Source organism: Vipera ursinii, assembly GCF_947247035.1.
Source record: "Vipera ursinii genome assembly, chromosome: 2".
In the NCBI taxonomy this organism is placed as follows: domain Eukaryota; kingdom Metazoa; phylum Chordata; class Lepidosauria; order Squamata; family Viperidae; genus Vipera; species Vipera ursinii.
The window spans coordinates 5,992,985-6,053,932 of NC_139513.1; the positions used below are offsets into that span (position 1 = coordinate 5,992,985).

Below are 60,948 nucleotides of genomic sequence, written 5' to 3' on the forward strand. Positions count from 1 at the left end.
GTATGCCTTTAAAGCATACAGGGAAATGTCAGCACAGCAGGGGGCTGGACAGCTCCAGGCTATAACCACTTTGGCGGGAAAGCCTGAATAGAGCGAGTCGTTGACAGCCCCAGGGCATGGTCAGCTCTGGCGGGAAGCCAGGGTTTAAATCCATTGGCCACCTGCACTGGCGGGAAGCCCAGGTTTAAATCTATTGGTCACCATTCACCTGGGCAGGTATAAAGAGACGCAGGTAACCCCTTTGCTCCAGCTTCATTTCTGACTCAATAAAGAAATACTACCCAGCTCAAGTGTCTGTCTCTCCATTCAACCATGCGACATTGCACTGGCGACGAGGATGGGATCCTGCACCGGACAAAGCTAGCCACGGACGGAATCCAATCGGCAGCCCCAGACCAAGACGCAGGACGACCGAGACGGCAGAATGGCACAAATGGGTCAGTATCCCCTTTTCAATAGCAACCGCCCAGAGGAGTGGGAAGCCTTCGTGGGCAGCTCGAGTGCTACCTACGGGCAAACGGGGTGAAAGATGACCGGCAGAGAGCGGCGGTGCTCCTCTGCAGCTGCGGCACGGAAACGTACCAGCTGGCGGTCGGTCTCTGCACACCCGATGACATCCACTCCATCGGGTACAACAAGTTGCTGGCAAAACTGACCGAGCACTTCAAGCCCGAGACGTCCGAGATTGCCTGGCGGTATCGTTTTGAGAAGCGGGACCAGCGGCCGGGTGAGTCTGCCAAGCAATACATGGCCGCCCTGAGGCAGGCAGCTCGTCTCTATAATTTTGAGAATTTAGAGATCCGGCTGCGGGATCGGATCGTCTGCGGGTTGAGGGACAGGAAGCTGCGCCAGAAAATTTTTGCAAAGCAGAAGCTGACCCTGAGGGATGTCCAAGAGGAATTCCTAGCCTGGGACGCGGCCGAGGAGTCCGACGCGAGGGAAGGCGGATCCATCCACCAGTTGAGCAGTTGCGGCGACGCAGACGGGGCAGAGTTGGAAGTGGACGCCATCCACCGACAACAGCGACCCATCACCTCCAACCGAGACAATGTGAGGGAGCCAAGACCAGCCGCGGTGGACGCAAGAGGCCAGGAGTGCAGGTGCGGAGTGAGCGGGCCCCGGTCTACCCAACTCCACGGCTACAACGCGAATAGGCCCCGGTCTACCCAGCACAGCGGCTGCGGACAACCCCGGTCTACCCAGTGTTCCGGCTGCGGCACGAACAGCTCCCGGTCTACCCTATCCCTCTGTTAATGCAGCCTAGCACTGTGTTGGCTTTTTTGGCAGCTGCAGCACACGGCTGGATCTCAGTGCAATGCAACGATTCACATTCTGACTCAATGCTGAGTCTAAAGGGTTGAGAGATCATCTGCTGAGAAATAAGGAAAAGCTTTGGGGAGAACAATCCACTCATATGTGCTCTGGAGATTCTCAGTCACCCACGTCCTGACTCTCCGTCCCAGAGGTGCTTTTTTTCAAGAGGCGACTGGGCTTTCTTGTTTTCCCTTTGAAAGTCCAGAAAATCCACTTGGCTCTCGAAAAAGGACCTTTGGGACAAACCATTCAAACGAAACAGGGGGCAACACCCACGAGGGGGAACTGAAGGGAGGCAGGTTCTAAAAAAGACCGCATTGTCGCAGAGAAGAGCTGAATAGGATAGCTGAGTCTCCTTAAAAAGACACCTTGCTAGCTACACACACACACAGAGAGAGACACACACACACACACACACACACACCGATAATGTGGTCAACCCCACTGATTGGGGTGACACGAAGAAAGCACACGGATGGGGGAAAAGAGGGGAGAGGACCTTGCTACAGCTAGTCCTCAACTTACAACCGTTCATTTAATGACCAAAGTTACAACGGCACTGGAAAAAAAGTGACTTACGACCGTTTTTCGCCCTTACAACTGTTGCAGCCTCCTCGTGGTCAGGTGATCAAAATTCAGACACTTGGCAACTGACTCATATCTACGACCTTCTGACACGCAGAGTCAATGGGGAAAGCCACTTAACAACCATCTTGCGAACTTAACAACTGCAGCGATGCTTTCAACAACTGGGGCAGGGAAGGTGGTAAAATGGAACAAAACTCACTTAAGAAACATTGCGCTTAAGAAAGAAAAAAAATTGGGCTGAATTGAGGTCGTAAGTCGAGGACTGCCTGTATCTGATATGGGGAACCTTTGGGGGGAGACTTTGGGCTCCCCCTAGATTCACCCAGGAGCGTCCACCGCAGCTCAGAGACAAAGGTTGTGGAACATTCAGAAGAGAGTGGACAGCCATTTGTCTGAAATGGAATCCTGCCTGAGCAGGGGGCTGGACTAGAAGACCTCCAAGGTCCCTTCCACCTCAGTTATTCTATTATTCTGATCAGATTTCACAATTCATCTAAAGATGCACTTAATTAATTAATACTATCTGAGTACATAGCAAAGGAGGCATCACACATTTATTCATTTGCAAAACAGCTTGAAAAGGATTTTCAGTGATTGGACTGGAAGACCTCCAAGGTCCCTTTCAACTCTATTCTATTCTATTCTATTCTATTCTATTCTATTCTATTCTATTCTATTCTATTCTATTCTATTCTATTCTATTCTATTCTATTCTATTCATTCTGAATTCTATTCTATTCTATTCTATTCTATTCTGTTCTGTTCTGTTCTGTTCTGTTCTGTTCTGTTCCGTTCCGTTCCGTTCCGTTCCGTTCCGTTCCGTTCCGTTCTGTTCTGTTCTAATTCCGTTCTATTCTATTCTTCATTACACTATTCTATTCTATTCTATTCTATTCTATTCTATTCTATTCTATTCTATTCTATTCTATTCTATTCTATTCTATTCTAATTCCGTTCTATTCTATTCTATTCGTAACAACAACAACAATGTTGGAAGGGACCTTGGAGGTCATCTAGTCCAACCCCCTGCTCAGGCAGGAAATCCTATACAATTTCAGACAAATGGTTGTCCAGTCTCTTCTTAAAAACTTCCAGTGTTGGAGCAGTCACAGCTTCTGGAGGCAGGTGGTTCCACTGGTTAAATGTTCTTACTGTCAGGAAGTTTCTCCTTAGTTCTAGGATTCTATTCTATTCTATTCTATTCTATTCTATTCTATTCTATTCTATTCTATTCTATTCTATTCTATTCTATTCTATTCTAGCTGAGCATTCCTTTTTGTCTAAGCCTCTTACGAAAAATCTTGTAAAGGGCTGGGGCCCCAGCCAGGACCTTCAGGCATAACTCCCTCCACGTAGACTGGGCCTTTGGTTACAGGTGTTCAACCAATTGCAACTCCATTCATCCAGCTGGTGAACAGTTCAAAAGGTAAAAGGAAACCGCACAAAAAAACAATGCACGGAGTATCCGGTGCGTTGTGCACACCACCTGAGGTGAGCAAGGGTCTGTTCCCAGGGTGGTTGAGGTTGGGCAGAGTTGGGGATTTTAAGCTAGCATTTATTTTTTGGAAAAATAATTAATTAAAATGTAATCTAACATTTTAAAGATGGCTTTTATTGCCGGAAAAAAACACCCAACAAACAAGTTTGGAGCTTTGGAAAAGTGAATCCCTTTAATCTAGAATAATAGGAAATAAGGGATTGGAGGATTTTCCCCCCTCCCCCTGTATGAAATACACATGTTTAAGGTGCCGGCCGAGTCTCTGGACATTTTCTGTGCAGAAGAAAATTCATTTGGAGTCACCAGCTTTCTCTCGGGCGCTGTTTTCCCCCCTTTTGGTGCCATCTAGCCCAGGGGGTCTTCAAACTTGGCCCATTTTATGACTTGTGGACTTCAACTCCCAGAATTCCTCAGCCAGGCAGGCTGATTGAGGAATTCTGGGAGTTGAAGTCCACAAGTCATAAAATGGGCCAAGTTTGAAGACCCCCCCTGATTCTAGCCAGTTTTTCTGATTCCTGGTGACTGCCCCGACTACTGCTGCTGCTGCTGCTGCTGCTGTTGTTGTTATTATTATTATTATTATTATTATTATTATTATTATTATTATTATTATTATTATTAACCAGGTGTTTCAGAACTGGTTTGCCATTGGCTCCTCCTTGGGGATGAGAGAGAAGGGCTGGTGTTTGTGCTCTGCGCCAGGCGCTGTACGGACTCCCCAAATAAGGCAGCCTCCCCCACATTTTTGCTTCTGCCCCTCCCCCGCCACTTCTTTGTGGCAGCCCCTCAAATAATGGAATAGTGTCTGGGCCGCCATATGCCTCCTCCTCGTTCCCGTTTGGCTGAGGTACTATGAGGTTACGCTCTTTCTAACTTCCTCCTATTTCCTGCTACATACTAAATCATACACCATATGTGCATTAAAATTAGGAGATAATTTATGCAAGATGTATCAGTTAATATTTATCAGTTAATTACACATGCTCAGTTGTCTGTTTTGAGTTCTGGGCCCCTTTTTATGACTTCTGAGAACCGGTTTTCAGTTTAATCTGCCTTTCCTGTTCTTTTCCCTGGCTAGACCTTTCTTCTTGCAAGTTTTTTTTTTTTTTACAGCTTGTGTTCTTCCTTTTCCTGCTCTGAAGACCCAGCTAATTTTCGCCTATGTATCTATCTTGCCTTCTTCCCTTTAGGCTACCGTTTCCTCGCTTCCATCCATTGTAGTTTCTTTGACAGGCTGGTTTCTCCACTCAGTAAATTTCCACTACACAGCAGATTCAAATTTAAAATTTTCATTCAGTATTAATTTTTGAAGACCATTCACTTAATCCTATCACATTCTATTCTATTCTATTCTATTCTATTCTATTCTATTCTATTCTATTCTATTCTATTCTATTCTATTCTATTCTATTCTATTCTATTCTATTCTTCTATTCTATTCTATTCATAACAACAACGTTGGAAGGGAATTTGGAGGTCATCTAGTCCAACCCCCTGCTCAGGCAGGAAACCCTATACCATTTCAGACAAATGGCTGTCCAGTCTCTTCTTAAAAACTTCCAGTGTTGGAGCATTCACCGCTTCTGGAGGCAGGTTGTTCGACTGGTTAATTGTTCTAACTGTCAGGAAGTTTCTCCTTAGTTCTATTCTATTCTATTCTATTCTATTCTATTCTATTCTATTCTATTCTATTCTATTCTATTCTATTCTATTCTATTCTATTCTATTCCTATTCCTATTCCTATGGTATGTATAGGTATAGATTTACTCTTGGGGCTTGAATTTAATTTAATTGTTTTAATTGATTTTAATTTTTTTGTATTTCATGTTTTTAACTGCCCGGTAAACCACCCTGAGTCCTACGGGAATAGGGCGGTATACAAATCCAATAAAATAAATAAATAAATAAATAAATAAATAAATAAATAAATAAATAAATAAATAAATATTCTTTTTTTTTATAGGGTCTCCTGCTTGGGCAGGAGGTTGGACTAGATGACCTACAAGATTCCTTCCAACTATTCTATTCTATTCTATTCTATTCTATTCTATTCTATTCTATTCTATTCTATTCTATTCTATTCTATTCCATTCCATTCCATTCCATTCCATTCCATTCCATTCCATTCCAGCTACTTCTATTCTATTCTATTCTATTCTATTCTATTCTATTCTATTCTATTCTATTCTATTCTATTCTATTCTATTCTATTCTATTCTATTCTATTCTATTCTATTCTACTCCGTTGCACCAAGGCCACCGTCGGCCTTGCCTTCTTCACCTGCCTACCTGCCTGCCTGCCCGTCTCGTGTGAACGCGGACCGTGTTGTTCATTATTTTTTCCCCATTCTGTTTTTTGGGGCAAGCTATTTTACCCCTTCGGCTTTCCAGCAAGCCCCATCCCGCACAGCCTTGGCCACGCCCCTCCCTATCTACGTCACGCCATTATTGCGTCGCGTTCGACACTCTCTCCAAGCGTCAAAACTCTCCTTCGTTCGAGGGGTTTTCCATCCTGCCAGCTGAGCTGGGAATCCCGGTTGCAAAGCGCAGGCGCGGAGACTTTTGCTGCAAGCGGCAGCGCAGCTGGACAGCCGAAGCGATGGAGCCGCGCTGGGGGCTCCTCTGGCTTCTCGGGGCCGCCGCTTCCTGCCTAATGCCAGGCAGCCTCGGTGAGTCCCGCCGCGTAGCTGGAGGGGCGCGGCAGCTTATTTTGGACAGCTGGGTCAGGAAGGGGTGGGTTGGGGTGGGGGGGGATTAGGTGGGTTGCAAGGTCAGGATCTTGGGGGCCACCTGCGGTAGGGCCCCGCTCCTGACTTTTTTGCCCTCCAACCGCCCCCACCCCACCTCCGACATCCCCGAAGATGCGGACCTGCTTGGGTGGGATCCCTGAATTCATGAAATCATTGTATTGTACTAATAAAAGGCGAATATTCGTAGCTCAGGCAGGACAGGAAGCGACGGGTGGAAACTAGTCAAGGAGAGAAGCAACCTAGAACTAAGGAGAAACTTCCTGACAGTGAGAACAACTAACCAGTGGAACAACCTGCCTCCAGAAGTGGTGAATGCTCCAACACTGGAGGTTTTTAAGAGGAGACTGGACAGCCATTTGTCTGAAATGGTATAGGGTTTCCTGCCTGAGCAGGGGGTTGGACTAGATGACCTCCAAGGTCCCTTCCAACTTCAACTTCTTCTTCTTCTTCTTCTTCTTCTTCTTCTTCTTCTTCTTCTTCTTCTTCTTCTTCTTCTTCTTCTTCTTCTTCTTCTTCTCCTCCTCCTCCTCCTCCTCCTTCTCCTCCTCCTCCTCCTCCTCCTCCTCCTCCTCCATCATCATCATCATCATCATCATCATCATCATCATCATTATTATTATTATTATTATTATTATTAATATTATTATTATTATTATTATTAAATGAGGGGTCCTTGCTGTTGTCTGAGCTGGCTTGTTTTCTTGACCCAAACTAGGTAACCTCATCGTTGCTAGTCCTAGTCTGGGTTATGAAACGTCTGCAACTACAGGTGTGTGGTGTAGTTGGTTCACATGGTGTAGTAAGATGGAGGGTTTGTTGTCACTGTGTGTTGGGGGGGTGGGAGCACAAAGGGAGGCTCAGCTAATCTCAATGTGCACATAGTTGTACTTGGACAATAAAGCTTCATTTCATGAAGGCTATTGCTAAGCACATTGTGCTTTAGATTGTAAGCCGCCCTGAGTCTTCGGAGAAGGGCGGGATATAAATGGGATTAAAATAAAAATAAATAAATAAAATTTCAAGAAAACCAGCCAGCACAGAGAGAGCAGCCAGGTGCCCCTCAATAATGAATTGCGTAATTTATGATGGTTGAAAATTCCCGGTTGATTTTCCAGCGTTTTACTTTCCAGTCACGATGTCTTTTATTTTTAACAGTTCTTTAGTCATTTATTTAATTCTTTAAATGTTTTAAAATATTTGTCCATGCCAGGGCTTCTCTCTGCTGCCGCCGCCTTTGCTAAATATAGCAGCACAGCTAAAAAGGCCACACTCACCTATTGCACAGTTTCACTTTTTAAAGTCAAAGTGTTTTATTGCTTTTCAAATAATGATTTAAAAAAAAACTCCCACAAAAATAAAAGTGCATACTTCGTCAAAGGAAAAGAAACATACATAAAAACCAAGCTCAGAGAGCACCCAGGGTCGCAATGATATTACAATACTTAATTCACCTTCTTTTTCTATATTTCTCTGCCTGGAATTGTAAGTACAGGTCTCTAGCCTTCTATGTCCATAAACGCTCCGGTTCATTTCGCAAATTATTTTCCATGCTATTTTAATCTTGTTTTTTGTATGACAGGTAAACATTAACTCAAACTCGTATTTCTAGTTAACGCTGGTATATCAAGCTGGTGTATCTAGCCCAGGGGTGTCAAACTCAATTTCATTGAGGGCCCCATCAGCATTGCGGTTGCCCTCAGGGGCCGGGTGGGTGTGGCCAGGGTGGGTGTGGCCTACTGGGTGGGTGAGGCTGGAGTGGGTGTGGCCTACTGGGTGGGCATGGCCAGCTCTACATCGTTTGCATCAAGGGTGCCTATGGGGACCTGGGCAGGAGTGGGACAGATCTGAGGGTCTCTGGCAGAAGGAGATGGGACCGGCATGGCAAGTGCCAAGGCATGGTCCACTGGAGGAGCTTCACTGTTCCTCTCAGGCCATGCAGGAGGTGATGGACGGTGGTGTGGAGGTCAAATGCCCAGCCCAGCCCTTAAGCACCCGCTGCACCAAGACCAGGCACACTTCCCCAAAGGGGTGCCCAGCTGCATATACCCCCTCCTCAAGGTTGCTGCTGCTGTGCTTGCTCTCCTTAGCCAGGTTGCTCATGATGGGCAAAGTCAAGAGGGAGGCCCACTCCCTCTCCATGTGAGGAGACCTGGCTTTGTATCCAAAGCTTCCTTAGCAATAGGATGGGAGACCCTCCAGGATAGGCCAGGAGGAGGGGGCAAGGAGATGGTGAAAGGACAGCAGGGAAGGACTAAGGCAGGACTTCCCTCAGACCTTCCCTCTCCCTTCCTTCCTTCCTTCCTTCCTTCCTTCCTTCCTTCCTTCCTTCCTTCCTTCCTTCCTTCCTTTTTTTCTCAGTGGGAAAATATTTGAGATGAGGGAGGGAGAAAAACAGGCAAGAAACACAGCTGGGGAAATGTCATCCTTTGTGAGGAATGAAGGAATGCACCATGGCCTGGAAGTGGCCAGCACATGGCCTTCGCCTACTTCACATATCCGGCTTGGTGGGCTCTGGGGGAGGGGATGCCATGAACAGCATGAGTGTCGATGTTACCTGCGCAATGCTGCCCAGCCCCCAGCCTGCCTGGTTTTGGCAGGCAATAGGGTGCTCTCCTCACAGTGCCGAGAGGCTGAGCTGGGTGGCATGCATCTGAAGAGAAACGCAACGCTGCCCAACCCCTAGCCTGCCCGAAGTAGGCAGGGCCATGTGCTGGTCACTTCCAGGCAATGGTGCATTTCTTCATTCCTCACAAAGGGTGATACCTCCTCAGCGTGCACCCAGGAGCCAGTGCCGACGCAGCACGGGCCGGTCCCTCACTGTTTCCAGACGGCCTTGTGGAGCTAAGACTGAATGTGTTTCAACATAGATGGCCACCATGAAATTGTACATTGGCTCCCGGCCGGCCTGGCCACGTGTTCAAGATTACCTTTTTTTTTTTTTTTTTTGGCTGATTCCTGGCAAAAAATGACGAGAATTTTTGGGGAAGCTGAATTTGTTTAATTATCATGTTATTCCCTTAAGAACCATGTGATTTGCTTAATGGATGCTGTAAAAATTCTCATAAAATTGGGCCTGACTGCAAAAACTTACAACGGGAAATCTGGTCCCAATTGTGTCTGTAAATTGCGGACTATATTTATTTCAAAATGTATAACTTGGGTGGAGTGAAGGTCTCTGTCAGACCTGCCCCCAGCTTGGTTTTTTAGTAAAGGAAGACCCTCGACTCCATTTGTAGTGAAAGTTACTAAAAGCCAAGTGTACTACAGTATAGCAAAGCCAGAACTGAAGTTCACATGCCAAAATTCCCCAGTTAACATTCCCTGTCCAGTTCCTCTCCTCCCCTGTGTCAACTATCCAATTGGCATTTCCAGGAAAAGAAACTTTTCCTGGAAAGGTTTATAGTCTTTACCAAGACTATAATACTTTACTGAAAATTTACATTGGCACAGAAGATGCAAAACCAGCTGCCATGAGACAGAGATGAATAAAGCAGAACACCGAGGCTTGCAAATTCCTCAAGGAACATGTTTATTAGTTACAAGATATCGGCATGGTCAAAAGTGAAACCAGGTCTGGATACCCAAGCAACAATTTCCCAATACAAAGTTAACTGTCCCACCCACAAAAGCTAGGCAAGCAATTAGGTTCCCCAATATGATTATTTGGTGGGCTTTCTACGAAATGCCTAGTCCATAGTCTTGGGAGCAGTTGATGACCTTGATTCCCATGGGACAAAAGATTATTTTGACTTTTCTTGTTACCGGAAAAGTCCACTTCTCCATCGAGCACCTGCGTTAGTGACCTTGGCGTTATCAGTACCAAGCTCTGAAAGATGCCTCGGTTGCCTAGATACCATCCCTCCCACCTTTGCATCCCACAATCTTGTCAAGCTATGAGCAAGGGGGAAAATATAGGTGAAAGGGTGCATCAGTCTTTTCACCCAGGCCCCTTATTGTACAATTATATTTGAGTAAACTGTTTTTGCAACGATTTTGCATTATTCTCCCAGGGCAACGACTTTGAAGACTCTGACTGGCACCCCCCACTACATCCAACTGTTTCACTTTTCCCCTCTCTCCCTCCATACTTCATGGCAGGCTGACAGCCACGAATGCCAAGCTCAAGCGTATGATGGCAGCTCTGACAGTCCCATATTGCACCTCATGCTGCAACTCCTCTGGAGCTTCAGTCTGTAACCCGTCTCCAGTCCCTCCTAACTCCGCCCTGCTCTCATTTCTCCCTAGGCTCCCCTCGCACAATCCGTCTGACCTACTCTTCTGCAACAGAGGCTTGTCCAGGGCTGCCACCCTTCACAGCCGAAGGTTATGTGGACAATCAGCTCATCACTCGCTACGAAAGCCACACCGAGAAGTTGCATCCTCGAGTAGATTGGATAAATACACTGGAGAAGGAAGATTCTGCATTCTATAACAGGTACACCTCAATTTTGAAAAAAGACCAGAAAGACTTTCAGGACAACGTGCAGATGCTCCAGAAACGCTATAACCAAAGTGGAGGTAAGTAAGGAGAGGGAGAGACGTGGGTGCTATCCTGCAAGAAAGGAGACAGAGGGGAAAGCTCCATTTTCTTATGGATCTCCCTGCCTTCTTCATGATTTGGACCAATTGGTCCACAATAAGCTGGTTACTGATGCTCTGGCCTTTTCCTCTTGCAGAACTCAAGTGGGCTCTAGTCTAAAATGAAAATATGGCAGTTCCACCAAGAAGGATCAGGAATGCGATTTTTTTTTGTGGGTGCAGAAAATTAAACAAATCGAGCCCAAAATTTCTGTTGCTAAGTGAGACATTTGTTAAGTGAGTTTTGCCCCATTTTACTACCTTTCTTACCCCAGTTGTTAAGCGAATCACTGCAGTTTATAAGTTAGTAACTGTTCTCTCCCAGCCTACGTGAGTCCTTGTTATGCTCACAAGGAGAAACCCCTCTTCCAAGAAACAGGCAGGAACAGCAAGAAAAAACAACCCCTTTTATTCTCACAGACTGAGTCAATGTGCAAGGCAAACAAACACAGTCCACAGAACCTCGATCCTCAACCTCACACACCTTCCCTTTAATAATTCAGCCAAGAGGTGGCTTCCTAATGCCTTCTCCTTTGCCTTTGGAGCTGCCCCATTGCGTTCCTCTGTCCTACTCGCTTCTCTTGCCTGCACTTTCATGCATCCTGGGTATTTCCCAACTGTTCTTCACTGTCCAACTCAGGCTCCCAGCACAGCTGTGTCTCAGCCTGAGTGTGAGTAGAGGGGCCAGGCTCCTTGTCCGACTGTAAGTCTTGGAGTTCCGCAGAGCCTTCCTCTGACTCTAATGTCACTCCAGGCCCCTCTTCCTCATCTGATTCCTCAGACTCAGCTGCCGGATCCACTGGCTGGCGAGGAATCACAACAGTAACCCAGTGCTTGTGAATCTGGCTTTCCCCCATTGACTTTGCTTGCCAAAAGGTTGCAAAAGATGGTCACATGACCTTGGGACACAGCAACCATCCTAAATATGAGCCAGTTGCCAAGTGTCTGAATTTTGATTACACGATCACGGGAATGCTACAAAGGTCATAACTGTCAAAAATGGTCCTAGGTCACATTTTCAATGCCGTTGTAACTTTGAACAGTCACTAAACAAACTGTTGTAAGTTTAGGACTAGCAGTAGAGGGTTGAGGGAGACAATGTAGGTGGCCAGCACATGCTTTATTTTTATACAAGGCTGCAGATCTGTGCATTGGGAAAACAAAACAACCACTTCATAAACACATGGCACAGCAGAGGAGAGCAAAGCCATCAGGACAAGAGTCAGCAGCCCATCTGTGTTTAAAAGACGAAAGCCAGTCTTTCGAAGACAGCAAAGTCCACATTTTGGACAGAGAGGACTGCTGATTTGAAAGAGGGGTCAACGAAGCCCTCTATGTCAAAACTCAACAGAGGGGAAGGGATACAACATCATCTATCTCCAGTCTACAGTACAGTCCTGTCAGGCAGTTCCAAGAAGGCTCCATGCCCGTTTGCACCTCTCAGGTGACCCTGAGCACCTAGGTGAACCTCCACGTGGCCTGAACGACTCTCTAAAAAAATGCAAGTGACCAGCAGTCTGCAAGGAGTATAAGTCCCTCTATTCCCCACCATCCGTTGAGAGCTGAAGCAGCTTCTTGGATGAGAAGTGAAAGATCTTCAAAGGAAAACAAAGTCCCCTTGCCGTCTGAAAAAAAGCATCTTTGACTGAGAATCTCCACAGACACATACCAGGCTCCATACTACAGATGGGGCAAAAACATATTTATTGACCCAGGTATTTAGACTTATTTATGATGTTTCTGTGCAGGCAGCTCTCCTCATGCACGAAAGGGACGGGTATTCTTCCAAATGTCCATGGAAATAGAGGTCAGATTTCAAAGACAGCCAGATATGGAATTCTGGGAGCCAAGTCCACTCCTCTTGAAAGAGCCATAGTTGAGAAACACTGTTGTGTCCTTCTGGGAATCTCCAGAAACTGGGCACTAAAAGCCGATTTCATCAGAACTAACCTTTATTTAATGAAAATGTAAATTCATACGAGAGCAAACAGGCAATGCTCTCTGTGATGTGCAAGAGGTATTTTGTTCGGTCATGGCACGTTCATTTCAAGGGGCTGGCTTGTAAGTGTAAGGACCTGCCCCTACTGCCCCTCTCAGGAAAGCACAACTCTTGATGCCGTGTGGTTAATCAAAAGAACTTTTACTGAGAGACAGTGGTTGCAGTAAGGCCAAGTGAAATCTAACATTCCTGCGCAAAGCACCAAGCTATTCTTCCCCCGCAGAAACCCCAACCCCCTGACAAGTGCTGAAAGGTTGTTTTGAGAATGCTGAGGTACGGGCTCAGCGACCTTGGAGTCAGGCTGGAACCGGCTGGGAAGGAGTCCATTCTGTCTCTGAAGACTATCCACCTCCCTAATTCCCATGTGGTCATGGGCTGTTTTTGCCAAAAATTGGAAGAAAATGCCAGTTTGGGGCAAAAAAATGTCACAAATTGTAAGCACATGACTATGGAAAGCTGCAAATGGCAGTAAATACACAGTGGTTGCTGAGTGCCTGAAATATCGTCATGTGACCACAGGGAGAGAAACAGCTGTTGGTTTCGGAATCAGATCGTAAGTACCTTTGGGGAGGTCGCTAACCATAACAGTCATAAGACTACCTGAACCTCCATATAATTTTCATAGCAACAACAGAGAATGGAATGGAATGGAATGGAATGGAATGGAATGGAATGGGATAGGATAGGATAGGATAGGATAGGATAGGATAGGATAGGATAGGATAGGATAGGATAGGATAGGACAGGACAGGACAGAACAGAGAATAGAGAATAGAATGAAGGGACCATAGAGATCTTTTAGTCCAACTCCTGCTCAGGCAGGAAACCCTATACCATTTCAGACAAATGGCTCTCCACTCTCTTCTTAAAAACGTCCAGTGTTGGAGCATTCATAGCTTCTGGAAGCAAATTGTTCCACTGGTTAATTGTGCTGTCAGGAAATGTCTCCTCAGTTCTAGGTTGCTTCTCTCCTTGATTAGTTTCCATCCATTGCTTCTTGTCCTGCCCTCAGGTGCTTTGGAGAAGAGGTTGACTCCCTCTTCTATGTGGCAGCCCCTGAGATATTAGAACACTGCTATCATGTCGCCCATTAAACTAGACTTATCCAATTCCAGCAACCATTCCTCATATGTTTTAGCCTCCAGTCCCCTGATCATATTTGTTGCTCTTCGCTCACTCGTTCTAGAGTCTCAACATCTGTAACAAATATCATCCACAAATGCTAACAATGTAGATCTTTTGCCTTCACAATTTCGAGTTATCTAAAAGTGATCTCAGGAAAGGCAACTTCACTCCAGTGCCGGGAGATGTGGGTGTCTATGAAATTCTGTCTTAATTAAGGAATTTTGGATTGTATCAAGAATTTCCCAGCCTTGTTTATAGTGAGTTCCTTTATAGTGACAAATCTGTCTTACGGATCCCAAATTCTGTCTCAACCTCGACGGCCCTTCAAGATCTCTTCCTGCAATCTTTGTCTTTCTTGCTTTCTTGTCTCAGCAGTCACAGAATCTGGAGCTCCAGCAGGAAGTGGCTTTCTCTGATTTCTTAGAGAGGTTTTCTTCCTAACCTTGGGGATGCTTCTTTTAGGCTTTCACATCATCCAGATGATGGTCTTCTGTGAAGTAGGGGAAGATGGGAATAGCACTGGCCACTGGCAGTACAACTATGATGGGCGGCTTTTCCTTGGCTATGAGATGAAGACCGGCATCTGGGCAGCAGCTGACGAAGCCCAGGGGATCAAACGGGAGTGGGAGAAGGGCATCGAAAAGCGTTTGAAAGGTTACCTGAAGAGTACCTGCACGGAGTGGCTGCAGAAGAACGACTACTACAGATCGAAGACATCCTTGAGGGAAGGTATGGAGAAACAGCCAGAGAGAAAGTATGGGAGCTGGATCTGCTTAAGTGGTGCAAGTGTTTCCTGTGTAGGTTTGCTGGCAAAGAACAGGCCAGATGACCCAGTTGGCTTGTTTTCTGCTGGCAATCGTCAGCCGATGTGCTGCCCCACTCACTCACACCCACGTAACTGTGGTTTAGTGAGTTTATTAATGTTCCCCAGTAATTCCCTTTACCAATATTCAGAACTGTCCCCATAGGCCCAGCCACAAGCAAGCCAAGATTAGTCCACAAAGCAACTGGTCAATAGTCCATAAATAGGTGAAAGTTTCTCAAACAAATATCTTCACCAAACAAACTTAAATCCACCAGTAACACGGTTGTGAGGAGAATACCGCTTCCCCGCTGACTTTGCTTGTCGGAAAGTCATAAAGAGTGATCATAGGACCCCTGGACACTGCAACCATCATAAGTACAAGTCAGTTGCCAAGCATCTGAATTTTGATGATGTGACCATGGGGATGCTGCAACAATCGTCAGTGTGAAAAACTAAGTCACTTTTTCCTGTGCTGTTGTAACTTTGAACCATCACTAAATGTTGTAAGTCGAGGGTTACCTGTATTTAATCAAGTGCTTTTATGTTTGTTTTTACGGCCGAAAGAAACTATTCAAAGCAGCTTGATTTATTTGGAGACTCCTGCTTCTGGTTGCACGTGCGATGCACAAGTCAAGCTGATTTCCGGGGAGGCTCAATTTTGATTCTAACACCCCCCCCCTCTTTTTTTCCAGTTCCTCCAGTGGTGACGATGAGTAGCAGGGCAGAAGCTGATGGTATGGAGAGGCACGTCTGCCATATCCACGGCTTCTATCCCAGAGAGATTGATGCCTCCTGGACGAGGGACGGGGAGATCTGGGAGCAAGACACCCTCCATGGCTCCGTGGCCCCGAATTCAGATGGGACCTACTATTACTCTCTCAGGATCCAGATCAATCCCAAAGAGAGAGGCCGCTATCGGTGCCATGTGGAGCATGATGGCTTGCAGCAAGCTCTGGACGTGGCCCTGAAGGGTGAGAGCCTGCAGGGAGGGAAAGGCTGGCCTCGTTTTACAGCTGGAGGATTACGGGAGAGAAATTGTGCCCAGATTAATAATAATAATAATAATAATAATAATAATAATAATAATAATAATAATAATAATAATAATAATAAAAATAATAATACAAAAGTAGTAGTAGATTTCGAAAGGACCTTGGAGGTCTTCTAGTCCAATCCCTGCTCAGGCAGGAAACCCAATACTATTACAGATAAATGGCTGTCCAGTCTCTTAAAACTTTCAGTGTTGGAGCATTTACAACTTCTGGAGGCAGGTTGTTCCACTGATTAATTGTTCTAACTGTCAGGAAATTTCTCCTTAATTCTAGGTTGCTTTTTTCTTTGATCAGTTTCCATCCGTTGCTTCTTGTCCTGCCCTCAGGTCTGTTGGAGAATAGCCACACTCCCTCTTCTACTAGGTATCATGTCATCCCTCGTCCTCCTCTTCATTAAACTAGACCAGGGGACTTCAAACGTGGCCCTTTTATGACTTGTGGACTTTAACGCCCTGGCTGATGAATTCTGGGAGTTGAAGTCCACAAGTCACAAAAGGGCCAATCAATCAATCTTGTCAGGTAATCCAGACAGGAAGCAGGAGCAGAAGAGTTAATTCGAATCAAATCAAATCAAATTGAATACTTGATTTGGCCACAGGTGATTAGACACACAAGGAATTTGTCTCCGGTACAGAAACATTCAGTATACTTGCAAGGCAACAGAGAAAACAATAATACAGCTCGACTTACAATCACAATTGAGCCCAAAATTTCTGTTGCGAAGCGAGAAATTTGTTAAGTGAATTTGCCCCATTTTACGACTTCTTATAATTGTTAAGTGAATCACAGCAGTTGTTAAATGAGTAACACGGTTGTGAGGAGAATATGGCTTCCCCACTGACTTTGCTTGTCGGAAGGTCGTAAAGAGTGATCATAGGACCCCTGGACACTGCAACCATCATAAATACAAGTCAGTTGCTAAGCATCTGAATTTGATCATGTGACCATGGGGCTCCTGTGCTTGACGGCCTTTCTCCTGTGCTTGACGGGCTTCTTCCTGTGCTGCCAGCTCTGCTTCCTGTTTGGCAAAGGAAGCATGTACTTTCTTTGCTTCTAGGTGTGCACATGCCTCTGCCAACTTGTTACTTATTGTTGAAGTCCTGGAGCGAGAGGATCTAGCGGAGTGTACTGTGTGTCTACTTGATGTGGACCTATGAGATCTAGTCTCTTGCAGGACAGCAATGCGGTTTGCTGTGTGTCTACTTGATGTGGACCTATGAGATCTAGTCTCTTGCAGGTCAGCAATGCGGTTTTTTGCCTTATACTTTGCCCCTTGCACCAGGAGATCTCTGCTGGTTCAGATCCTCAATTTTAATTAATTCTGTTGAGGAATCGTCTACATTAGAATCATTAAAAAAAACCTATGTATTTTGTAGACAGCCGCTGGTAACGTTCATAAGCTGCTGATAGGCGATCTATGGAGTCTATTAATTCAGTAGGATTACCATTAAGGTTGAGCAAAATTGTTATGGCGTGTGCGGTTCTGTCCCATAACTGTGACAGATTACTGGAAAATTCATCTTTCTTTGCCTCATAAATTTCTATGAGTTTCTGGGTTGGTTTTATTGTATGTTTGGGTCTTCCATCTTCTTGATGCAATTCAGGGTTGTCTGGCTGAACCAGTTCTTCAAAATCAATGAGACATTCCGCCATGGCTAAGACAGTTACAGAAATTTTCTAGATATTTTCTGATTAAATTTGGTGAACTTCGCTATTTGACCACCAGGGGGCACCTTCTGTGTGGTCAGAAACTTCAGGGAAGTTCGACTATTGGCCACTAGGGGCACTTTTTGTGTGGTTAGGGACTTCAGGAAAGTTCACCCTTTGACTACTAGGGGCACTCTACACGTGCCTGAGGACAAGCCTTTTAATTGCTGAGCAGCCACTGGAATGCTGCTTGTGTAGGTGAGTACTTCAATGAACTTCACCTCTTGACCACTAGGGTCGCTGTTTGGATGCAAGCCTGGTATCTTCCCTAGCTTAAGTTGGAACATTAAGTGAAGCAACTGTTCTTCCCTATGGCCACAAGTTGTGAGCCGGTTTGAAACCCTTGGAGGAACTCTCTCTCCGTGTTAAGAGCTAAACCGTAGGCTGTAACTTGTCACTGACAGAGGTTAATTGCTCCCTCGTTCCTTTGTTTAAGCTAGTGGGCTGGGTAGGATTGGTTTGCTTGCTGAATGATCTCCTTTTTGGAGATTTAAAACACCTATTTTAGGATTTTAGATCATTTTCCTATCATATAAAAATGCTTGCATAGCTTGCTATAAGTGTGAATCAAAGTCTCTCTCTGTATACAAGCTTTCAGATGCATTTCAAATTTGCAGACAGTTTAAGTGTTTCAGTTTGGCCAAGAGTCACTGTCTGTTACTTGGCAACTAATTGCTTAATGGCCCTTTTATTGTTGTTTCTCAGCAATCTTTATTGCAAGAGAGAGAGGAAAGGAAAAAAAATTGCTAACTGGCAAACTTTTTGTTGGAGCTCAACTTTAAAAACCAATGGCTAATAGCACAGGATGATCTCTGTAGAAATGCTTGCATGGCTAGTCATAGGTTTCATTTGCAACTGGCAAAATTTGTTTGAGAAAAATTCAACTCTCAAGACAATGGCTATCGATGAATGCTTCTCTCTTTGTATAATAACATCCAAGCTTACAAGCTGTTGTACAGCTCGCATTCCTAAGGTGGTGGTGAACCACCAAGAGCTGGTTACCAGGACAACAAATTGTTTTATTGTCTATCCTTAATAGCTTAGCCAGAGAGGAAGGGTTCTTTTTCAAAGGTAAATCTCTGAAACTTCTAGAGAAAACTATTTGAAAATGCAGGCAGGAAATTTCTTTAAGCTTTCTTTTGGTTTCACAAACTTGAAGGTTGCAAACAAACAGTCATTCTAAATTGCAGGCAATAACTGGCAGAGAGGCAATGAGATGTTTACTAGCCTTTTCAAACAAAGGTTCATAGGATGTTATCTCCAAATCCTTTGTTACCTCTGCCTTGCTCAAAAACAACATGCACATGAAGGATGCAGAGAGAAGGAATTCAGATTGCATTTCCTGACTGTTTAAACTTGATTGTAGAAACGTTACAGACTTTAAATTGCATATTTTAGAAATTAAAACACATTTCTAACTGGACTTTAAACTTCATTGAGGTAAACACATGCAGCCAGTAAGAGTAATTGTTATCCTTGACTTCTTACTTGTACACACACTATGCAGCCAGTAAAATTGATCACTGATTTTTCACTTAAGTTTTGCAGATAACATGCATACACAATGGATTGCAGGCAGTAAAAATTAATAACTGTCTTTTGACTAAGCAAGGATGCAGAGAGAAGGAATTAAAATTACTTTAAACTTGATTGCAGAAACATTTTCTAACTTTTGTTTGTTGAGCAACATGCAGACAAGAGGAATTTAAAATCATCTTCTAACTATTCTGGATCGAAGCTGTTGTGCTATAATTAATCTCTTGTAAGACTTCTATGGTCTGTGTAAGCAGATATAATTAACCTTAACAGGTCTCTCCAGATAGTTTGAACTCGTAGAAACACCTTTTATATAGAAATACCTTTATTGCAATTCAGATGACATTGTACAGCATTTCCAAGATATTCCCGAGGTGTCTCCAAGGTTAGAAGATGATAATGCTCCCAGGGTCTGCATATTGGGACCCCATGTTTTCTCCTAATGAAGCATGGCTCTCTAGGGAAAAAGGAGGAGGAAGTCCATCCCAGAAAGGGGAGGGGAAAGGAAATACATCATAGGGTAGGAGGGTCTGACTGCCCACACTGTGATTTCTCCACACAGCCACGTGGTGGCAGCACAGGGATGCTGCAGCGGTCGTCAGTGTGAAACACTAAGTCACTTTTACCTGTGCTGTTGTAACTTTGAACAATCACTAAATGTTGTAAGTCAAGGGTTACCTGTATTTAATCAAGTGCTTTTATGTTTGTTTTTACGGCCGAAAGAAACTATTCAAAGCAGCTTGATTTATTTGGAGACTCCTGCTTCTGGTTGCACGTGCGATGCACAAGTCAAGCTGATTTCCGGGGAGGCTCAATTTTGATTCTAACACCCCCCCCTCTTTTTTTCCAGTTCCTCCAGTGGTGACGATGAGTAGCAGGGCAGAAGCTGATGGTATGGAGAGGCACGTCTGTCAAATCCATGGCTTCTACCCCAGGGAGATCGATGCCTCCTGGACGAGGGACGGGGAAATCTGGGAGCAAGACACCCTCCGTGGCTCCATAGCTCCCAACTCAGATTGGACCTACTATTACTCTCTCAGCATCCAGATCAATCCCAAAGAGAGGGGCCGCTATCGGTGCCACGTGGAGCACGATGGCTTGCAGCAACCTCTGGACGTGGCCCTGAAGGGTGAGAGGCTGCAGGGAGGGAAAGGCTGGGCTCTTTTTACAGCTGGAGGATTACGGGAGAGAAACTGTCCCCTGATATATAATAATAATAATAATAATAATAATAATAATAATAATAATAATAATAATAATAATAATAATAATTAGTAGTAGTAGTACTAGTAGTAGTAGTAGAGTTCGAAGGGACCTTGGAGGTCTTCTAATCCAGGGCTTTTCAACCTTTTCACTAATTGTACCACTTTCAGAATATGGCAATATTCAAGTACCACCAGTCACCTAGCAAGGTGTCAAAAACATGATAAAATTTCTTCTTAGTTCTAGTTTGCTTCTCTCTTTGATCAGTTTCCATCCGTTGCTTCTTGTCCTGCCCTCGGGTGCTTTGGAGAATAGCTTCACTCCCTCTTCTGCTACGGTATCATGTCACCCCTCATCCTCCTCTTCATTAAACTAGACCAGGGGACTTCAAACGTGGCCCTTTTATGACTTGTGGACTTTAAATCCCAGAATTCCTTAGCCAGCGTGCCTGGCTGAGGAATTCTGGGTGAAGTCCACAAATCACAAAAGGGCCACGTTTGAAGACTCCTGAACTAGACATACCCAATTCCAGCAATTGTTCTTTATATGCTTTAGCCTCCAGCCCCTTGATCATCTTTGTTGCTCTTCTTTGCACTATTTCTAAATGCTCAACATCTTTTTTACATCATGTTGACCAAGGCTGGATCCAGTATTCCAAGTGTGACCTTACCAAGGCATTTTAAAGTGGTATTAACACTTCGTGGGATCTTGATTCTATCCCTGTGTTTAATGCAGCCTAGAACTGCATTAACTTAGCTAGAACTGTATTAGGTTTCAAGCCTTTGCCGCAGAACTCCCTCTAATTCCTGGCAGCTGATTCCTGCCAGAATCCATTTTGGAGCAGACCAGTTTATCCAGCTTCTTTGATAGCCACAGGGTTGCGTGTCAGATGGCATGTCACAGAAGAGCAACTAAAATGATCCAAGGCCTGGAGACCAAAACGTACGAAGATCGGCTGCGGAACTTGGGTTTGGCCAATCTAAAGAAAAGAAGCAATAGGGAAGACACGATAGCAGTATTCCAATATCTGAGAGGCTGCCACAAAGAAGAGGGGGTCAGGTTGTTCACCAGAGCACCAGAGGGAAGGAGGAGAAACAATGGTTGGAAGCTGATCAAAGAGAGAACAAACCTGGAATTAAGGAGAAACTTCCTGACAGTGAGGACAATCAACCAGTGGAACAGCTTACCCCCAGAAATTGTGGGCACTCCATCGCTGGAAATGTTTAAAAAGAGACTGGACAATCACCTGTCTGAGATGGTATAGGTCCTCCTACTTGAGCCAAAGTCCATTTCTATTTCTATTTCTATTATTTCTAATTCTATTCTATTCTGTTCTGTTCTGTTCTATTCCTCATTCTCATTCCTACTCTCCTCTCCTCTATACTCTATACTCTATATACTCTATACTCTACTCTACTGCCCAGCAGAGAGTTTTTAAATGGGGTTTTATATTTTATATTTCTATTTCTATTTCTATTATTTCTATTCTATTCTATTCTATTCTATTCTATTCTATTCTATTCTATTCTATTCTATTCTATTCTATTCTATTCTATTCTATTCTATTCCATTCCATTCCATTCCATTCCATTCCATATTCTCATTCCTACTCTCCTCTCCTCTCCTCTATACTCTATATACTCTATATACTCTATATACTCTATACTCTATACTCTATACTCTACTCTACTGCCCAGCGTGGAGCAGAGTCCATCTGCCAAGCAACCATGTGTTTCTCAAAGATGCTGGCTGAAAAAAACCCTTTCAATCCTTCAGAAAGATTGCATTTCTTAAGCATTGGAGAGGAAAGGAGATGCTGACTGTTGAAGAATGAATTTTAAAGTTGACTAAATTAGCAGAGATGGCAGAATTAACTGCCTTGATTAGGCAATGGACTAGACAGCTTTATAAGAGAGTGGAAGTCATCTGTGGACGTTCTACGCGTTAAATACAATTTCAGATGGTTTACGGGGATTTGAAGATTAGGATAACGTTTGGGTTAACCTATTGGCTTTCTTTCTTTCTTTTTCAATATATATTATGACATTGGGTCGATTTGATTGTTAGATACATAGATTCCCTCATCTGGAATATTTGTTTACGTGATATAGTATTTTGCTGAATAAGGATGGGAAAACATATAAGTATTTGTCGACCTGTTAATGTAAAGGGAGGAAAACCTATCAGTTTTTTAAAAATTCATCTTTCCGCATCCAGCTGAAAGATGGAGTTTATGTTCATTGTTAGATATATCTGACATTTGGTTTTTTCTTTTTCCCTTCTTTTTTGTACACCTCAAATTTATTTTTCTTTATTTTCACTGTTAATGTTCGATGTCTTTGGTTTTTTCTGTTTTGTATTTTATTCTTGTTGTCCATGAGGTCGTGATGGGTTGGACAGGTCTTCGCAATTAACAACAACAACAAATTTTATTCTTGTTAATAAATGAAAATAAATATGTTTAAAAAAAGAGAGATAGAGATTCTGCTTGCTGTCTTTGTGCAAACACAATCTTTTCAAAAGTAGAAAGACTTTTCCCAACACTTCAGCCTTCAGAAAGTTATCCTTCAGAGTGAATAGCATGTAGAATATGTGGAATTAAAAATTTTGACGTCTCCTCTGACATAAAGACACCTGACATTTCTTAACGTGGTAGATCCCTTATCTTTCTCGCTGTTTGAGATCTTTTCCCCCCAAAAGTAGATATTTTGTGATTTGCTCCTTCTCTCAATCCAGTTCCAGAATCCAGTTCCAGTCTGGGGCTTATCATCGGTGTTAGTGTGGCTGGCCTTATCTTGGTGTGTGCAATTTCTGGGATCTTGGCATTTCTCAGTAAGTATCCTTTTCTGGCTGATTGAAAGATGGGTCAATTTCTCCCACGTGTCTCCCTTTGTGGGGGTTAGCTAATTTGTTGCTTACTTCCTGCTTGCTTGTTTATTTATGTATTCATTTATTTATTACCTGCCTTTATTATTTTCAGGGTTGTAAACATATCCAACACACCTTCCTCTTATTTTTTTCTCTGCAACAATAACCCTGTGAGGTGGTTATGTGAGTGGCCCAAGGTCACCTAGCTGGCTTTCATGGCTAAGGCAGGACTTGATCTCAAGCCTGGTCTTCTGCTTTTTAGCCCAGTGCCTTAACCACTAGACCAAACTGTTTCTCTTCTTTTTCTGGGCTTCCTTTTTTCCCAGTTTTCCCAGAAGGCCTAAGGAGCATCTGAGATCTCAGCCTCTTGCTGGGATTCCAGTCTCAGTTCAGCTGAGTCCAAGGTTTGGACAGTCCTGCCTTCTTCTGAGTTGGGAAGAGGCATTCCAGTTCTGTCCCTCTCAAAGGCTTTGTTCGAAGAGAAGGGCTTCAGTGAAAATCTTCCTCCCCTCCCAGCTGCTGCTTCTGCTGCTGCTTTCTTCATTTCCCTTCCCTCCTGGGGAATGATCCCTTGATCATTGATAAGCCAGTGATCCTGTCAGGGAATTGCACAGCAGCTGTCCAAATAAAGTCAGAGACACTGACAAGAACTTGTAGGTTTATATAAATAAATACATTTAACATCTCTATAGACAGCAGACCACATAGTCAGGCAAACAGGAGCATCGTGAGGTAAATCGCAGAGCCCAGAAGCCCCACAGAAGAAAAAAGGCGGGGAAAAAGGACACTCCCCCTCCGCCGCACCCACAGCGACCAATCACAGTGCAGTTTGCCTCAGGCAGGAGCCAACACTCTCCAACCAATCAGTACATAATTAAAAACAAATATACATGATGCCTAAACAAATGGCAAGTCGAAATGAACAGGCACGTACAGTAGCTGCCAAAGTTTCATTCTTGACATATTGTCTCCCCAAAAGAAGAATGGATCTGGAAATACATAAAAACAAATATACATGCATATAGGCATGGATTAGGAATTAAAACCCCTAATCCGTGTCTATATGTATGTATGTTTGTTTTATTTTTTTAAATTCTATGAACTGGTGTCTGGGAACCTCAAAGTTAATTTTGCTTTGACATTACCAATAAACAGTAAGATTTTCAGAAACAGAATGAACCTGATGATTTGTTTGGATCCTCAAGCTGGATGTTGACAACAGCTGTGTGTTTTGGCTCACTGCACAACCCCACTGCTCCAGCTACTAAATTTAAATATCTTAACACGATCCATTTGTATCAAAGCCAGGATCCTGGGATTCTCTGTCCTAAGAGAGGGACTGATTTGATCATATTTGGTAGACCTGTTACCGTGTGAGGTTGGCATGCTTTGATTACTGATTGCGTCGGCAATGTCTTTTGGTTGGATCCAGAAGGCGTACCGTCTCTGTTCCTGCTCCTCCTTCTGGAAACAGGGCAATAACCTCCCCTCCCTGAGATTTGGTTAGTCCCAAATAGAGGTGGGAAGGCCTGGGAAAAAAACCCAGAAAAAAATGGGGAAAAACAGGGGTGGTGGTGTTGTTTCTGTTTTTTTTTTTCCTTTTTTTTCTCCAAAGCCATTTGGAAAAAAATGGACAAACTGTGTTTTCCCCAGTTTTTCTATTTTTTTCATGGCCTTCCCATCTGTCTTCTTTTTGGAGAATCATTAAAGTCCTATTCCCCCCCCCCCAGACCCTGGAAACCCTTTTTCAGATTAACAGATTTTGTTAAAACGCACCAGCTTTTGCAATATGCATCTTTTGACGTGAGGTCATTAACATTTACACCTTCCCATCGCTGACTGGCTTCCCCTGGGCTTTTCTCCTAACATCTCCTCTTTTTGCTTTCTCTTTCTGCAATCTAGAATTCAGGAGAGGAGAGGATGATCCCAGGAATGACCCTTCTCGTGAGTAGAAATATTACCAAATATTTTTTGTTTCGCATGTCCAGGCTGATGAAATGTATCTGAGAGAAAATGCAAGCAAAGATGTCGGTGAGAATGACAGGGTAGGATTAGGGAACAGTCCAGGTTCAAAGTTTTCTCAGCCTGCTATAAAAATATTATGGGCTGCCTGGAACCGTTCAGGTAGGTTTGTCTGTTAAGATTTGTATCCCATCTTTATTATTTTATTACTGTCAAGGTTCCGACTGATGAACCCAACCGAGCAAACACCTTTGAGAAATTCCAATCTCTTAATGTAAAACTTTATTGAGTACATCATTTTGGCACACATGAAAGCAAAACCAGCTCTGGCAAGATCCCTCCAAAGCCCACATAATAAAAGCATGGAGTTTTCCCTTCTACCTCTGGGTCAGGTCACTTTGCCCAATCAGGTGGAAAAATATTGTTATGAGAAAGTCTCTCTGTGTCTGGTCAAACACATGATGCAATGTCCTTGAGTCTCACGGTCTGGCTTCTGAATCTTTGATGTCTGCATTCCAAACCCTTCCTTTCCCTCCCCACCTCCCACCCCAGGAGCTCATTGGCAGCTGAAAAGCAAGAATTATCACACCAGCAAAATTGTCCTTTGAAACTTGACAATTACTTTGTATTTATTTGTAAGTAACTCATTGTAGGTAACAGACACAGTACTCTTCTTCCTTCTGTTTTCTCCACCACAACAATCCTGTGAAGTGGGTTGGGTTGAGAGAGAGAGCGACTAGTCCCAGCAGGCTTTCATGCCTAAGGTGGGACTAGAATTCACCATTGCCTGGTGATCGACTGAAATTCATCCAGCCTGTTTTCATATGTAAGGCGGGACTAGAACTCACTGCCTCCTAGTTTCTAACCTGGTGCCTTCACCACTAGACCAAGCTGGTTATACACTGGCGCCCCTCCAATCAGCTTCTCTGCTGTGACCACTTGGCTGCAATTCTGTCTGTTTGGACCATCAGCTTTGAAGTAGGGGAGATGAGGGAAGGAGCCAGGAGTAACTTTGACCCCCGAAATGGAAGGTCTCCCTGAGAAAGGAGATCTGGAAGGAGAAGGGGCGAGATGACTAGGCTGGAGGGAAAAATCCTTCATGGTGGTGGTACTTAGGGATGGAGGAGAAGAGAAAAAGAGAAGTCTAGTAGAGAGATGAAGAACATATCCAGGAATTCATCTCTTCAGGGAGGTGATTCATCAGTAGGGGGCAGAAGCTTCCCATTATACAACTAGATGGGAACTTCCCTGTTTTTCTCCCTTTTGCAGCAAAACCCCAGCCACTCCTGGCCAGGTTGAACTGAATGCTGGCACTGGAGAAGGAGAGGAGTTTCTCTCCTACAATCAGGGACTCCTGCAACCTCTTCTTGGAGGAGGAGAGCTGTCCCCAGATTGTTGAAGAGGCCATTTTGGAAGCCTTAAGAACTAACAGACGAGTGTAGTGTGTTGGCTGCTGCTCCTTTGCCTGTCTCCTGTGAATTGCCATTAAATAAATTTGAGGGCATCAAATCAAGTTCAGTTCCTGGTGACTGTAGAGGCAAAAAAGGCTTCTCAATCTCCTTAACTTGGTCGATTTTGGTCATTTCTGCCTTCTCATCTTTTTCTATAGGTATACCCCCACTTAATGACCAGTTGCGGAACAACCATTTGAATTTACAACAGAACTCCTCAGAGGTATTTGCAACCAGCTTCCAAAATACTAAGGGCTGCCCGTCTCCCCCCCTCACAAACACACACACACATACACACACACACACACCTCTCCATAGCACTTTTTGCAGCTTCCTGTAGCCACATGACCACGTTTTCCTAAAGGTGCTTTTTCAGGAGGCAACTTGACTTTCTTGTTTTTCTTTGAAGACGTTTCGCTTCTCATCCAAGGAGCTTCCTCCGCTCTGAGTGGATGGTGGGGAATGGAAGGATTTATACTCCTTGAAGACAGCTGGTCATTTGCCTTCTTTTAGAGAGTCGTTGAGGCCACGTGGAAGAATGCAAATGACCAGCTCTCTGCAAGGAATAAAAATCCTTCCATTCCCCACCATCTGATCAGAGCTGAAGAGGTTTCCTGGATGAGAAGCTAAATGTCCTCAAAGAAAAACAAGAAAATCCAGTTGTCTCCTGAAAAAGCAATTTTAGAATAATCATGACCTGGATGACTGAGAATCTCCATAGGCATGACCACATTTTGGGATGTTTTTGTCAAAACCCAGCATTTACTTGCAGTTTTCAGCAAAACCAGCCCCTGGTGAACAATTGACTGCCTCAAAAAGAAGTTGTAAAATTGGGTCAGTCACATGGGTGACCTCTTTTACGACCACCATGACTTAGGACCATAACGGGCAGGCTCCATTCTGGTCATAAGTTGGAAACTCCCTTACCTCCCTCCCCCTTGTCAAGCCAAAACATTTTATTTTGAGGGGTCCTTGATGTTCTCTGACCTTGCTGTCAGCAAACAAAACTCCTTACTAGCACTGATGATGTTACCTAGTTAGGTAATAAAATGTCTGCACGAAAACAAGCAAGCTCAGAGAGCACCAAGGGTCCCCTCAAAGCAATATTTTTCAACCTGAGTAACTTGAAGATGTGTGGACTTCATCCCCCAGAATTCCCAAGCCAGAGCTACAAATACATTTCAACCCTGAGCTACAAATATACTCCTTTATTGGTACATTTTATTTTATTCCACCACCTAAATAAAACCCATATTAGTTTGAGCTGGGGGACAACTCATCCCAAGAAGAAAGTCAAGGTCAATTCTGGTTACTCAGAGTCACACTCCAGCTTGAAGTCACCCACCAGGATAGACCTTGGCCTCCTGGGTTGTCCTCATTCAGGAACAAAAGCAGATGTTTTTTGTCACTGCAGGTCTGTCATTTTAACGTCCTTCTGCAGTGTTGAATTGACCATTGTTTGTCCTGTGTTTTCTCTGTAGTCTGAAATGATGCTGTGAATTGAGATGGGAGCACAGGAAACATTCCCACATGGCTCTTTGTTCATGTCAAGATGTCAACTACCTGGATCTGGCTGAGCTATTCGGACTGCAATTGAATTGATGAAATGTTTGCAAGTGTATTTGGATGTTTGTAAGCTTTGTAACTGCTCAGCTGAGTCAGGAACTCTGGGAGTAAAAGTCCACAAGTCATAAAGGGGCTATCTTTCCCCACCCGTAATAGAGAACGAAGGGATCATATCAGTCACCGACTGCAGAATAAACCACTAGTGCCTCTGGAGCCTCATTCTTGCCGCTTCTCCCACTGTCCCTCCTCTGCGGCTTCTGATTGTGTGGAGCCAGTAGGGGCACCTCTGAAATATTGGAAAAATATGACGGGCACCATCCCCCCAAAAATCAGGAACACTGCTTTCAAAGAAAGCCACTGATATCTGACAAGATTCCTAAGAATCTTAATATGTAGTGATGGAAATGTGATCTGTTTTGAACTGCGCCCTAGCAAAACACTGGATTCTTTCACCTCCCTTTCTTTCTCTTTAAATTCACTTTCTAGATCAGGGGTCTTCAAACTCGGGCCCTTTTATGACTCATGGACTTCAACTCCCAGCATTCCTCAGCCAGGCATGCTGGCTGAGGAATTCTGGGAGTTGAAGTCCATGAGTCATAAACGGGGCCGAGTTTGAAGACCCCTGTTCTAGAACAGCGGCCTGCAAGCTTTTGAACACCAGGGACCGGTTCTGTGAAGGGAGGGTCTTGTGCGGACGCGAGGGGGCCTAGTTCCGCGTGCTGCCTTGCATCCTGTTGATGGGGCTTCCCTTGTTTGCATGGACCGGTGCCTGTCCATGTACCGGGGGTTGAGGTCCCCTCTTTTAGATTATCGTCACCTACCAAAATGCCAAACTATTATTGATGGCTGCCTCCTTCCCCACCCCTCACCCCACCCTGTTGGCCCAGCCCCAATTCCCCCTTGCTGCCCTCCAACCCTCTTTGGGTAATAATATTCTTAGTTATTAAATGTGTATGATGCCAAGTTTCTGTAGTGCAGGCAGTCCTCGACATATGTTCACAACGGAGCCCAAAATTTCTGTTGCTAAGTGAGATGATTGTTCAGTGAATTTTGCCCCATTTTAACAACACTTTTCTTCACGGTTGTTAAGTGAATCACTGCAGTCGTTAAGTGAGTAATAAGGTTTTTAAGTGAATCTGGCTTCCCCGCTGCTGGTCATAAAGTCGCAAAAGGGGATCACATGACAGTCGTAGCTATGAGCCGGTTGCCAAGCATCCAGATTTTTTTTTATATAAGATTTTATTAATTTTTCCTTACATACAATAATAATTTGTCAGCCAACGTGCTGTCTGAATTTAAAAACGCTAATACATATTTAATTCCTAATCCTTTATACTTTCCTCTAACCATTGATAGAGTAAGAGCCACGTTTGATAATGTTCTGTTTCTTCTTTTTCTTTCAATCTCATAGTCAATCTGTCCATCTCTGCGCATTCCAGTATTTTTTTTAATTTTTTCTTCGTCTGGTGGTATTCCTTCATTTTTCCAATATTGCGCAAATATTCTTGCCGCTGTTGGGACGTGTAAATTCAAATATAGGCTTTGTTTTTTAATCTTTTCTGGCATTGTACCTAGTAGGAAAAGTTCAGGGACACTGCAACCGTCGTAAATATGAAGCCAGTTGCCAAGTGGCCGAATTTTGATCACATGACCATGGGGATGGAGTAATGGTCGTAACTGTGAAAAATGGTCAGAAATCATTTTTTTCCCGATTCTGTTGTAACTTTGAATGTCACTAAAGAAATGGAAGTCAAGGACTAGTCCCAAAGACTAATAAGCTCAGGGCTGACTTAGTATTAAGCAATATTGAAAAGATAATTTTATGGCGCTTTTCCTTAAACGGAGGGAAAATCTGACTTGCCGTCATCTAGATGAAGACTTTCTGTGGATAAATGAAACAAATGAAACATGGGACTTATTGATACAGCTACTGTACAAATTAAATTAAAAATACCTATATAAATGTGTCAGAAATATATTTGTTTTGAATAATTTTACCCTAGAGAATGTAATTACAAAATTATATTTTTGCCTTTGCAAGTACAGATAGAATTGTAATGTGTGAACATATCTTTTATCTTTTTGATCCAGCTTTTTTTACTCAAGTTTTTTCCTTCTCTTCCACAATGTATGTATCCATCACTATTGCTATTGTTTTTCTGTTTTGTTCTTTAAATAAAAAAAGCTATAAAAATAAAAAGTGCACACTGCCAACTACTCCAGTATGCTCGAGTCAGCTCGGTGCTATTCCAGTTTTAAGTTTTCCCTAAGGTAATTTTTCAAAAGGCAACTGGACTTTCTTTGTTTCTAGAGTAGAATAGAGCTGGAAGGGACCTTAGAGGTCTTCTAGTCCATCCCCCTGCTCAAGGAGAAAGACATACACCATCTCTGACAAGTGACTGTCTAGCCTCTTCTTAAAAACCTCCAGTGATGAAGCGCCCAGGATTTCTGGAGACAAGCTGTTCCACTGGTTAATTGTCCTCACTGTCAGGAAGTTTCTTCTTAATTCCAGATTGCTTCTCTCTTTGATCAACTTCCAACCATTGTTTCTTGTCCTTCCCTCTGGTGCTTTGGTGAATAATGTAACCTCTTCTTTGTGGCAGCCCTTCAAATACCGGAACACTGCTACCGTGTTTCCCCAAAAGTAAGACCTGGTCTTATATTATTTTTGCCTCCAAAAGAGGCATTAGGTCTTAGTTTCAGGCGGTGTCTTATATTCTTCATGACACCTGCCTCACCTCGCTGCGGCGGCACCAACAGCCCCATCCAGCAGGAACTGGCATGGCTGCTGGCCAACTTCTGCTGCGGCCGCTCGCATGCTACCCTACGGAAGATGGGCAAGGTAGACCTGGTCCCCCTCCACCGTTTTGGAGCCTGAGGGGAGTGACGGTGAAAGGCTCTTCTGCCGTTATGCGCCGCTAGATGGGCTTTCTTCATGCTCCACCTCACAAATCACCTCCCTGGCGACAGCTGTGGCCGCCGCCTCCCTCCGCCAGTCCTCCGTCGCCGCCACTGGAGAGAACAGAGAACGGGGAGGAGGAACAGTTCTTTGTAGCGGTGCAGAGCAGAGAAGAGCACTTGCTTGCCACCCTACCATCACCCCGTGTCTCCCTTCTCTGTTCTCGAAATGGCAACCCCGTGTCCTGTCGCTTCTCCTCCCGGTGCTGCTATAGATCTTGGCGCACCATCGCCCAGCTGTTCCCTCTTCCCGAAAGCAAAAGATTTCCTCGCTAACCTGCTTTCCAGCTCTGGCACGTTTCTCTCCTGCTGCAGGGAAACAGAGTTTGTGGGACTAAAAAAAGTTCAGTCAGACCTTCCAACTTCTCTAAATAAATAAATAAATAAGTAAGTAAGTAAATAAATAAATAAATAAATAAATAAATCTTGCTCTGTTCCCTCCCCCACCTGCCTTGCCTCGTTGTGGCAGCAGCAGCGGGATGTGCCACGCGGCCCATTGCGGCAGCCAGGTGGGACGGAGTGGGCGGGATCCTAATTAGGGTTTATTTTTTGAAGTGGGGCTTATATTAGACCCACCCCCACAAATCAGGGTAGGTCTTTTTTAGGGGGTGGGGTTTATTTTGGGGGAAACACGGTATCATGTCTCCCCTATTTCTTCTTTTCTTTAGACTAGCCAGATCCAAGTCCCACAGCTGTTCTTCGTATGTTTTAGTCTCCGGGCCTTTGATCATCTTAGTTGCTCTTCTCTGAATTTTTTCCAAACTCTCAACATCTTTTTTGTGATATGTTGACCAAAATTGGCTGCAGTATTCCAAGTGTAGGGACGCGGTGGCTCAGTGGGTTAGGACGCTGAGCTTGTCGATCAGAAGGTCGGCAGTTTGGCGGGTCGAATCCCGAGTGCCGCGTAACAGAGTGAGCGCCTGTTACTCGTCCCAGCTTCTGCCAACCTAGCAGTTCGAAAGCACGTAAAAACGCAAGTAGAAAAATAGGGACCACTCCGGTGGGAAGGTAACAGCGTTCCGTGTGCCTTTGGCGTCTAGTCATGCCGGCCACATGACCACGGAGACGTCCTCGGACAAGCGCTGGCTCTTCGGCTTTGAAACGGAGATGAGCACCGGCCCCTAGAGTCGGAAACGACTAGCACGCGCGTGCGGGGGAACCTTTACCTTACCTTTATTCCAAGTGTGGTCTTACTAGTTTTTTATAAAGCAGTACTAATACTTCATGTGATCTTGATTCTATGCCTCTGTTTATACAACCCAGGATTGTGTTAGCTTTTTTGGTTGCTGCTGCACACTGCTGGCTCATCGTCAAGTGATCGTCCATTAGGACTCCAAGGTCCCTCTCACAGTTACTGTTTTTAAGCCGGGTCTTACCCAGCCTGTACGTGTACCTTTGATTTTTCCTGCCTAAATGTAAAACATTGCTTTTCTCCACACTGAAACTCATTTCGTTAGATAGGGCCCATTGTGCAAGTTTATCAAGATATTTTTGGATCCTGAGTTTATCTTCTGGGGTGTTGGCTACTCCTGTCAGTTTGGTGTCATTTTCCTTGAAGATGTTTCGCTTCTCATCCAAGAAGCTTCTTCAGTTCTGACTGAATGGTGGGGAATGGAAGGATTTGTATTGAAGAATATAAATCCTTCCTGTCGAGACCGACTCACAGTTTCATCTATATTCTGCTTCACTGGCAGGTTGACAAAGAAAGGGACGAAGTGGGATGCTATTAACCCAGTTGTATAATGAAACATCTACAAGAAAACAACCAAGTTCAGAGAGCACCAAGGATTCGACAGTTCAACTCTGAGCATTCTTCTATTGTTATCTTCCCTCATTTTTTGTGTCCACAGAATGTGTTAGTTGTTTAGTGCCAGCCATTGGCAGTTCCCCAAAAAGGTCATCAGATGGAGGCAAAGAGGCTTCTTTGCTTCCACTGATGAGCCAAGGGTCTCGGACCCACAGCCCCATTGGCGAGAGAGTTTTATGGTCAGGGAAGGGCCAAGACCCCCCATAAATACCTCTGCACGAGGGGCTGCTCTTTGTTCTTTGTTCCAGTTCTATCTCTACTCCTAACCTCTATTTTAGTCATGTAATACTAGCTTATTTCCTTTTATTTTATTTCTCTCTCACATGCAGGCATGAATGCTTTCATGCCAAGTATTTCTTTCTCTTTGATCTATCATGAATAAAGCTAATATGATTGCATCTCTGCGTGATGCCTTTGCTTGGAAGCACCTTTAACGATTCATTGTGAGAACACCTCACAAGTTGGTAGCCAGAGGATGGTTTAAAGGAAAGCTTCCAAGCCAGCCAGGAACTAGCCAAAAAGATGTCTGGAAGACCCAGCTCCAATCCATTTATAACAGATGGCAGGACTTCTACTATCGTGACCAGGAGTCATCGATCGAAGACAGCCTCCCTGCCTACATCCAAGACTTCAGTCCCTGAAGCAACCTCAGCTGCAGATGAGAGCGCAAATGACCTTCATTCCGTCAGAGGATCCAGCAGAGCGTCCAGGACCCCTTCACATGCCTCTCTACAACTGAACGCCACAGAGGAGAGCATACAAGGTTTGCAGACTGTCCAAGACTGCTCAGATGCTGCAGAGACGGACCTGGCTGAAACCAAACGCCGTGTGAGTAAGCTGACTGCACAGGAACATGAAGAGCTGCTTAAAGAGATCTTTGCAATGCAAGGGAGGGGGAGGGGGCCCCAGGAAACCGCACTGGAAGCCTCAGAACCCCTGGTGAGCCTTTCCCTATCGACCACGAGGCTCCCAAATATGGCGCCTACCACCCTTAGTGACCCCGGGACCCCAGGGCTTTTGGCACGAACCCCCCGCCCAGCCGTGAGCTACAACTTCCTGGGGCAAGCGGAAACAAGATGGCTCCGCCCACGTGGTCTGGCACAGGAAACAAGATGGCAGCCCCCACTAAATCTAACAAAGACTTGATTTCTTTAAGTCTGGAAGGCCAGCAGTCCCTGGCATCCAGCCAAAATTGCCAGCAGTCCCTGGCATACAGCAGAAATGACATGCAATCCCTGGCTTCCAGCCAAAACAGCATGCAAAATCCTGAGTTCTCCCCACCACAAAGCCTAAAGGCCTATGATGGCGATGAGATCTGCCCAGCTGATACTAATACAAGTACAAATGCAATTAAAACGGCCATCCAAGTCCTGACTACGGCCCTGGGGGCCAAGCAGACGTCGGGGGTGCCCCCCCCAAGGCCTCCCATCCTCTCCCCAGGGCCCAACTGCCGGGGGGAATCCAGCCTGCAGCCTCCCAACAACCAACCCCTGCGGCCTCCCACCTTCTCTTCAGGTCTTCAGGACCAGCCAGGCAAGCCAGGCAATGATGAAAATCCATGTGCCTTTAATTCTCGGGAGAATCCATTGCGGCAACTCCGAGCTTACAAATCTGGGCTCCGCCCCCCCAATGCCTCATGGGAAGAAGGGAGAAATCCTGAACAACGCCCTCCCCAGGGTCACATGGTTTCCGGGCACGCCCATCTGGAATTACTAAATAAGCAACAAGAAAAAATTCCCTCCTCAACCACTCTAGGAAACACTTTTCCGCTTCCTTTTACATCAATGGACATCTCAGATTTCTTTGAATATGGGTCTGAGTTTCTAGCCACAGATCTTCCTAGAGATTTTAAAAAGCTGCAACTGGGGGGAGAAAATTATAGCAGTTGGAGTAAAGATATACAGCTATATCTCTTAAAGAATGGGATTCTACAAATGGTTCAGAAACCACCCCCTCCCCCATGGGGACGTCAAGAAGAGCTGCGACACTTGCAGGCTTATTCTGCTCTACTCAGTTCACTGGACAATAACTTGTTCCCTAGCATCCCAGCTGGTCTCAGAGCTGCTCAGGTCTGGGAACTGTTATACAAATTATTCAACAGCAATACCATTGGTTCCATCACCAGATATACAACTGAGCTTTATACAACCAAACTGAAATTTGGTGCCAGCATGCCTGAACATCTTGCAAAATTAAAGGCACTCAGGGCAGAATTGATTTCCAGAGATTTTCCTGTGTCTGATGTGAACATGCTCTCCATAATTTTTACTTCTCTAGACAGGAGTTGGAGCAATTTCATTGTTTCACTCGAAGCGGTCAAGAGGGAAGACATAAATCTGTCCTACCTCACAGGGAGACTGATCGAAGAAGATCGGAGAAGGAGAAATGCTGGAGAATACGCCAGAGTCACCACTCAGCAAGCCAGAAGGGGGCGCCACAACTCAGAGCAAATTAATGCTCTGCTTAAATGTTTCATCTGTGGCTCTGAGGAGCACCTCAAGAAAGACTGCCCCCATCAACATCAAGCCCCTAAACGTGGTCCCAATCAAGTAAGAGGCAAAGGGCAAGGAAGGGGGCGTGGCAGGGGCAAGGGAAATTCACTGCATACTTGTTCCCTCACCCCCACAACAAAAGCTGATAGCTCCACTGACTTATGGTTGCTGGACTCTGGAGCTTCTTCTCACATTACTAATATGAGTCAAGGTTTTAAAAGGTTAAAGAAAATTACCTCATCTGTCAAGGTTGCAAACGGTGATACTGCTTCACTTGTTGGGGAGGGTTTTGTTTCTCTACCTGGACTTGGGAAAGTTGAAGGTGTCTTGCATGCCCCTTCCATAGCCAACAACCTTTTAAGCATCACCAAATTGTGTGACGATGACAAAGTGGAAGTCTTATTTCGCAAGGGGGGAGGTCATGTCACCCGGGACCAGAAGGTCATTGGAAATATTACCATAATAAATGGCTTACCATATTTTTCTCCCAAACCACCACAGCCTGCCCCAAGGCTTTCCAAGGGCAGTGTGGGCAAGGAGCCTGAATCTCAGCAGGCACCTACAGCACCACTCAAAGCAACCAGAGCCAAGAGAGTGTCAATGGGGAAGCCAATTCACAATAAGTGTGTCCACCTCATGCACAGAAGGCTAGGACATGCAAGCTTCCCTGTAGTTAAAAAGATGGGAGAATTTGCTGAGGGAGTCCAGATCAAGGACTGTGACGTGTTTCTGGACTGTGCCATTTGCAAGAAAACAAAGAGGAAGGCTGCCCCTATACCAAAGGTGTCATCCCGTAAGACTCAATACCCATACCAACTAGTACATGTTGATTTGGTTGGGCCTTTTACACCATCCCTAGGAAAGAAAAGGTATTTTCTCACTGCCGTTGATGATTTTTCACATTACGGTCACGTGTATACTCTCACAGAAAAATCTGAAGCCTTTGACGCCATAAAGTCGCTGTACAACTTCGTAGAGACCCAGTACAAGACCAAGATCGCACAATTGCAGAGCGATCGCGGGGCTGAGTTCATGTCTCAGAAGTTCCAGGACTGGGTAAGGCGTAAGGGCATCCGCCATTTTCTAACTGCACCGTTCACCCCGTCGCAAAATGGTGTAGCTGAGAAAAGGAATGGAATCCTGCAAACCATGATGCGTAGTCTGATTGCAGACGCAGGTGTCGCAGAATCATACTGGGGGGAGGCAATTCATTATGCCAATTACACCTTAAACCGCACCTGGAGCAGTGTTGTGAACCAGACCCCATATTTCCTGGTTCACGGTAGGAAACCAAATCTGGCACATTTGCGCGTGTTCGGTTCCTATGCATGGGTACACATTCCCAAGCAGCTGCGGAAGAAGGGGAGATCTGTTTCTCAGAGACTAAGGTTCTTGGGCTATGCTCCTGGCTCCAAGGCCTATCATTTCCTGGGAGAAGGGGGCAGGCCTGTGACTTCCCAATCTGCCTCTTTCGAAGAGGAGGCCAATTGGACTCAGATCCACTCAAATGATCTGAGCCCATATGCCAACCGACCCAGCAAGGACACCCCGACCGCGACATCACCAGAGGCGACCTCGTACCCTGCCACCGACGAAAGTGAGGAACAAGATCAAGATGCGTCCAGTCCCACCCCCAGCGACACCTCAGAGACCCGCGGAAGAAAAGAGCGGTGAGTGGCAGAAGGTAAGGAGGTCAAAGCGGCCCAACAAAGGGGTCCCGCCAAAGAGAATTGACATTGGCCACATCGCGTCTGTCAACAGCGTTGTGGTCACCCCAAAATCCTTCTCTGACATCCAGGAGCTGCCCATCGAAGAGCAGGAGAAATGGCAGCTCGCGATGGAGAAGGAAATGCAGAGCTTAAAACAACTCAAGGTCTTCACCCCCCAGCAACCTCCAAAGGAGAGGAAAGTCATTGGCACAAGGTGGGTTTACAAGGCCAAACCACTTGCCAATGGTCTCTACCTGTATAAGGCCCGTTTGGTAGCCCAGGGCTTCGCTCAGCGTTATATGGAAGACTACTCGGAGACTTACTCTCCAACCGTCCGGGCAGAGAGCGTCAAGGCCGCCCTCGTGACTGCAGCCGCTCTGGGAGAAGAGGTTTTCCAATTCGACATCCAGACGGCTTACCTCCACGCCAACTTGGACCGGCAGATCTACGTGAGAGCCCCACCTGGCTACCAGCAAGAAGGGGGAAATACATGGTTGCTCCACAAAGGGTTATATGGTCTTAAGCAGTCAGGGAAATTATGGTATGACTGTCTTAGAAAGAGTTTAGAACGAGTTGGTTTCCATACATCTCATGCAGATCAATGTGTTTTCACACGCAATTCCAAGGGAACCACAGAACGGGTGTTAGTTTATGTGGACGACCTATTATATGTAGGGCCTAACAAGAAAGGGTGTGATGAATTTGCCAAGGCCCTGGAAGAAAAATTTACTCTGAAGTCTTTGGGGCGGGTTGACAAGTACTTGGGTGTGCATATTTTGGCCACTAAAGGGGGGTTCGCTCTATCTCAAAAAGAAAAGATAGAGGAATTACTGGCCAAATGCAAAATGACAGAATCTAATCCTACGCATAGCCCAATGCAAACCGACTTTTACAACCACACCCATAAGGACGGTCCTGAGTTCACAGATAACACGCTTTACAGATCTGTGATTGGCTCCTTGCTATACATCAGCAATTGGAGCAGACCTGACATAGCTTTAGCTGTGAATCTATTGTCTAGGCATGTGGAACACCCAAAGGAATTCCACTGGACTGCTGTTAAAAGGGTGCTTAGATACCTAAAGGGCACAGCTGATGCCCTCCTTATGCTAGAACCAGAGAAGGGGAAGACGGCCCAGCTCTCCGCTTACTCAGACGCAGACTGGGCTGGCGACACCAAAACTAGACGGAGCACTTCTGGTTTCCTCATATTGCTAAATGGCTGCCCAGTACATTGGCATGTTAGGCAGCAAAAATTTATTTCTTGCTCCACGGCCAAGGCTGAATTTGCCAGCCTGTCAGACACGGCCAATGATTTGACTTGGTTCAATGAGCTGATAACGAGCATCTGGGCATCTCCCCCTCTTCCCATCCAAATTCTAGAGGACAACACAGCTGCCATTGCAATCTCGGAGGCTTATGCAGTAGGATCTAGATCTCGCCATATAGACATACGCTATAGAAATGTCAGGCAGCTTACCAAAAAGGGTTTTATACATGTTGAGCACTGTAATACAGCTGACCAGATAGCTGATCTGTTTACCAAGCCTGTTCCCATTGACCGGCACAACCTTCTGTGTAAGCGTTTGTGTTTGGCCTTCTGAATGTTTTCATGCATGTCTATGACACCTGCTCGCCCCTTACATACATTCACTGGTCCCTGTCATTGGCTGGCAAGAAGGGGAATTGTTAGATGTTTAGTGCCAGCCATTGGCAGTTCCCCAAAAAGGTCATCAGATGGAGGCAAAGAGGCTTCTTTGCTTCCACTGATGAGCCAAGGGTCTCGGACCCACAGCCCCATTGGTGAGAGAGTTTTATGGTCAGGGAGGGGCCAAGACCCCCATAAATACCTCTGCACGAGGGGCTGCTCTTTGTTCTTTGTTCCAGTTCTATCTCTACTCCTAACCTCTATTTTAGTCATGTAATACTAGCTTATTTCCTTTTATTTTATTTCTCTCTCACATGCAGGCATGAATGCTTTCATGCCAAGTATTTCTTTCTCTTTGATCTATCATGAATAAAGCTAATATGATTGCATCTCTGCGTGATGCCTTTGCTTGGAAGCACCTTTAACGATTCATTGTGAGAACACCTCACAGAATGCATACTCCTCCCTTAAAAGATATGCAATGCAAGTAAAAGATGGATTACCACATCTGCATTTCTACAAAGCTGGTTTCTGCTTGGGGGAGAGAGACTTGGTGCTATTAAGAAAAACTGGGCATGCTTTTCTGCCTCGTTAAAATTCTTTGAGGAAATATAATATTCTGCCCTTTTAATATTTCCTTCTCGGGGGGGGGTGTGACTTCCCACAACTGTTTGCTTGCAGTTTTACTGGTTTTACTTTGCCTCTTTTATTCCTGGAAAAAGAATTTTGATTCTCCAAAGCCCTGTGTGCAAACATTACATTACATTTAAAGTTGCGGGGGGGGGGGGGGCTGATGGAAGCGGGTGCAGGATGAAGCCATGCAGGCTCCTGCTGGATGGGACTGTTGGTGCCACCGTTGCAAGGTGAGGCAGGTGTCATGAGAAGTATAAGACACCGCCCGAAACTAAGACGTAATGCCTCTTTTGCGGGCAAAAATAATATAAGAATGAGTCTTACTTTCCAGGAAACACGGTAGCAGTGTTCCGGTATTTGAGGGGCTGCCACAAAGAAGAGGAGGTTACGTTATTCACCAAAGCACCAGAGGGAAGGACGAGAAACAATGGTTGGAAGCTGATCAAAGAGAGAAGCAACCTGGAATTAAGAAGAAACTTCCTGACAGCGAGGACAATTAACCAGTGGAACAGCTTGCCTCCAGAAATCCTGGGTGCTTCATCACTGGAGGTTTTTAAGAAGAGGCTAGACCAGACAGTCAAACACAAGGCCCGGGGAGCCGGATCCGGCCCACGAAGTGGTTTCATGTGGCCCGCGAAGCCATCCTGGAAACAGTGAGGGAACGGCCCCCACTGCCTTGGCCCTGGCCCAGAGACCTTCCTACCAGAGACCCCTAGATCTGTCCCACTCCTGCCCAGGCCCCCATTGTGTTATATGTTAACTAATGTTAAGAGTTAATAGATTGTTAAATGTTGTGTGAGGTAAACACAGGTACAGGAATACACGCGGGAGCTTTTGACAGCTGTCAAAAGCTGCCGCCAGCGAAAGCGCATGCGCAGCCAGTTGACAGCTCTCCGCTGTCAAACAAGTTCCCCACCATGCATGCGCCACCGCCACGAGGACGCGGAGCTGTCAAAAAACACACCGCAGCTGATTGGCTCCGGAATCCCGGCAGGAGAAGAACAACCGCGGATTGGCCCAGCCGGCCGGCGGCCAGCTATAAAAGAGCTGAAGCTGAGCACCTACTTGTCTGGTACCTCAATAAACCTGTTAGACCTAGCCAGCTGTCTCCGAGTGGTCTGTAAGCCACTTCACCCATAGGCACCCTTGAGGTGAATGATGTAGAGCTGGCCATGCCCACCCAGTAGGCCATACGCACTCTAGCCACACCCACTCAGTAGGCCACACCCACCCTGGCCATACCCACCCGGCCCCTTGAGGGCAACCGCAATGGTGATGCGGCCCTCAATGAAATTGAGTTTGACACCCCTGAGCTAGACAGCCACTTGTCAGAGATGGTGTATGTTGTTCTGCTTGAGCAGGGGGCTGGACTAGACGACCTCCGAGGTCTCTTCCAGCTTTTGAAAAAGTACCTTAGGGGGCAACTTAAAACAGAAACAGCACCGAGCTGACTCGAGCATACCGGAGTAGTTGGCAGTGTGCACTTTTTATTTTTATAGCTTTTTTTTAATTTAAAGAACAAAATACAAAAACAATAGCAATAGTGATGGATACATACATTGTGGAAGAGAAGGAAAAACCGTATCATTAAAAAGAGCTGGAACAAAAAGATAAAAATTATGTTCACACATTACAATTCTATATACAGTGGCAAAGGCAAAAATATAATTTTGTAATTACATTCTCTAGGGTAAAATTATTGAAAACAAATATATTTCTGACACATTTCTGTAGCTATTTTTAAAGCTATATAAATAAGTCCCATGTTTCATTTGCATTTATCCACACAAAGTCTTCATTGTAGATGATGGCCAGTCATATTTTCCCTCTGTTGAGGGAAAAGGGCCATAAATTTATCTTTGCAATATTGCTTAATACTGAGTCAGCCCTGAGCTTATTAGTCTTTGGGACTCTAACATACAGATAGTCCTTGACTTCCATTTCTTTAGTGACCATTCAAAGTTAAAGCAGAACGGGGGAAAAAGTGACTTCTGACCGTTTTTCACAGTTATGACCATTGCACCATCCCCATGGTCACATGATCAAAATTCGGACACTTGGCTCATATTTGCGACGGTTGCAGTGTCCCGGGGTCATGTGATCCCCTTGTGCGACTTTATGCCCAGCAATGGGGAAAGTCATATTGACTTAACAACCTTGTTACTCACTTAACAACTGCAGTGATTCACTTAACAACCGTGACAAGAAGGGTTGTTAAAATGGGGGAAAATTCACTGAACAATTGTCTCGCTTAGCAATGGAAATTTTGGGCTCCATTGTGATCATATGTCGAGGACTGCCTGCACTGGAGTAGCTTGGCATCATACACATTTAATAACTAACATTACTATTATCCTAAGAGGGTTGGAGGGCAGCAAGGGGAAACTGGGGCTGGGCCGACAGGGTAGGGTGAAGGGTGGGAAAGGAGGCAGCAATCAATAATGGTTTGGTATTTGGGTATTTAAGGGATGCGGTGGCTCAGTGTGTTAGGACGCTGAGCTTGTCAATCAGATGGTCGGCAGTTTGGCAGGTCGAATCCCGAGTGCCGTGTAGCAGAGTGAGCACCTGTTACTCGTCCCAGCTTCTGCCAACCTAGCAGTTCGAAAGCACCTAAAAAGGCAAGTAGAAAAATAGGGACCACTATGGTGGGAAGGTAACAGCGTTCCGTGCGCCTTTGGCGTCTAGTCATGCCGGCCACATGACCACGGAGACGTCCTCGGACAAGCACTGGCTCTTCGGCTTTGAAACGGAGATGAGCACCGGCCCCTAGAGTCGGAAACAACTAGCACGCATGTGCGGGGGAAACTTTACCTTTACCTATTTGAGTATTTGCGCAAACAAGGGAAGCAACATCCACGGGATGCAGGCAGCACGTGGAACTACGTCCCCTCGCGTCCGCACAAAACCCTCCCTTCGCAGAACCGGTCCCTGGTGTTCAAAAGCTTGAGGGCCGCTGATCTAGAACAGGGGTCTTCAAACTTGGCCCCGTTTATGACTCATGAACTTCAACTGCCAGCGTGCCTGGCTGAGGAATGCTGGGAGTTGAAGTCCATGAGTCATAAAAGGGCCCGAGTTTGAAGACCCCTGATCTAGAAGGTGAATTTAAAGAGAAAGAATGGGTGGTGAAAGAATCCAGTGTTTTGCTAGGGCGCAGTTCAAAACAGATCACATTTCCATCACTACATATTAAGATTCTTAGGAATCTTGTCAGTTATCAGTGGCTTTCTTTGATTTTTAGGGGGGACGGTGCCCATCACATTTTTCCAATATTTCAGAGGTGCCCCAGCTAGTTCCACAAAATCAGAAGCCGCAGAGGAGGCAAGTGGCAAGAATGAGGCTCCAGAGGCACTAGTGGTTAATTCTGCAGTCGACAAGTGGCAAGAATGAGGCTCCAGAAGCACTAGTGGTTTATTCTGCAGTCGATGACCGATATGACCCCTTTGTCCTTTAAAAGGGGTGGGGAAAGATGGCTGCTTTATGACTTGCGGACTTCAACTCCCAGAATTCCCGAGTCAGCCGTGCCGTATTTTCTTCTTTTCATCTTCCCTTAAAACATGAACGGAATCCACGATGGACTGAGAATCAATGTCTCTACTAGGTAATTGACAGTCAAGTGAAAGTAAATTAATCAAGTAAAAATAGCAAATGGGATGGAAATCATCTACTTCCTCAAACCCACCCCCATCCCCCCCCAAAATAACTTCCCAGATCTAATCCATATATCAAAGGATAAGGTCTGTAAACACAGATAGTTAATTAAATTAGGTCTCCCAGCGGAACTGTATGTTCACAAGAATAAACCTGGAATTAAGTAGAAACTTCCTGACAGTGAGGACAGTTAACCAGTGGAACAGCTTGCCTGCAGAAATCGTGGGCGCTCCATCACTGGAAATTTTTAAAAAGAAGCTAGATAGTCACTTGTCACTTGTGAGATGGTATATGGTATAGGTTCTCTTGCTTGAACAGGGGGCTGGACTAGAAGACCTCCAAGGTCCCTTCCAGTTCTATTCTATTCTAGCTCAAGCGGTTCCTCTTAGCTTGCCAGGCCTTCACCTTAAACCATATATTTACTTCTTCTACCATAACAGCTTTGTGAATACAGCCATCTTGTTTCGATAGCCTCGTTTTGTTTACCACACTGTGCTGAACTCAGCCTACGTTTTGCTACCTGCTAAATATCCAAGAAGTTAAAAAGCTTACAAACATCCAAATACACTTGCAAACATTTCATCAATTCAATTGCAGTCCGAACAGCTCAGCGAGGGCCAGGAAGTTGACATCTTGACATGAACAAAGAGCCATGTGGGAACATTTCCTGTGCTCCCATCTCAATTCACAGGATCGTTTCAGACTGCAGAGAAAACATAGGACAAACAATGGTCAATTCAACACTGCAGAAGGACGTTAAAATGACAGACCTGCAGTGACAAAAAACATCTGCTTTTGTTCCTGAATGAGGACAACCCAGGAGGCCAAGGTCTATCCTGGTGGGTGACTTCAAGCTGGAGTGTGACTCTGAGTAACCAGAATTGACCTTGACTTTCTTCTTGGGATGAGTTGTCCCCCAGCTCAAACTAATATGGGTTTTATTTAGGTGGTGGAATAAAATAAAATGTACCAATAAAGGAGTATATTTGTAGCTCAGGGTTGAAATGTATTTGTAGCTCTGGCTTGGGAATTCTGGGGGATGAGGTCCACACATCTTCAAGTTACTAAGGTTGAAAAATATTGCTTTGAGGGGGGTCCTTGGTGCTCTGAGCTTGCTTGTTTTCTTGCAGACATTTCATTACCTAACTAGGTAACATCATCAGTGCTAGTAAGGAGTCTCATTTGCTGACAGCAAGCTCAGAGAACATCAAGGACCCCTCAAAATAAAATGTTTTGGCTTGACAAGGGGGAGGGAGGTAAAGGAGTTTCCAACTTATGACCAGAATGGAGCCTGCCCGTTATGGTCCTAAGTCATGGTGGTCGTAAAAGAGGTCACCCATGTGACTGACCCAATTTTACAACTTCTTTTTGAGGCAGTCAATTGTTAACCAGGGGCTGGTTTTACTGAAAACTCCAAGTAAATGCTGGTTTTTGACAAAAACATCCCAAAATGTGGTCATGTCTATGGAGATTCTCAGTCATCCAGGTCATGATTATTCTAAAATTGCTTTTTCAGGAGACAACTGGACTTTCTTGTTTTTCTTTGAGGACGTTTCGCTTCTCATCCAGGAAACCTCTTCAGCTCTGAACAGATGGTGGGGAACGGAAGTATCTTTATTCCTTGCAGACAGCTGGTTGTTTGCATTCTTCCAAGTGGCCTCAACAACTCTCTAAAAGACGACAAATGACCAGCTGTCTGCAAGGAGTATAAATCCTTCCATTCCCCACCATCCAGTCAGAGCGGAGGAAGCTCCTTGGATGAGAAGCGAAACGTCTTCAAAAAAAACCAAGAAAGTCCAGTTGCCTCCTGAAAAAGCACCTTTAGGAAAATGCGGTCATGTGGCTGCAGAAAGCTGCAAAAAGTGCTATGGAGAGGTGTGTGTGTGTGTGTGTGTGCGCGCGAGGGGGGGGGAGACGGGCAGCCCTTAGTATTTTGGAAGCTGGTTGTAAGTAGCTCAGAGGAGTTCTGTTGTAAATTCAAAATGGTTGTTCCGCAACTGGTCATTAAGTGGAGGTGTACGTATAGAAAAAGATGAGAAGGCAAAAATGACCAAAATCGACTAAATTAAGGAGATTGAGAAGCCTTTTTTGCCTCTACAGTCACCAGGAACTGAACTTGATTCGATGCCCTCAAATTTATTTAATGGCAATTCGCAGGAGACGGGCAAAGGAGCAGCAGCCAACACACTACACTCGTCTGTTAGTTCTTAAGGCTTCCAAAATGAGCTCTTCAACAATCTGGGGACAGCTCTCCTCCTCCAAGAAGAGGTTGCAGGAGTCCCTGATTGTGGGAGAGAAACTCCTCTCCTTCTCCAGTGCCAGCATTCAGTTCAACCTGGCCAGGACTGGCCAGAGTTTTGCTGCAAAAGGGAGAAAAGCGGGGAAGTTCCCATCTAGTTGTATAATGGGAAGCTTCTGCCCCCTACTGATGAATCACCTCCCTGAAGAGATGAATTCCTGGATATGTTCTTCATCTCTCTACTAGACTTCTCTTTTTCTCTTCTCCTCCATCCCTAAGTACCACCACCATGAAGGATTTTTCCCTCCAGACCAGCCATCTTGCCCCTTCTCCTTCCAGATCTCCTTTCTCAGGGAGACCTTCCATTTTGGGGGTCAAAGTTGCTCCCGGCTCCTTCCCTCATCTCCTCTACTTCAAAGCTGATGGTCCAAACAGACAGAATTGCAGCCAAGTGGTCACAGCAGAGAAGCTGATTGGAGGGACGCCAGTGTATAACCAGCTTGGTCTAGTGGTGAAGGCACCAGGTTAGAAACTAGGAGGCAGTGAGTTCTAGTCCCGCCTTACATATGAAAACAGGCTGGATGAATTTCAGTCAATCACCAGGCAATGGTGAATTCTAGTCCCGCCTTAGGCATGAAAGCCTGCTGGGACTAGTCGCTCTCTCTCTCAACCCAACCCACTTCACAGGATTGTTGTAGTGGAGAAAACAGGAGGAAGAAGAGTACTCTGTCTGTTCCCCACAATGAGTTACTTACAAAAAAATACAAAGTAATTGTCAAGTTTTGAAGCTTGATCTTGCTGGTGTGATAATTCTTGCTTTTCAGTTGCCAATCAAATGCCTACCTGGGGGGTAGGGGGTAGGGAGGGAAAGGAAGGGTTTGGAATACAGACATCAAAGATTCAGAAGCCAGACCGTGAGACTCAAGGACATTGCACCATATGTTTGACCAGACCCAGAGAGACTTTCTCATAACAATATTTTTCTACCTGATTGGGCAACGTGACCTGACCCAGAGGGAGGAGGGAGAATTCCATGCTTTTATTATTGGGCTTGGATTTTGCCAGAGCTGGTTTTACTTTCATGTGTGCCGAAATGATGTACTCAATAAAGTTTTACATTAAGAGACTGGAATTTCTCAAAGGTGTTTGCTCGGTTGTGTTCATCAGTCGGAACCTTGACAGTAATAAAATAATAAAGATGGGATACAAATCTTAACAGACACACCTGCCTGAACGGTTCCAGGCAGCCCATAATATTTTTATAGCAGGCTGAGAAAACTTTGAACCTGGACTGTTCCCTAATCCTACCCGCCTGTCATTCTCACCGACATCTTTGCTTGCATTTTCTCTCAGATACATTTCATCAGCTTGGACTTTGATTCTCGCATGTGAAACACAAAAATATTTGGTAATATTTCTACTCACGAGAAGAGTCATTCTTGGGATCATCCTCTCCTCTCCTGAATTCTAAATTGCAGAAAGAAAAAGAGGAAATGTTAGGAGCAAAGCCCAGGGGAAGACAGTCAGTGATGGGAAGGTGTAAACTTTAATGACCTCACATCAAAAGATGCATATTGCAAAAGCTGGTGCCTTTTAACAAAATCTGTTAATCTGAAAAAGGGTTTCCAAGGTCTGGGGGGAAAAATAGGACTTTAATGATTCTCCAAAAAGAAGACAGATGGGAAGGCCATGAAAAAAAATAGAAAAATTGGGGGGAAAGAGCCTTGGTGGACCAGTGGGCTAATGCCTCCTTAAGTAACACCAGCTGCCTGCAATTAGTGCAGGTTCGCATCCCACCAGGCTCAAGGTTGACTCAGCCTTCCATCCTTCTGAGGTAGGTAAAATGAGGACCCAGATTGTTGGGGGCAATAAGCTGACTTTGTAAAAAAAAAATGCCGCTTGGGAAGGGGCGAAAACCCTAATAAGCAGGCATATACATAGAATGAAGGCTATTGCTAAGAACATTGTGCTTATATTGTAAGCCGCCCTGAGTCTTCGGAGAAGGGCGGGATATAAATGGGATTAAAATAAATAAAAATAAAAAAATAAAAATAAAAAAACAGTTTGTCCATTTTTTTCCAAATGGCTTTGGAGGGAAAAAAAGGAAAAAAAACAGAAACAACCTCCCCCCTGTTTTTCCCCATTTTTTTCTGGGTTTTTTTCCCAGGCCTTCCCATCTCTATTTGGGACTAACCAAATCTCAGGGAGGGGAGGTTATTGCCCTGTTTCCAAAAGGAGGAGCAGGAACAGAGACGGTACCCCTTCTGGATCCAACCAAAAGACATTGCGGACGCAATCAGGAATCAAAGCATGCCAACCTCACACGGCAACAGGTCTACCAAATATGATCAAATCAGTCCCTCTCTTAGGACAGAGAATCCCAGAATCCTGGCTTTGATATAAATGGATCGTGTTAAGATATTTAAATTTAGTAGCTGGAGCAGTGGGGTTGTGCAGTGAGCCAAAACACACAGTTGTTTTCAACATCCAGCTTGAGGATCCAAACAAAACATCAGGTTCATTCTGTTTCTGAAAATCTTACTGTTTATTGGTAATGTCAAAGCAAAATTAACTTTGAGGTTCCCAGACACCAGCTCATAGAATTTAAAAAATAAAACAAACATACATACATATAGACACGGATTAGGGGGTTTTAATTCCTAATCCATGCCTATATGCATGTATATTTGTTTTTATGTATTTCCAGATCCATTCTTCTTTTGGGGAGGCGATATGTCAAGAATGAAACTTTGGCAGCTACTGTACGTGCCTGTTCATTTCGACTTGCCATTTGTTTAGGCATCAAGTATATTTGTTTTTAATTATGTACTGATTGGTTGGAGAGTGCTGGATCCTGCCTGATGCAAACTGCACTGTGATTGGTCGCTGTGGGTGCGGCGGAGGGGGAGTGTCCCTTTTTCCAGCCTTTTTTCTTCTGTGTGCCTTCTGGGCTCTGCGATTTACCTCACGATGCTCCTGTTTGCCTGACTATGTAGTCTGCTGTATATAGGTAAGGTAAAGGTAAAGGTTCCCCCACACATGCGTGCTTGTCATTTCCGACTCTAGGGGCCGGTGCTCATCTCCGTTTCAAAGCCGAAGAGCCAGCGCTTGTCCGAGGACATCTCCGTGGTCATGTGGCCGGCATGACTAGACGCCAAAGGCGCACGGAACGCTGTTACCTTCCCACCGGAGTGGTCCCTATTTTTCTACTTGCATTTTTACGTGCTTTCGAACTGCTAGGTTGGCAGAACCTGGGACGAGTAACAGGCGCTCACTCTGTTACGCGGCACTCAGGATTCGACCCGCCAAACTGCCGACCTTCCGATCGACAAGCGCAGCGTCCTAACCCACTGAGCCACCGCGTCCCTACCTGCTGTATATAGAGATGTTAAATGTATTTATTTATATAAACCTACAAGTTCTTGTCAGTGTCTCTGACTTTATTTGGACAGCTGCTGCACAATTCCCTGACAGGATCACTGGCTTATCAGTGATCAAGGGATCATTCCCCAGGAGGGAAGGGAAATGAAGAAAGCAGCAGCAGAAGCAGCAGCTGGGAGGGGAGGAAGATTTTCACTGAAGCCCTTCTCTTCGAACAAAGCCTTTGAGAGGGACAGAACTGGAATGCCTCTTCCCAACTCAGAAGAAGGCAGGACTGTCCAAACCTTGGACTCAGCTGAACTGAGACTGGAATCCCAGCAAGAGGCTGAGATCTCAGATGCTCTTTAGGTCTTCTGGGAAAACTGGGGAAAAAGGAAGCCCAGAAAAAGAAGAGAAACAGTTTGGTCTAGTGGTTAAGGCACTGGGCTAAAAAGCAGAAGACCAGGCTTGAGATCAAGTCCTGCCTTAGCCATGAAAGCCAGCTAGGTGACCTTGGGCCACTCACATAACCACCTCACAGGGTTATTGTTGCAGAGAAAAAAATAAGAGGAAGGTGTGTTGGATATGTTTACAACCCTGAAAATAATAAAGGCAGGTAATAAATAAATGAATACATAAATAAACAAGCAAGCAGCAAGTAAGCAACAAATTAGCTAACCCCCACAAAGGGAGACACGTGGGAGAAATTGACCCATCTTTCAATCAGCCAGAAAAGGATACTTACTGAGAAATGCCAGGATCCCAGAAATTGCACACACCAAGATAAGGCCAGCCACACTAACAGCGATGATAAGCCCCAGACTGGAACTGGATTCTGGAACTGGATTGAGAGAAATCACAAAATATCTACTTATTGGGGGAAAAGATCTCAAACAGCGAGAAAGATATGGGATCTACCGAGTTAAGAAATGTCAGGTGCCTTTACGTCAGAGGAGACGTCAAAATTTTTAATTCCACACATTCTACAGGCAATTCACTCTGAAGGATAACTTTCTGAAGGCTGAAATGTTGGGAAAAATCTTTCTACCTTTGAAAAGATCATGTTTGCACAAAGACAGCAAGCAGAATCTCCATCTCTCTTTTTTTAAACATATTTATTTTCATTTATTAACAAGAATAAAATTTGTTGTTGTTAATTGCGAAGTCCTGTCCAACCCATCACGACCCCATGGACAACAAGAATAAAATAAAACACAGAAAAAACAAAAGACATCAAACATTAGCAGTGAAAATAAAGAAAATAAATTTGAGGTGTACAAAAAATACGGGAAAAAGAAAAAAAAACCAAATGTCAGATATATCTAACGATGAACATAAAGTAGCCAACATGGCTGGATGCTGAAAGATGAATTTTTTAAAAAACTGATAGGTTTTCCTCTCTTTACACTAAAAAGTCGACAAATACTTATACGTTTTCCCATCCTTATTCAGCAAAATACTATATTATGTAAACAAATATTCCAGATGAGAGAATCTATGTATCTAACAATCAAATCGACCCAACGTCATAATATATATTGAAAAAGAAAGAAAGAAAGCCAATAGGTTAACCCAAACGTTATCCTAATCTTCAAATCCCCATAAACCATCTGAAATTGTATTTAACGCGTAGAAAGTCCACAGATGACTTCCACTCTCTTATAAAGCTGTCTAGTCCATTGCCTAATCAAGGCAGTTAATTCTGCCATCTCTGCTAATTTAGTCAACTTTAAAATTCATTCTTCAACAGTCAGCATCTCTTTTCCTCTCCAATGCTTAGCAAATGCAATCTTTCTGAAGGATTGAAAGGTTTTTTTCCAGCCAACATCTTTGAGAAACACATGGTTGCTTGGCAGATGGACTCTGCTCCACGCTGGGCAGTAGAGTAGAGTATAGAGTATAGAGTATAGAGTATAGAGAGTATAGAGTATAGAAGAGAGGAGAGGAGAGTAGAGGAGAGTAGAAATGAGAATGAGGAATAGAATAGAATAGAATAGAATAGAATAGAATAGAATAGAATAGAATAGAATAGAATAGAATAGAATAGAATAGAATAGAATAGAATAGAATAGAATAGAATAGAATAGAATAGAATAGAATTAGAAATAATAGAAATAGAAATAGAAATGGACCTTGGCTCAAGTAGGAGGACCTATACCATCTCAGACAGGTGATTGTCCAGTCTCTTTTTAAACATTTCTTTGATCAGCTTCCAACCATTGTTTCTCGTCCTGCCCTCTGGTGAACAACCTGACCCCCTCTTCTTTGTGGCAGCCTCTCAGATATTGGAATACAGCTATCGTGTCTTCCCTATTGCTTCTTTTCTTTAGATTGGCCAAACCCAAGTTCCGCAGCCAATCTTCGTACGTTTTGGTCCCCAGGCCTTGGATCATTTTAGTTGCTCTTCTGTGACATGCCATCTGACACGCAACCCTGTGGCTATCAAAGAAGCTGGATAAACTGGTCTGCTCCAAAATGGATTCTGGCAGGAATCAGCTGCCAGGAATTAGAGGGAGTTCTGCGGCAAAGGCTTGAAACCTAATACAGTTCTAGCTAAGTTAATGGAGTTCTAGGCTGCATTAAACACAGGGATAGAATCAAGATCACACGAAGTGTTAATACCACTTTACAATGCCTTGGTAAGGTCACACTTGGAATACTGGATCCAGCCTTGGTCAACACGATGTAAAAAAGATGTTGAGAATCTAGAAATAGTGCAAAGAAGAGCAGCAAAGATGATCAAGGGGCTGGAGGCTAAAACAATTGCTGGAATTGCGTATGTCTAGTTCAGGAGTCTTCAAACATGGCCCTTTTGTGACTTGTGGACTTCACCCAGAATTCCTCAGCCAGGCACGCTGGCTGAGGAATTCTGGGATTTAAAGTCCACAAGTCATAAAAGGGCCACGTTTGAAGTCCCCTGGTCTAGTTTAATGAAGAGGAGGATGAGGGGTGACATGATACCGTAGCAGAAGAGGGAGTGAAGCTATTCTCCAAAGCACCTGAGGGCAAGACAAGAAGCAACAGATGGAAACTGATCAAAGAGAGAAGCAAACTAGAACTAAGAAGAAATTTTATCATGTTTTTGACACCTTGCTAGGTGACTGGTGGTACTTGAATATTGCCATATTCTGAAAGTGGTACAATTCTTGCCCTGTACACCGCCCTGAGTCCTTCGGGAGAAGGGCGGTATAGAAATATTAATAAATTAAATTAAATTAAATTAGTGAAAAGGTTGAAAAGCCCTGGATTAGAAGACCTCCAAGGTCCCTTCGAACTCTACTACTTACTACTACTACTACTACTACTTATTATTATTATTAATAATAATAATAATAATAATAATAATAATAATAATAATAATAATAATAATATACCGGGGGACAGTTTCTCTCCCGTAATCCTCCAGCTGTAAAAAGAGCCCAGCCTTTCCCTTCCTGCAGCCTCTCACCCTTCAGGGCCACGTCCAGAGGTTGCTGCAAGCCATCGTGCTCCACGTGGCACCGATAGCGGCCCCTCTCTTTGGGATCGATCTGGATGCTGAGAGAGTAATAGTAGGTCCCATCTGAGTTGGGGGCCACGGAGCCACGGAGGGTGTCTTGCTCCCAGATCTCCCCGTCCCTCGTCCAGGAGGCATCGATCTCCCTGGGGTAGAAGCCGTGGATTTGACAGACGTGCCTCTCCATACCATCAGCTTCTGCCCTGCTACTCATCGTCACTACTGGAGGAACTGGAAAAAAAGAGGGGGGGTGTTAGAATCAAAATTGAGCCTCCCCGGAAATCAGCTTGACTTGTGCATCGCACGTGCAACCGGAACCAGGAGTCTCCAAATAAATCAAGCTGCTTTGAATAGTTTCTTTCGGCCGTAAAAACAAACATAAAAGCACTTGATTAAATACAGGTAACCCTCGACTTACAACATTTAGTGATTGTTCAAAGTTACAACAGCACAGGTAAAAGCAACTTAGTGTTTCACACTGACGACCGTTGCAGCATCCCCATGGTCACATGATCAGATTCAGATGCTTGGCAACTGACTTGTATTTATGACGGTTGCAGTGTCCAGGGGTCCTATGATCACTCTTTACGACCTTCCGACAAGCAAAGTCAGTGGGGAAGCCATATTCTCCTCACAACCATGTTACTCATTTAACAACTGCTGTGATTCACCTAACAATTATAAGAAGTCGTAAAATGGGGCAAAATTCACTTAACAAATTTCTCGCTTCGCAACAGAAATTTGGGGCTCAATTGTGATTGTAAGTCGAGCTGTATTATTGTTTTCTCTGTTGCCTTGCAAGTACACTGAATGTTTCTGTACCGGAGACAAATTCCTTGTGTGTCTAATCACCTGTGGCCAAATCAAGTATTCAATTTGATTTGATTTGATTTGAATTAACTCTTCTGCTCCTGCTTCCTGTCTGGATTACCTGACAAGATTGACACTACTATTTCCACTTCGAGAGACTGATTTTTTAAAAAAAAAATATATCAGAGAGGGCTAAAAACAAGCGCAGCATCAGGGCTGCAAATGCTCAAGGCAGGACGAGCCTTGGACTTGGTTTACATTTAGATTTAGATTTTACTAGATTTATATACCGCCCTTTTCCTGTAGAACTCAGGGTTAAATAATGACTCTGAACAGACAATCAGAGGAGGCTTCAGCTCGGGAAAGACCTGCAGGGGCAGACGGCCAGCGAAGAGGAGGAGGAACTGACTCCCTGCACTTGATCCGAGAGCACACAGGGCAAAGAAAAGGCAGGAGCAATGGAGGTCAGCCAGACTACTCAGGAGGAGAAGGCCCTGCCCATCTTGATGGGCTGCACTGCGAAGCTGGCTATTTAGGACAGCAGGAATAGGGAGGCATTACTGGGAACGTGTCAGTTTGCTGGCTGTTTGTTTCCTCATTGTGATTCCTGCTTCACTGTGTTTGGAATCATGCCTTGGAGACTCTGAACTTTTCTTGCTAAGTGAGCTTTTGTGTGTGTGTTTAATTTTGGCCTGGTGGATTTAAGTTTGTTTGTTTGAGAAACTTTCACCTATTTATGGACTATTGACCAGTTGCTTTGTGGACTAATCTTGGCTTGCTTGTGGCTGGGCCTATAGGGACAGTTCTGAATATTGGTAAAGGGAATTACTGGGGAACATTAATAAACTCACTAAACCACAGTTACGTGGGTGTGAGTGAGTGGGGCAGCACATCGGCTGACGATTGCCAGCAGAAAACAAGCCAACTGGGTCATCTGGCCTGTTCTTTGCCAGCAAACCTACACAGGAAACACTTGCACCACTTAAGCAGATCCAGCTCCCATACTTTCTCTCTGGCTGTTTCTCCATACCTTCCCTCAAGGATGTCTCCGATCTGTAGTGGTCGTTCTTCTGCAGCCACTCCGTGCAGGTGCTCTCCAGGTAACCTTTGAAACGCTGCTTGATGGCGGTTTCCTTCTCCCACTTCCGCTTGATCCCCTCGGCTTCTTTGACAGCTGCTGTCAAGATGCCGGTCTTCATCTCGCAGCCAAGGAAATCCCGCCCATCATAGCCGTACTGCCAGTGGCCAGTCCTAGTCCCATCTTTCTCTACTTGACAGGAGATCATCATCTGGACGATGTGAAAGCCTAAAAGAAGCATCCCCAAGGTTAGGAAGAAAACCTCTCTAAGAAATCAGAGAAAGCCACTTCCTGCTGGAGCTCCAGATTCTGTGACTGCTGAGACAAGAAAGCAAGAAAGACAAAGATTGCAGGAAGAGATCTTGAAGGGCCGTCGAGGTTGAGACAGAATTTGGGATCCGTAAGACAGATTTGTCACTATAAAGGAACTCCCTATAAACAAGGCTGGGAAATTCCTGATACAATCCAAAATTCCTTAATTAAGACAGAATTTCTTAGACACCCACCTCTCCCGACACTGGAGTGAAGTTGCCTTTCCTGAGATCACTTTTAGATAACTCGAAATTGTGAAGGCAAAAGATCTATATTGTTAGCATTTGTGGATATCTGTTACAGATGTTGAGACTCCAAAAAGTGCAGCGAAGAGCAACAAATATGATCAGGGGACTGGAGGCTAAAACATAGGAGGAATGGTTGCTGGAATTGGATATGTCTAGTTTAATGAAGAGAAGGACGAGGGGCGACATGATAGCAGTGTTCTAATATCTCAGGGGCTGCCACATAGAAGAGGGAGTCAACCCCTTCTCCAAAGCACCTGAGGGCAGGACAAGAAGCAATGGATGGAAATTAATCAAGGACAGAAGCAACCTAGAACTGAGGAGACATTTCCTGACAGCACAATTATCTATATTCTATTCTATTCCGTTCCATTCCATTCCATTCCATTCCATTCCATTCCATTCCATTCCATTCCATTCTCTGTTGTTGCTATGAAAAATATATGGAGGTTCAGGTAGTCTTATGACTGTTATGGTTAGCGACCTCCCCAAAGCTACTTACAATCTGATTCCGCTTTTTTTCAGGCGGCAAGTAGACTTCGTTTTTCTTTGAAGATCTTTCGCTTCTCATCCAAGAAGCTGCTCTCACCGGATGGTGGGGAATGGAGGGACTTATACTTCTTGCAGACTGCTGGCCACTTGCATTCTTTTAGGGACTTGTTCAGGCCACTTGGAGGTTCACCTAGGTGCTCAGGATCACCTGAGAGGTGCAAATGGGCATGGAGCCTTCTTGGAACTGCCTGACAGGACTGTACTGTAGACTGGAGATAGATGATGTTGTATCCCTTCCCCTCTGTTGACCTTTGACATAGATGGCTTTGTTGACCCCTTTCAAACCAGCGGTCCTCTCTGTCCAAAATGTGGACTTTGCTTTCTTGGAAAGACTGGCTTTCGTCTTTTAAACACAGATGGACTGCTGACTCTTGTCCTGATGGGTTTGCTCTCCTCTGCTGTGCCATGTGTTTATGAAGTGGTTGTTTTGTTTTCCCAATGCACAGATCTGCAGCCTTGTATGAAAATAAAGCATCTGCTGGCCTCCTACATTGTCTCCCTAAACCCTCTACTGCTAGTCCTAAACTTACAACAGTTTGTTTAGTGACTGTTCAAAGTTACAACGGCATTGAAAATGTGACCTAGGACCATTTTTCACAGTTATGACCTTTGTAGCATTCCCGTGATCGTGTAATCAAAATTCAGACACTTGGCAACTGGCTCATATTTAGGATGGTTGCTGTGTCCCAAGGTCATGTGACCATCTTTTGCAACCTTTTGGCAAGCAAAGTCAATGGGGGAAAGCCAGATTCACAAGCACTGGGTTACTGTTGTGATTCCTCGCCAGCCAGTGGATCCGGCAGCTGAGTCTGAGGAATCAGATGAGGAAGAGGGGCCTGGAGTGACATTAGAGTCAGAGGAAGGCTCTGTGGAACTCCAAGACTTACAGTCGGACAAGGAGCCTGGCCCCTCTACTCACACTCAGGCTGAGACACAGCTGTGCTGGGAGCCTGAGTTGGACAGTGAAGAACAGTTGGGAAATACCCAGGATGCACAAAAGCGCAGGCAAGAGAAGCGAGTAGGACAGAGGAACGCAATGGGGCAGCTCCAAAGGCAAAGGAGAAGGCATTAGGAAGCCACATCTTGGCTGAATTATTAAAGGGAAGGTGTGTGAGGTTGAGGATCGAGGTTCTGTGGACTGTGTTTGTTTGCCTTGCACATTGACTCAGTCTGTGAGAATAAAAGGGGTTGTTTTTTCTTGCTGTTCCTGCCTGTTTCTTGGAAGAGGGGTTTCTCCTTGTGAGCATAACAAGGACTCACGTAGGCTGGGACAGAACAGTTACTAACTTATAAACTGCAGTGATTCGCTTAACAACTAGGGTAAGAAAGGTAGTAAAATGGGGCAAAACTCACTTAACAAATGTCTCACTTAGCAACAGAAATTTTGGGCTCGATTTCCTTAATTTTCTGCACCCACAAAAAAATTGCATTCCTGATCCTTCTTGGTGAAACTGCCATATTTTCATTTAGATTAGAGCCCACTTGAGTTCTGCAAGAGGAAAAGGCCAGGGCATCAGCAACCAGCTTATTGTGGACCGATTGGTCCGATTTATGAAGAATGCAGGGAGATCCATAAGAAAATGGAGCTTTCCCATCCATCTCTTTTTTTACAGGATAGCACCCACGTCTCTCCCTCTCCTTACTTACCTCCACTTTGGTTATAGCGTTTCTGGAGCATCTGCACGTTCTCCTGAAAGTCTTTCTGGTCTTTTTGCAAAATCCAGGTGTACCTGTTATAGAATGCAGAATCTTCCTTCTCCAGTGTATTTATCCAATCTACTCGAGGATGCAACTTCCCGGTGTGGCTTTCGTAGCGAGTGATGAGCTGATTGTCCACATAACCTTCGGCTGTGAAGGGTGGCAGCCCTGGACAAGCCTCTGTTGCAGAAGAGTAGGTCACACGGATTATGCGAGGGGAGCCTAGGGAGAAATGAGAGCAGGGCGGAGTTAGGAGGGACTGGAGACGGGTTACAGACTGAAGCTCCAGAGGAGTTGCAGCATGAGGTGCAATATGGGACTGTCAGAGCTGCCATCATACGCTTGAGCTTGGCATTCGTGGCTGTCAGCCTGTCATGAAGGATGGAGGGAGAGAGGGGAAAAGTGAAACAGTTGAATGTAGTGTGGGGTGCCAGTCAGAGTCTTCAAAGTCGTTGCCCTGGGAGAATAATGCAAAATCATTGCAAAAACAGTTTACTCAAAAATAATTGTACAATAAGGGGCCAGGGTGAAAAGAATGATTTGCCCTTTCACCTATATTTTCCCCCATGCTCATAGCTTGACAAGGTTGTGGGATGCAAAGGTGGGAGGGATGGTATCTAGGCAACCGAGGCATCTTTCAGAGCTTGGTGCTGATAACGCCAAGATCACTAACGCAGGTGCTCGATGGAGAAGTGGACTTTTCCGGTAACAAGAAAAGTCAAAATAATCTTTTGTCCCATGGGAACCAAGGTCATCAACTGCTCCCAAGACTATGGACTAGGCGTTTCGTAGAAAGCCCACCAAATAATCATATTGGGGAACCTACAAAAAAAGCTTGCGGGTTTGGGGTGGGAGGGATTTGGGGATATATTGTAAAATTTTGTTTTTGTAAAACTCTTTAATAAAAAAAAAAAAGCTTGCCTAGCTTTTGTGGGTGGGACAGTTAACTTTGTATTGGGAAATTGTTGCTTGGGTATCCAGACCTGGTTTCACTTTTGACCATGCCGATATTTTGTAACTAATAAACATGTTCTTTGAGGAATTTGCAAGCCTCGGTATTCTGCTTTATTCATCTCTGTCTCATGGCAGCTGGTTTTGCATCTTCTGTGCCAATGTAAATTTTCAGTAAAGTATTATAGTCTTGGTAAAATCATGTCCCAGAAGTTTCTTTTCCTGGAAATGCCAACTGGATAGTTGACACAGGGGAGGAGAGGAACTGGACAGGGAATGTTAACTGGGAAATTTTGGCACGTGAACTTCAGTTCTGGCTTTGCTATACTGTAGTCCACTTGGCTTTTAGTAACTTTCACTACAAATGGAGTTGAGGGTCTTCCTTTACTAAAAAACCAAGCTGGGGGCAGGTCTGACAGAGACCTTCATTCCACCCAAGTTATACATTTTGAAATAAATATAGTCCGCAATTTACAGACACGATTGGGACCAGATTTTCCATTTGTAAGTTCTTGCAGTCAGGCCCAATTTTATGAGAATTTTTGCAGCATCCATTAAGCAAATCACATGGTTCTTAAGGGAATAACATGATAATTAAACAAATTCAGCTTCCCCAAAAATTCCTGTCAGTTTTTGCCAGGAATCAACTCCCCCCCAAAAAGGAAATCTTGAGGACCCAGATTGTTGGGGGCAATAAGCTGACTTTGTAATAATGCCGCTTGGGGGGGGGCTGAAAGCCCTAATAAGCAGGCATATACATAGAATGAAGGCTACTGCTAAGCACATTAATTTGTGCTTAGATTGTAAGCCGCCCTGAGTCTTCGGAGAAGGGCGGGATATAAATGGGATTAAAATAAAATAAAATAAAAATTTAGTATTGTAATATTATTGCGGCCCTGGGTGCTCTCTGAGCTTGGTTTTTATGTATGTTTCTTTTCCTTTGACGAAGTATGCACTTTTATTTTTGTGGGAGTTTTTTTTTTAAATCATTATTTGAAAAGCGATAAAACACTTTCACTTTAAACAGTGGAACTGTGCAATAGATGAGTGTGGCCTTTTTAGCTCTGCTGCTATATTTAGGAAAGGCGGCAGCAGACAGAAGCCCTGGCATGGACAAATTTCCTGTCCGGTCCTTTTTTTAAAAAATATTTTAAAACATTTAAAGAATTAAATAAATGACTAAACAACCGTTAAAAATAAAAGACATCGTGACTGGAAAGTAAAACGCTGGAAAATCAACCAGGAATTTTCAACCATCATAAATTACGCAATTCATTATTGAGGGGGCACCTTGCTGCTCTCTCTATGCTGGCTGGTTTTCTTGAAACGAAATGAAATGAACCTTTATTGTCAAAGTACAACTATGTGCACATTGAGATTAGCTGAGCCTCCCTTTGTGCTCCCACCCGCCCAACACACAGTGACAACAAACCCTCCATCTTACTACACCATGTGAACCAACTACACCACACACCTGTAGTTGCAGACATTTCATAACCCAGACTAGGAGTAACACCGATGAGGTTACCTAGTTTGGGTCAAGAAAACAAGCCAGCTCAGACAACAGCAAGGACCCCTCATATAATAATAATAATAATAATAAGAATAAGAAGAAGAAGAAGAAGAAGAAGAAGAAGAAGAAGAAGAAGAAGAAGAAGAAGAAGAAGAAGAAGAAGAAGAAGAAGAAGAAGAAGAAGAAGAAGAAGTTGGAAGGGACCTTGGAGGTCATCTAGTCCAACCCCCTGCTCAGGCAGGAAACCCTATACCATTTCAGGCAAATGGCTGTCCAGTCTCTTCTTAAAAACCTCCAGTGTTGGAGCATTCACAGCTTCTGGAGGCAGGTTGTTCCACTGGTTAATTGTTTCTAACTGTCAGGAACTTTCTCCTTAGTTCTAAGTTGCTTCTCTCCTTGACTAGTTTCCATCCGTTGCTTCCTGTCCTGCCTGAGCTATGAATATTCGCCTTTTATTAGTACAATACAATGATTTCATGAATTCAGGGATCCCACCCAAGCAGGTCCGCGCCTTCGGGGATGTCGGGGATGTCGGAGGTGGGGGGGGGGGGCGGTTGCAGGGCAAAAAAGTCAGGAACGGGGCCCTACCACAGGTGGCGCCCAAGATCCTGACCTTTGTTGCTGTTGTTGTTAGTTGCGAAGTCGTGTCCGACCCATAGCGACCCTATGGACAACGTTCCTCCAGGCCTTCCTGTCCTCTACCATCTTCTGGAGTCCATTTAAGCTCACGCCTCCTGCTTCAGTGACTCCATCCAGCCACCTCATTCTCTGTCGTCCCCTTCTTCTATTGCCCTCAACCTTTCCCAGCATGAGGCTCTTCTCTATTGAGTCCTTCCTTCTCATTAGGTGGCCAAAGTATTTGAGTTTTAGCTTCAGGATCTGGCCTTCTAAAGAGCAGTCAGGGTTGATCTCCTCTAGGACTGACCGGTTTGATCGCCTTGCAGTCCAAGGGACTCGCAGGAGTCTTCTCCAGCACCAGAGTTCAAAGGCCTCCATTCTTTGGCGCTCAGCCTTCTTTATGGTCCAACTTTCACTGCCATACATTGCAACTGGGTAGACCATGGCCTTGACTATAGGGACTTTTGTTGGCAGGGTGATGTCTCTGCTTTTTAGTGTGCTGTCTAGATTTGCCATGGCTTTCCTCCCCAGGAGCAAGCGTCTTTTAATTTCTTGGCTACAGTCCCCATCTGCAGTGATCTTGGAGCCCAGGAAAATAAAATCTGTCACTACCTCCATTTCTTCCCCATCTATTTGCCAGGAATTGAGAGGGCCGGATGCCATGATCTTGGTTATCCCCCCCTACCCCCCACCCACCCCTTCCTGACCCAGCTGTCCAAGATAAGCAGCCGCGCCCCTCCAGCTACGCCGCGGGACTCACCGAGGCTGCCTGGCATTAGGCAGGAAGCGGCGGCCCCGAGAAGCCAGAGGAGCCCCCAGCGCGGCCGCATCGCTTCGGCGATCCCGCAGGAGCGGCCGCTTGCCGCAAAAGCCTCCGCGCCTGCGCTTTGCCACCGGGATTCCCAGCTCAGCTGGAAAGCTGGAAAACCCCTCTAATGGAGGAGAGTTTGAAGCTGGGAGGGAGTGTCGAACGTGACGCAATAACGGAGGGGCGTGGCTAGGGTGAGGGGCGGCCGAGCCTGCGCGATATGGGGCTTGGTGGAATCCGGAAGGGGAGGGGGGGTGGTAAAAAAAAAATACCTTGCCCGGAACAGAATGGCTGGCGGGGGGGGGCGGGTTGGGTGGAGAAAGAAATAACACGGTGTCGCTTTCACACGAGACGGGCAAGGCAGGCAGGG

At 44.9% G+C, this 60,948-nt stretch overlaps 3 protein-coding genes across 4 annotated transcripts; 2 read left to right on the plus strand and 1 right to left on the minus strand.

Moving 5' to 3' along the window:
* Positions 1-5,966: 5,966 nt before the first annotated feature.
* Positions 5,967-12,064, plus strand: LOC310635940 (class I histocompatibility antigen, F10 alpha chain-like). Its single transcript, XM_083355337.1, has 3 exons — positions 5,967-6,070; positions 10,397-10,669; positions 11,865-12,064. The coding sequence occupies exons 1-3, from the start codon at positions 6,001-6,003 to the stop codon at positions 11,906-11,908; spliced, it is 387 nt and encodes a 128-aa protein (XP_083211463.1). The 5' UTR covers positions 5,967-6,000; the 3' UTR covers positions 11,909-12,064.
* A 2,271-nt stretch (positions 12,065-14,335) lies between these two features.
* On the plus strand, positions 14,336-39,236 carry LOC310633263 (uncharacterized protein; the record flags this gene model as incomplete). Its single annotated transcript, XM_083350961.1, has 7 exons — positions 14,336-14,582; positions 15,351-15,629; positions 19,804-20,082; positions 22,899-22,988; positions 24,927-24,968; positions 26,596-26,660; positions 39,069-39,236. The coding sequence occupies 7 exons, from the start codon at positions 14,336-14,338 to the stop codon at positions 39,210-39,212; spliced, it is 1,146 nt and encodes a 381-aa protein (XP_083207087.1). The 3' UTR covers positions 39,213-39,236.
* Positions 39,237-40,717: 1,481 nt separating this feature from the next.
* LOC310635927 (class I histocompatibility antigen, F10 alpha chain-like) lies at positions 40,718-60,719 on the minus strand. 2 transcript variants are annotated; one of them, XM_083355319.1, is made up of 7 exons: positions 60,531-60,719; positions 56,638-56,910; positions 53,834-54,109; positions 51,946-52,224; positions 49,243-49,332; positions 46,563-46,604; positions 40,718-43,601 (listed from the first exon to the last, which is right to left on the minus strand). In XM_083355319.1, exons 1-7 carry the CDS (start codon positions 60,598-60,600, stop codon positions 43,597-43,599), a joined length of 1,035 nt encoding a protein of 344 aa, XP_083211445.1. In that variant the 5' UTR covers positions 60,601-60,719; the 3' UTR covers positions 40,718-43,596. The 2 variants fall into 2 exon arrangements, with proteins under 2 accessions (XP_083211445.1, XP_083211444.1); XM_083355318.1 differs by having other exon boundaries at positions 49,243-49,338.
* Between the last annotated feature and the right edge of the window lie 229 nt (positions 60,720-60,948).

Excerpts from the sequence above, each read along its gene's own strand:
- LOC310635940 (XM_083355337.1), top strand. The coding sequence starts at position 6,001 with ATGGAGCCGCGCTGGGGGCTCCTCTGGCTTCTCGGGGCCGCCGCTTCC. Across the intron at positions 6,071-10,396 it reads CCTAATGCCAGGCAGCCTCG|GCTCCCCTCGCACAATCCGT; the intron begins GTGAGTCCCGCC and ends ATTTCTCCCTAG. Across the intron at positions 10,670-11,864 it reads ACGCTATAACCAAAGTGGAG|GCTGCAGATCTGTGCATTGG; the intron begins GTAAGTAAGGAG and ends TTTTTATACAAG.
- LOC310635927 (XM_083355318.1), bottom strand. The coding sequence starts at position 60,600 with ATGCGGCCGCGCTGGGGGCTCCTCTGGCTTCTCGGGGCCGCCGCTTCC. Across the intron at positions 54,110-56,637 it reads ACGCTATAACCAAAGTGGAG|GCTTTCACATCGTCCAGATG; the intron begins GTAAGTAAGGAG and ends TGCTTCTTTTAG. Across the intron at positions 46,605-49,242 it reads TGGGATCCTGGCATTTCTCA|AATTCAGGAGAGGAGAGGAT; the intron begins GTAAGTATCCTT and ends TCTGCAATTTAG.